Raw genomic sequence first — 71579 nt, 5'->3', positions numbered from 1 at the left:
CGATAAAAATGATACCTCACTTGTGTGGGTAGGCCTAGCGCCCGCGTCAGGAAACGCCCCAAAGCGCAACGTGGACAATTCCAAAATTTTGGAAGAAAACAGGTGTTTTCTGCGAAGTGCCTACCTGTAGATTTTGGCCTCTAGCTCAGCCGGCACCTAGGGACACCTACCAAACCTGTGCATTTCTGAAAACTAGAGACCTAGGGGAATCCAAGGAGGGGTGACTTGCGGGGCTCAGACCAGGTTCTGTTACCCAGAGTCCTTTGCAAACCTCAAAATTTGGCTAAAAAAACACATGTTCCTCACAGTTCTGTGGCAGAAAGTTCTGGAATCTGAGAGGAGCCACAAATTTCCTTCCACCCAGCGCTTCCCCATGTCTCCCGATAAAAATGATACCTCACTTGTGTGGGTAGGCCTAGCGCCCGCGACAGGAAACGCCCCAAAGCGCAACGTGGACACGTCCAAAATTTTGGAAGAAAACAGAGGTGTTTTTTGCAAAGTGCCTACCTGTAGATTTTGGCCTCTAGCTCAGCCGGCACCTAGGGCAAACCTACCAAACCTGTGCATTTCTGAAAACTAGAGACCTAGGGGAATCCAAGGAGGGGTGACTTGCGGGGCTCGGACCAGGTTCTGTTACCCAGAATCCTTTGCAAACCTCAAAATGTGGCTAAAAAAACACATGTTCCTCACATTTCTGTGGCAGAAAGTTCATGAATCTGAGAGGAGCCACAAATTTCCTTCCACCCAGTGTTCCCCCAAGTCTCCCGATAAAAGTGATACCTCACTTGTGTGGGTAGGCCTAGCGCCCGCGACAGGAAACGCCCCAAAGCGCAACGTGGACACATCCAAAATTTTGGAAGAAAACAGAGGTGTTTTTTGCGAAGTGCCTACCTGTAGATTTTGGCCTCTAGCTCAGCCGGCACCTAGGGCAAACCTACCAATCCTGTGCATTTCTGAAAACTAGAGACCTAGGGGAATCCAAGGAGGGGTGACTTGCGGGGCTCGGACCAGGTTCTGTTACCCAGAATCCTTTGCAAACCTCAAAATGTGGCTAAAAAAACACATGTTCCTCACATTTCTGTGGCAGAAAGTTCATGAATCTGAGAGGAGCCACAAATTTCCTTCCACCCAGCGTTCCCCCAAGTCGCCCGATAAAAATGATACCTCACTTGTGTGGGTAGGCCTAGCGCCCGCGACAGGAAACGCCCCAAAGCGCAACGTGGACACATCCAAAATTTTGGAAGAAAACAGAGGTGTTTTTTGCGAAGTGCCTACCTGTAGATTTTGGCATCTAGCTCAGCCGGCACCTAGGGACACCTACCAAACCTGTGCATTTCTGAAAACTAGAGACCTAGGGGAATCCAAGGAGGGGTGACTTGCGGGGCTCAGACCAGGTTCTGTTACCCAGAGTCCTTTGCAAACCTCAAAATTTGGCTAAAAAAACACATGTTCCTCACAGTTCTGTGGCAGAAAGTTCTGGAATCTGAGAGGAGCCACAAATTTCCTTCCACCCAGCGCTTCCCCATGTCTCCCGATAAAAATGATACCTCACTTGTGTGGGTAGGCCTAGCGCCCGCGACAGGAAACGTCCCAAAGCGCAACGTGGACACGTCCAAAATTTTGGAAGAAAACAGAGGTGTTTTTTGCAACGTGCCTACCTGTAGATTTTGGGCTCTAGCTCAGCCGGCACTTAGGGAAACCTACCAAACCTGTGCATTTCTGAAAACTAGAGACCTAGGGGAATCCAAGGAGGGGTGACTTGCGGGGCTCGGACCAGGTTCTGTTACCCAGAATCCTTTGCAAACCTCAAAATGTGGTTAAAAAAACACATGTTCCTCACATTTCTGTGGCAGAAAGTTCAGGAATCTGAGAGGAGCCACAAATTTCCTTCCACCCAGCGTTCCCCCAAGTCTCCAGATAAAAATGATACCTCACTTGTGTGGGTAGGCCTAGCGCCCGCAACAGGAAACGCCCCAAAGCGCAACGTGGACACATCCCAAATTTTGGAAGAAAACAGAGGTGTTTTTTGCGAAGTGCCTACCTGTAGATTTTGGCCTCTAGCTCAGCCGGCACCTAGGGAAACCTACCAAACCTGTGCATTTCTAAAAACTAGAGACCTAGGGGAATCCAAGGAGGGGTGACTTGCGAGGCTCGGACCAGGTTCTGTTACCCAGAGTCCTTTGCAAACCTCAAAATTTGGCTAAAAAAACACATGTTCCTCACATTTCTGTGGCAGAAAGTTCAGGAATCTGAGAGGAGCCACAAATTTCCTTCCACCCAGCGTTCCCCCAAGTCCCCCGATAAAAATGATACCTCACTTGTGTGGGTAGTCCTAGCGCCCGCGACAGGAAACACCCCAAAGCGCAACGTGGACACATCCAAAATTTTGGAAGAAAACAGAGGTGTTTTTTGCGAAGTGCCTACCTGTAGATTTTGGCCTCCAGCTCAGCCGACACCTAAGGAAACCTACCAAACCTGTGCATTTCTGAAAACTAGAGACCTAGGGGAATCCAAGGAGGGGTGACTTGCGGGGCTCGGACCAGGTTCTGTTACCCAGAATCCTTTGCAAACCTCAAAATTTGGCTAAATAAACACATGTTCCTCACATTTCTGTGGCAGAAAGTTCTGGAATCTGATAGGAACCCCAAATTTCCTTACACCCAGCGTTCCCCCAAGTCTCCCGATAAAAATGATACCTCACTTGTGTGGGTAGGCCTAGCGCCCGCGACAGGAAACGCCGCAAAGCGCAACGTGGACACATCCAAAATTTTGGAAGAAAACAGAGGTGTTTTTTGCGAAGTGCCTACCTGTAGATTTTGGCCTCTAGCTCAGCCGGCACCTAGGGAAACCTACCAAACCTGTGCATTTCTGAAAACTAGAGACCTAGGGGAATCCAAGGAGGGGTGGCTTGCGGGGCTCGGACCAGGTTCTGTTACCCAGAATCCTTTGCAAACCTCAAACTTTGGCTAAAAAAACACATGTTCCTCACATTTCTATGGCAGAAAGATCTGGAATCTGAGAGGAGCCACAAATTTCCTTCCAACCAGCGTTCCCCCAAGTCTCCCGATAGAAATGATACCTCACTTGTGTGGGTAGGCCTAGCGCCCGCGTCAGGAAACGCCCCAAAGCGCAACGTGGACACATCCAAAATTTTGGAAGAAAACAGAGGTGTTTTTTGCGAAGTGCCTACCTGTAGATTTTGGCCTCTAGCTCAGCCGGCACCTAGGGACACCTACCAAACCTGTGCATTTCTGAAAACTAGAGACCTAGGGGAATCCAAGGAGGGGTAACTTGCGGGGCTCAGACCAGGTTCTGTTACCCAGAGTCCTTTGCAAACCTCAAAATTTGGCTAAAAAAACACATGTTCCTCACAGTTCTGTGGCAGAAAGTTCTGGAATCTGACAGGAGCCACAAATTTCCTTCCACCCAGCGCTTCCCCATGTCTCCCGATAAAAATGATACCTCACTTGTGTGGGTAGGCCTAGCGCCCGCGACAGGAAACGCCCCAAAGCGCAACGTGGACACGTCCAAAATTTTTGAAGAAAACAGAGGTGTTTTTTGCAAAGTGCCTACCTGTAGATTTTGGCCTCTAGCTCAGCCGGCACCTAGGGAAACCTACCAAACCTGTGCATTTCTGAAAACTAGAGACCTAGGGGAATCCAAGGAGGGGTGACTTGCGGGGCTCGGACCAGGTTCTGTTACCCAGAATCCTTTGCAAACCTCAAAATGTGGCTAAAAAAACACATGTTCCTCACATTTCTGTGGCAGAAAGTTCAGGAATCTGAGAGGAGCCACAAATTTCCTTCCACCCAGCGTTCCCCCAAGTCTCCAGATAAAAATGATACCTCACTTGTGTGGGTAGGCCTAGCGCCCGCGACAGGAAACGCCCCAAAGCGCAACGTGGACACATCCAAAATTTTGGAAGAAAACAGAGGTGTTTTTTGCGAAGTGCCTACCTGTAGATTTTGGCCTCTAGCTCAGCCGGCACCTAGGGAAACCTACCAAACCTGTGCATTTCTGAAAACTAGAGACCTAGGGGAATCCAAGGAGGGATGACTTGCGAGGCTCGGACCAGGTTCTGTTACCCAGAGTCCTTTGCAAACCTCAAAATTTGGCTAAAAAAACACATGTTCCTCACATTTCTGTGGCAGAAAGTTCAGGAATCTGAGAGGAGCCACAAATTTCCTTCCACCCAGCGTTCCCCCAAGTCCCCCGATAAAAATGATACCTCACTTGTGTGGGTAGTCCTAGCGCCCGCGACATGAAACACCCCAAAGCGCAACGTGGACACATCCACAATTTTGGAAGAAAACAGAGCTGTTTTTTGCGAAGTGCCTACCTGTAGATTTTGGCCTCTAGCTCAGCCGGCACCTAGGGAAACCTACCAAACCTGTGCATTTCGGAAAACTAGAGACCTAGGGGAATCCAAGGAGGGGTGACTTGCGGGGCTCAGACCAGGTTCTGTTACCCAGAATCCTTTGCAAACCTCAAAATTTTGCTAAAAAAACACATGTTCCTCACATTTCTGTGGCAAAAAGTTCTAGAATCTGAGAGGAGCCACAAATTTCCTTCCACCCAGCGTTCCCCCAAGTCTCCCGATAAAAATGATACCTCACTTGTGTGGGTAGGCCTAGCGCCCGCGACAGGAAACGCCCCAAAGCGCAACGTGGACACATCCAAAATTTTGGAAGAAAACAGAGGTGTTTTTTGCGAAGTGCCTACCTGTAGATTTTGGCCTCTAGCTCAGCCGGCACCTAGGGAAACCTACCAAACCTGTGCATTTCTGAAAACTAGAGACCTAGGGGAATCCAAGGAGGGGTGACTTGTGGGGCTCGGACCAGGTTCTGTTACCCAGAGTCCTTTGCAAACCTCAAAATTTGTCTAAAAAAACACATGTTCCTCACATTTCTGTGGCAGAAAGTTCTGGAATCTGAGAGGAGCCACAAATTTCCTTCCACCCAGCGTTCCCCCAAGTCTCCCGATATAAATGATACCTCACTTGTGTGGGTAGGCCTAGCGCCCGCGACAGGAAGCACCCCAAAGCGCAACGTGGACACATCCAAAATTTTGGAAGAAAACAGAGGTGTTTTTTGCGAAGTGCCTACCTGTAGATTTTGGCCTCTAGCTCAGCCGTCACCTAGGGAAAGCTACCAAACCTGTGCATTTCTGAAAACTAGAGACCTAGGGGAATCCAAGGAGGGGTGACTTGCGGGGCTCGGACCAGGTTCTGTTACCCAGAGTCCTTTGCAAACCTCAAAATTTGGCTAAAAAAACACATGTTCCTCACATTTCTGTGGCAGAAAGTTCTGGAATCTGAGAGGAGCCACAAATTTCCTTCCACCCAGCGCTTCCCCATGTCTCCCGATAAAAATGATACCTCACTTGTGTGGGTAGGCCTAGCGCCCGCGACAGGAAACGCCCCAAAGCGCAACGTGGACACATCCAAAATTTTTGAAGAAAACAGAGGTGTTTTTTGCAAAGTGCCTACCTGTAGATTTTGGCCTCTAGCTCAGCCGGCACCTAGGGAAACCTACCAAACCTGTGCATTTCTGAAAACTAGAGACCTAGGGGAATCCAAGGAGGGGTGACTTGCGGGGCTCAGACCAGGTTCTGTTACCCAGAGTCCTTTGCAAACCTCAAAATTTGGCTAAAAAAACACATGTTCCTCAAAGTTCTGTGGCAGAAAGTTCTGGAATCTGACAGGAGCCACAAATTTCCTTCCACCCAGCGCTTCCCCATGTCTCCCGATAAAAATGATACCTCACTTGTGTGGGTAGGCCTAGCGCCCGCAACAGGAAACGCCCCAAAGCGCAACGTGGACACATCCCAAATTTTGGAAGAAAACAGAGGTGTTTTTTGCGAAGTGCCTACCTGTAGATTTTGGCCTCTAGCTCAGCCGGCACCTAGGGAAACCTACCAAACCTGTGCATTTCTGAAAACTAGAGACCTAGGGGAATCCAAGGAGGGGTGACTTGCGAGGCTCGGACCAGGTTCTGTTACCCAGAGTCCTTTGCAAACCTCAAAATTTGGCTAAAAAAACACATGTTCCTCACATTTCTGTGGCAAAAAGTTCTAGAATCTGAGAGGAGCCACAAATTTCCTTCCACCCAGCGTTCCCCCAAGTCTCCCGATAAAAATGATACCTCACTTGTGTGGGTAGGCCTAGCGCCCGCGACAGGAAACGCCCCAAAGCGCAACGTGGACACGTCCAAAATTTTTGAAGAAAACAGAGGTGTTTTTTGCAAAGTGCCTACCTGTAGATTTTGGCCTCTAGCTCAGCCGTCACCTAGGGAAAGCTACCAAACCTGTGCATTTCTGAAAACTAGAGACCTAGGGGAATCCAAGGAGGGGTGACTTGCGGGGCTCGGACCAGGTTCTGTTACCCAGAGTCCTTTGCAAACCTCAAAATTTGGCTAAAAAAACACATGTTCCTCACATTTCTGTGGCAGAAAGTTCTGGAATCTGAGAGGAGCCACAAATTTCCTTCCACCCAGCGCTTCCCCATGTCTCCCGATAAAAATGATACCTCACTTGTGTGGGTAGGCCTAGCGCCCGCGACAGGAAACGCCCCAAAGCGCAACGTGGACACATGCAAAATTTTGGAAGAAAACAGAGGTGTTTTTTGCGAAGTGCCTACCTGTAGATTTTGGCCTCTAGCTCAGCCGGCACCTAGGGAAACCTACCAAACCTGTGCATTTCTGAAAACTAGAGACCTAGGGGAATCCAAGGAGGGGTGACTTGTGGGGCTCGGACCAGGTTCTGTTACCCAGAGTCCTTTGCAAACCTCAAAATTTGGCTAAAAAAACACATGTTCCTCACATTTCTGTGGCAGAAACTTCTGGAATCTGAGAGGAGCCACAACTTTCCTTCCACCCAGCGTTCCCCCAAGTCTCCCGATATAAATGATACCTCACTTGTGTGGGTAGGCCTAGCGCCTGCGACAGGAAGCACCCCAAAGCGCAACGTGGACACATCCAAAATTTTTGAAGAAAACAGAGGTGTTTTTTGCGAAGTGCCTACCTGTAGATTTTGGCCTCTAGCTCAGCCGTCACCTAGGGAAAGCTACCAAACCTGTGCATTTCTGAAAACTAGAGACCTAGGGGAATCCAAGGTGGGGTGACTTGCGGGGCTCGGACCAGGTTCTGTTACCCAGAGTCCTTTGCAAACCTCAAAATTTGGCTAAAAAAACACATGTTCCTCACATTTCTGTGGCAGAAAGTTCTGGAATCTGAGAGGAGCCACAAATTTCCTTCCACCCAGCGTTCCCCCAAGTCTCCCGATAAAAATGATACCTCACTTGTGTGGGTAGGCCTAGCGCCCGCGACAGGAAACGCCCCAAAGCGCAACGTGGACACATCCAAAATTTTGGAAGAAAACAGAGGTGTTTTTTGCGAAGTGCCTACCTGTAGATTTTGGCCTCTAGCTCAGCCGACACCTAGGGAAACCTACCAAACCTGTGCATTTCTGAAAACTAGAGACCTAGGGGAATCCAAGGAGGGGTGACTTGCGGGGCTCGGACCAGGTTCTGTTACCCAGAATCCTTTGCAAACCTCAAAATTTGGCTAAATAAACACATGTTCCTCACATTTCTGTGGCAGAAAGTTCTGGAATCTGATAGGAGCCCCAAATTTCCTTCCACCCAGCGTTCCCCCAAGTCTCCCGATAAAAATGATACCTCACTTGTGTGGGTAGGCCTAGCGCCCGCGACAGGAAACGCCCCAAAGCACAACGTGGACACATCCAAAATTTTGGAAGAAAACAGAGGTGTTTTTTGCGAAGTGCCTACCTGTAGATTTTGGCCTCTAGCTCAGCCGGCACCTAGGGAAACCTACCAAACCTGTGCATTTCTGAAAACTAGAGACCTAGGGGAATCCAAGGAGGGGTGGCTTGCGGGGCTCGGACCAGGTTCTGTTACCCAGAATCCTTTGCAAACCTCAAAATTTTGCTAAAAAAACACATGTTCCTCACATTTCTATGGCAGAAAGTTCTGGAATCTGAGAGGAGCCACAAATCTCCTTCCAACCAGCGTTCCCCCAAGTCTCCCGATAAAAATGATACCTCACTTGTGTGGGTAGGCCTAGCGCCCGCGTCAGGAAACGCCCCAAAGCGCAACGTGGACAATTCCAAAATTTTGGAAGAAAACAGAGGTGTTTTCTGCGAAGTGCCTACCTGTAGATTTTGGCCTCTAGCTCAGCCGGCACCTAGGGACACCTACCAAACCTGTGCATTTCTGAAAACTAGAGACCTAGGGGAATCCAAGGAGGGGTGACTTGCGGGGCTCAGACCAGGTTCTGTTACCCAGAGTCCTTTGCAAACCTCAAAATTTGGCTAAAAAAACACATGTTCCTCACAGTTCTGTGGCAGAAAGTTCTGGAATCTGAGAGGAGCCACAAATTTCCTTCCACCCAGCGCTTCCCCATGTCTCCCGATAAAAATGATACCTCACTTGTGTGGGTAGGCCTAGCGCCCGCGACAGGAAACGCCCCAAAGCGCAACGTGGACACGTCCAAAATTTTGGAAGAAAACAGAGGTGTTTTTTGCAAAGTGCCTACCTGTAGATTTTGGCCTCTAGCTCAGCCGGCACCTAGGGCAAACCTACCAAACCTGTGCATTTCTGAAAACTAGAGACCTAGGGGAATCCAAGGAGGGGTGACTTGCGGGGCTCGGACCAGGTTCTGTTACCCAGAATCCTTTGCAAACCTCAAAATGTGGCTAAAAAAACACATGTTCCTCACATTTCTGTGGCAGAAAGTTCATGAATCTGAGAGGAGCCACAAATTTCCTTCCACCCAGTGTTCCCCCAAGTCTCCCGATAAAAGTGATACCTCACTTGTGTGGGTAGGCCTAGCGCCCGCGACAGGAAACGCCCCAAAGCGCAACGTGGACACATCCAAAATTTTGGAAGAAAACAGAGGTGTTTTTTGCGAAGTGCCTACCTGTAGATTTTGGCCTCTAGCTCAGCCGGCACCTAGGGCAAACCTACCAATCCTGTGCATTTCTGAAAACTAGAGACCTAGGGGAATCCAAGGAGGGGTGACTTGCGGGGCTCGGACCAGGTTCTGTTACCCAGAATCCTTTGCAAACCTCAAAATGTGGCTAAAAAAACACATGTTCCTCACATTTCTGTGGCAGAAAGTTCATGAATCTGAGAGGAGCCACAAATTTCCTTCCACCCAGCGTTCCCCCAAGTCGCCCGATAAAAATGATACCTCACTTGTGTGGGTAGGCCTAGCGCCCGCGACAGGAAACGCCCCAAAGCGCAACGTGGACACATCCAAAATTTTGGAAGAAAACAGAGGTGTTTTTTGCGAAGTGCCTACCTGTAGATTTTGGCATCTAGCTCAGCCGGCACCTAGGGACACCTACCAAACCTGTGCATTTCTGAAAACTAGAGACCTAGGGGAATCCAAGGAGGGGTGACTTGCGGGGCTCAGACCAGGTTCTGTTACCCAGAGTCCTTTGCAAACCTCAAAATTTGGCTAAAAAAACACATGTTCCTCACAGTTCTGTGGCAGAAAGTTCTGGAATCTGAGAGGAGCCACAAATTTCCTTCCACCCAGCGCTTCCCCATGTCTCCCGATAAAAATGATACCTCACTTGTGTGGGTAGGCCTAGCGCCCGCGACAGGAAACGTCCCAAAGCGCAACGTGGACACGTCCAAAATTTTGGAAGAAAACAGAGGTGTTTTTTGCAACGTGCCTACCTGTAGATTTTGGGCTCTAGCTCAGCCGGCACTTAGGGAAACCTACCAAACCTGTGCATTTCTGAAAACTAGAGACCTAGGGGAATCCAAGGAGGGGTGACTTGCGGGGCTCGGACCAGGTTCTGTTACCCAGAATCCTTTGCAAACCTCAAAATGTGGTTAAAAAAACACATGTTCCTCACATTTCTGTGGCAGAAAGTTCAGGAATCTGAGAGGAGCCACAAATTTCCTTCCACCCAGCGTTCCCCCAAGTCTCCAGATAAAAATGATACCTCACTTGTGTGGGTAGGCCTAGCGCCCGCAACAGGAAACGCCCCAAAGCGCAACGTGGACACATCCCAAATTTTGGAAGAAAACAGAGGTGTTTTTTGCGAAGTGCCTACCTGTAGATTTTGGCCTCTAGCTCAGCCGGCACCTAGGGAAACCTACCAAACCTGTGCATTTCTGAAAACTAGAGACCTAGGGGAATCCAAGGAGGGGTGACTTGCGAGGCTCGGACCAGGTTCTGTTACCCAGAGTCCTTTGCAAACCTCAAAATTTGGCTAAAAAAACACATGTTCCTCACATTTCTGTGGCAGAAAGTTCAGGAATCTGAGAGGAGCCACAAATTTCCTTCCACCCAGCGTTCCCCCAAGTCCCCCGATAAAAATGATACCTCACTTGTGTGGGTAGTCCTAGCGCCCGCGACAGGAAACACCCCAAAGCGCAACGTGGACACATCCAAAATTTTGGAAGAAAACAGAGGTGTTTTTTGCGAAGTGCCTACCTGTAGATTTTGGCCTCCAGCTCAGCCGACACCTAAGGAAACCTACCAAACCTGTGCATTTCTGAAAACTAGAGACCTAGGGGAATCCAAGGAGGGGTGACTTGCGGGGCTCGGACCAGGTTCTGTTACCCAGAATCCTTTGCAAACCTCAAAATTTGGCTAAATAAACACATGTTCCTCACATTTCTGTGGCAGAAAGTTCTGGAATCTGATAGGAGCCCCAAATTTCCTTACACCCAGCGTTCCCCCAAGTCTCCCGATAAAAATGATACCTCACTTGTGTGGGTAGGCCTAGCGCCCGCAACAGGAAACGCCGCAAAGCGCAACGTGGACACATCCAAAATTTTGGAAGAAAACAGAGGTGTTTTTTGCGAAGTGCCTACCTGTAGATTTTGGCCTCTAGCTCAGCCGGCACCTAGGGAAACCTACCAAACCTGTGCATTTCTGAAAACTAGAGACCTAGGGGAATCCAAGGAGGGGTGGCTTGCGGGGCTCGGACCAGGTTCTGTTACCCAGAATCCTTTGCAAACCTCAAAATTTGGCTAAAAAAACACATGTTCCTCACATTTCTATGGCAGAAAGATCTGGAATCTGAGAGGAGCCACAAATTTCCTTCCAACCAGCGTTCCCCCAAGTCTCCCGATAAAAATGATACCTCACTTGTGTGGGTAGGCCTAGCGCCCGCGTCAGGAAACGCCCCAAAGCGCAACGTGGACACATCCAAAATTTTGGAAGAAAACAGAGGTGTTTTTTGCGAAGTGCCTACCTGTAGATTTTGGCCTCTAGCTCAGCCGGCACCTAGGGACACCTACCAAACCTGTGCATTTCTGAAAACTAGAGACCTAGGGGAATCCAAGGAGGGGTAACTTGCGGGGCTCAGACCAGGTTCTGTTACCCAGAGTCCTTTGCAAACCTCAAAATTTGGCTAAAAAAACACATGTTCCTCACAGTTCTGTGTCAGAAAGTTCTGGAATCTGACAGGAGCCACAAATTTCCTTCCACCCAGCGCTTCCCCATGTCTCCCGATAAAAATGATACCTCACTTGTGTGGGTAGGCCTAGCGCCCGCGACAGGAAACGCCCCAAAGCGCAACGTGGACACGTCCAAAATTTTTGAAGAAAACAGAGGTGTTTTTTGCAAAGTGCCTACCTGTAGATTTTGGCCTCTAGCTCAGCCGGCACCTAGGGAAACCTACCAAACCTGTGCATTTCTGAAAACTAGAGACCTAGGGGAATCCAAGGAGGGGTGACTTGCGGGGCTCGGACCAGGTTCTGTTACCCAGAATCCTTTGCAAACCTCAAAATGTGGCTAAAAAAACACATGTTCCTCACATTTCTGTGGCAGAAAGTTCAGGAATCTGAGAGGAGCCACAAATTTCCTTCCACCCAGCGTTCCCCCAAGTCTCCAGATAAAAATGATACCTCACTTGTGTGGGTAGGCCTAGCGCCCGCGACAGGAAACGCCCCAAAGCGCAACGTGGACACATCCAAAATTTTGGAAGAAAACAGAGGTGTTTTTTGCGAAGTGCCTACCTGTAGATTTTGGCCTCTAGCTCAGCCGGCACCTAGGGAAACCTACCAAACCTGTGCATTTCTGAAAACTAGAGACCTAGGGGAATCCAAGGAGGGGTGACTTGCGAGGCTCGGACCAGGTTCTGTTACCCAGAGTCCTTTGCAAACCTCAAAATTTGGCTAAAAAAACACATGTTCCTCACATTTCTGTGGCAGAAAGTTCAGGAATCTGAGAGGAGCCACAAATTTCTTTCCACCCAGCGTTCCCCCAAGTCCCCCGATAAAAATGATACCTCACTTGTGTGGGTAGTCCTAGCGCCCGCGACAGGAAACACCCCAAAGCGCAACGTGGACACATCCACAATTTTGGAAGAAAACAGAGGTGTTTTTTGCGAAGTGCCTACCTGTAGATTTTGGCCTCTAGCTCAGCCGGCACCTAGGGAAACCTACCAAACCTGTGCATTTCGGAAAACTAGAGACCTAGGGGAATCCAAGGAGGGGTGACTTGCGGGGCTCAGACCAGGTTCTGTTACCCAGAATCCTTTGCAAACCTCAAAATTTTGCTAAAAAAACACATGTTCCTCACATTTCTGTGGCAGAAAGTTCTGGAATCTGATAGGAACCCCAAATTTCCTTACACCCAGCGTTCCCCCAAGTCTCCCGATAAAAATGATACCTCACTTGTGTGGGTAGGCCTAGCGCCCGCGACAGGAAACGCCGCAAAGCGCAACGTGGACACATCCAAAATTTTGGAAGAAAACAGAGGTGTTTTTTGCGAAGTGCCTACCTGTAGATTTTGGCCTCTAGCTCAGCCGGCACCTAGGGAAACCTACCAAACCTGTGCATTTCTGAAAACTAGAGACCTAGGGGAATCCAAGGAGGGGTGGCTTGCGGGGCTCGGACCAGGTTCTGTTACCCAGAATCCTTTGCAAACCTCAAACTTTGGCTAAAAAAACACATGTTCCTCACATTTCTATGGCAGAAAGATCTGGAATCTGAGAGGAGCCACAAATTTCCTTCCAACCAGCGTTCCCCCAAGTCTCCCGATAGAAATGATACCTCACTTGTGTGGGTAGGCCTAGCGCCCGCGTCAGGAAACGCCCCAAAGCGCAACGTGGACACATCCAAAATTTTGGAAGAAAACAGAGGTGTTTTTTGCGAAGTGCCTACCTGTAGATTTTGGCCTCTAGCTCAGCCGGCACCTAGGGACACCTACCAAACCTGTGCATTTCTGAAAACTAGAGACCTAGGGGAATCCAAGGAGGGGTAACTTGCGGGGCTCAGACCAGGTTCTGTTACCCAGAGTCCTTTGCAAACCTCAAAATTTGGCTAAAAAAACACATGTTCCTCACAGTTCTGTGGCAGAAAGTTCTGGAATCTGACAGGAGCCACAAATTTCCTTCCACCCAGCGCTTCCCCATGTCTCCCGATAAAAATGATACCTCACTTGTGTGGGTAGGCCTAGCGCCCGCGACAGGAAACGCCCCAAAGCGCAACGTGGACACGTCCAAAATTTTTGAAGAAAACAGAGGTGTTTTTTGCAAAGTGCCTACCTGTAGATTTTGGCCTCTAGCTCAGCCGGCACCTAGGGAAACCTACCAAACCTGTGCATTTCTGAAAACTAGAGACCTAGGGGAATCCAAGGAGGGGTGACTTGCGGGGCTCGGACCAGGTTCTGTTACCCAGAATCCTTTGCAAACCTCAAAATGTGGCTAAAAAAACACATGTTCCTCACATTTCTGTGGCAGAAAGTTCAGGAATCTGAGAGGAGCCACAAATTTCCTTCCACCCAGCGTTCCCCCAAGTCTCCAGATAAAAATGATACCTCACTTGTGTGGGTAGGCCTAGCGCCCGCGACAGGAAACGCCCCAAAGCGCAACGTGGACACATCCAAAATTTTGGAAGAAAACAGAGGTGTTTTTTGCGAAGTGCCTACCTGTAGATTTTGGCCTCTAGCTCAGCCGGCACCTAGGGAAACCTACCAAACCTGTGCATTTCTGAAAACTAGAGACCTAGGGGAATCCAAGGAGGGATGACTTGCGAGGCTCGGACCAGGTTCTGTTACCCAGAGTCCTTTGCAAACCTCAAAATTTGGCTAAAAAAACACATGTTCCTCACATTTCTGTGGCAGAAAGTTCAGGAATCTGAGAGGAGCCACAAATTTCCTTCCACCCAGCGTTCCCCCAAGTCCCCCGATAAAAATGATACCTCACTTGTGTGGGTAGTCCTAGCGCCCGCGACATGAAACACCCCAAAGCGCAACGTGGACACATCCACAATTTTGGAAGAAAACAGAGCTGTTTTTTGCGAAGTGCCTACCTGTAGATTTTGGCCTCTAGCTCAGCCGGCACCTAGGGAAACCTACCAAACCTGTGCATTTCGGAAAACTAGAGACCTAGGGGAATCCAAGGAGGGGTGACTTGCGGGGCTCAGACCAGGTTCTGTTACCCAGAATCCTTTGCAAACCTCAAAATTTTGCTAAAAAAACACATGTTCCTCACATTTCTGTGGCAAAAAGTTCTAGAATCTGAGAGGAGCCACAAATTTCCTTCCACCCAGCGTTCCCCCAAGTCTCCCGATAAAAATGATACCTCACTTGTGTGGGTAGGCCTAGCGCCCGCGACAGGAAACGCCCCAAAGCGCAACGTGGACACATCCAAAATTTTGGAAGAAAACAGAGGTGTTTTTTGCGAAGTGCCTACCTGTAGATTTTGGCCTCTAGCTCAGCCGGCACCTAGGGAAACCTACCAAACCTGTGCATTTCTGAAAACTAGAGACCTAGGGGAATCCAAGGAGGGGTGACTTGTGGGGCTCGGACCAGGTTCTGTTACCCAGAGTCCTTTGCAAACCTCAAAATTTGTCTAAAAAAACACATGTTCCTCACATTTCTGTGGCAGAAAGTTCTGGAATCTGAGAGGAGCCACAAATTTCCTTCCACCCAGCGTTCCCCCAAGTCTCCCGATATAAATGATACCTCACTTGTGTGGGTAGGCCTAGCGCCCGCGACAGGAAGCACCCCAAAGCGCAACGTGGACACATCCAAAATTTTGGAAGAAAACAGAGGTGTTTTTTGCGAAGTGCCTACCTGTAGATTTTGGCCTCTAGCTCAGCCGTCACCTAGGGAAAGCTACCAAACCTGTGCATTTCTGAAAACTAGAGACCTAGGGGAATCCAAGGAGGGGTGACTTGCGGGGCTCGGACCAGGTTCTGTTACCCAGAGTCCTTTGCAAACCTCAAAATTTGGCTAAAAAAACACATGTTCCTCACATTTCTGTGGCAGAAAGTTCTGGAATCTGAGAGGAGCCACAAATTTCCTTCCACCCAGCGCTTCCCCATGTCTCCCGATAAAAATGATACCTCACTTGTGTGGGTAGGCCTAGCGCCCGCGACAGGAAACGCCCCAAAGCGCAACGTGGACACATCCAAAATTTTTGAAGAAAACAGAGGTGTTTTTTGCAAAGTGCCTACCTGTAGATTTTGGCCTCTAGCTCAGCCGGCACCTAGGGAAACCTACCAAACCTGTGCATTTCTGAAAACTAGAGACCTAGGGGAATCCAAGGAGGGGTGACTTGCGGGGCTCAGACCAGGTTCTGTTACCCAGAGTCCTTTGCAAACCTCAAAATTTGGCTAAAAAAACACATGTTCCTCAAAGTTCTGTGGCAGAAAGTTCTGGAATCTGACAGGAGCCACAAATTTCCTTCCACCCAGCGCTTCCCCATGTCTCCCGATAAAAATGATACCTCACTTGTGTGGGTAGGCCTAGCGCCCGCAACAGGAAACGCCCCAAAGCGCAACGTGGACACATCCCAAATTTTGGAAGAAAACAGAGGTGTTTTTTGCGAAGTGCCTACCTGTAGATTTTGGCCTCTAGCTCAGCCGGCACCTAGGGCAAACCTACCAATCCTGTGCATTTCTGAAAACTAGAGACCTAGGGGAATCCAAGGAGGGGTGACTTGCGGGGCTCGGACCAGGTTCTGTTACCCAGAATCCTTTGCAAACCTCAAAATGTGGCTAAAAAAACACATGTTCCTCACATTTCTGTGGCAGAAAGTTCATGAATCTGAGAGGAGCCACAAATTTCCTTCCACCCAGCGTTCCCCCAAGTCGCCCGATAAAAATGATACCTCACTTGTGTGGGTAGGCCTAGCGCCCGCGACAGGAAACGCCCCAAAGCGCAACGTGGACACATCCAAAATTTTGGAAGAAAACAGAGGTGTTTTTTGCGAAGTGCCTACCTGTAGATTTTGGCATCTAGCTCAGCCGGCACCTAGGGACACCTACCAAACCTGTGCATTTCTGAAAACTAGAGACCTAGGGGAATCCAAGGAGGGGTGACTTGCGGGGCTCAGACCAGGTTCTGTTACCCAGAGTCCTTTGCAAACCTCAAAATTTGGCTAAAAAAACACATGTTCCTCACAGTTCTGTGGCAGAAAGTTCTGGAATCTGAGAGGAGCCACAAATTTCCTTCCACCCAGCGCTTCCCCATGTCTCCCGATAAAAATGATACCTCACTTGTGTGGGTAGGCCTAGCGCCCGCGACAGGAAACGTCCCAAAGCGCAACGTGGACACGTCCAAAATTTTGGAAGAAAACAGAGGTGTTTTTTGCAACGTGCCTACCTGTAGATTTTGGGCTCTAGCTCAGCCGGCACTTAGGGAAACCTACCAAACCTGTGCATTTCTGAAAACTAGAGACCTAGGGGAATCCAAGGAGGGGTGACTTGCGGGGCTCGGACCAGGTTCTGTTACCCAGAATCCTTTGCAAACCTCAAAATGTGGTTAAAAAAACACATGTTCCTCACATTTCTGTGGCAGAAAGTTCAGGAATCTGAGAGGAGCCACAAATTTCCTTCCACCCAGCGTTCCCCCAAGTCTCCAGATAAAAATGATACCTCACTTGTGTGGGTAGGCCTAGCGCCCGCAACAGGAAACGCCCCAAAGCGCAACGTGGACACATCCCAAATTTTGGAAGAAAACAGAGGTGTTTTTTGCGAAGTGCCTACCTGTAGATTTTGGCCTCTAGCTCAGCCGGCACCTAGGGAAACCTACCAAACCTGTGCATTTCTGAAAACTAGAGACCTAGGGGAATCCAAGGAGGGGTGACTTGCGAGGCTCGGACCAGGTTCTGTTACCCAGAGTCCTTTGCAAACCTCAAAATTTGGCTAAAAAAACACATGTTCCTCACATTTCTGTGGCAGAAAGTTCAGGAATCTGAGAGGAGCCACAAATTTCCTTCCACCCAGCGTTCCCCCAAGTCCCCCGATAAAAATGATACCTCACTTGTGTGGGTAGTCCTAGCGCCCGCGACAGGAAACACCCCAAAGCGCAACGTGGACACATCCAAAATTTTGGAAGAAAACAGAGGTGTTTTTTGCGAAGTGCCTACCTGTAGATTTTGGCCTCCAGCTCAGCCGACACCTAAGGAAACCTACCAAACCTGTGCATTTCTGAAAACTAGAGACCTAGGGGAATCCAAGGAGGGGTGACTTGCGGGGCTCGGACCAGGTTCTGTTACCCAGAATCCTTTGCAAACCTCAAAATTTGGCTAAATAAACACATGTTCCTCACATTTCTGTGGCAGAAAGTTCTGGAATCTGATAGGAGCCCCAAATTTCCTTACACCCAGCGTTCCCCCAAGTCTCCCGATAAAAATGATACCTCACTTGTGTGGGTAGGCCTAGCGCCCGCAACAGGAAACGCCGCAAAGCGCAACGTGGACACATCCAAAATTTTGGAAGAAAACAGAGGTGTTTTTTGCGAAGTGCCTACCTGTAGATTTTGGCCTCTAGCTCAGCCGGCACCTAGGGAAACCTACCAAACCTGTGCATTTCTGAAAACTAGAGACCTAGGGGAATCCAAGGAGGGGTGGCTTGCGGGGCTCGGACCAGGTTCTGTTACCCAGAATCCTTTGCAAACCTCAAAATTTGGCTAAAAAAACACATGTTCCTCACATTTCTATGGCAGAAAGATCTGGAATCTGAGAGGAGCCACAAATTTCCTTCCAACCAGCGTTCCCCCAAGTCTCCCGATAAAAATGATACCTCACTTGTGTGGGTAGGCCTAGCGCCCGCGTCAGGAAACGCCCCAAAGCGCAACGTGGACACATCCAAAATTTTGGAAGAAAACAGAGGTGTTTTTTGCGAAGTGCCTACCTGTAGATTTTGGCCTCTAGCTCAGCCGGCACCTAGGGACACCTACCAAACCTGTGCATTTCTGAAAACTAGAGACCTAGGGGAATCCAAGGAGGGGTAACTTGCGGGGCTCAGACCAGGTTCTGTTACCCAGAGTCCTTTGCAAACCTCAAAATTTGGCTAAAAAAACACATGTTCCTCACAGTTCTGTGTCAGAAAGTTCTGGAATCTGACAGGAGCCACAAATTTCCTTCCACCCAGCGCTTCCCCATGTCTCCCGATAAAAATGATACCTCACTTGTGTGGGTAGGCCTAGCGCCCGCGACAGGAAACGCCCCAAAGCGCAACGTGGACACGTCCAAAATTTTTGAAGAAAACAGAGGTGTTTTTTGCAAAGTGCCTACCTGTAGATTTTGGCCTCTAGCTCAGCCGGCACCTAGGGAAACCTACCAAACCTGTGCATTTCTGAAAACTAGAGACCTAGGGGAATCCAAGGAGGGGTGACTTGCGGGGCTCGGACCAGGTTCTGTTACCCAGAATCCTTTGCAAACCTCAAAATGTGGCTAAAAAAACACATGTTCCTCACATTTCTGTGGCAGAAAGTTCAGGAATCTGAGAGGAGCCACAAATTTCCTTCCACCCAGCGTTCCCCCAAGTCTCCAGATAAAAATGATACCTCACTTGTGTGGGTAGGCCTAGCGCCCGCGACAGGAAACGCCCCAAAGCGCAACGTGGACACATCCAAAATTTTGGAAGAAAACAGAGGTGTTTTTTGCGAAGTGCCTACCTGTAGATTTTGGCCTCTAGCTCAGCCGGCACCTAGGGAAACCTACCAAACCTGTGCATTTCTGAAAACTAGAGACCTAGGGGAATCCAAGGAGGGGTGACTTGCGAGGCTCGGACCAGGTTCTGTTACCCAGAGTCCTTTGCAAACCTCAAAATTTGGCTAAAAAAACACATGTTCCTCACATTTCTGTGGCAGAAAGTTCAGGAATCTGAGAGGAGCCACAAATTTCTTTCCACCCAGCGTTCCCCCAAGTCCCCCGATAAAAATGATACCTCACTTGTGTGGGTAGTCCTAGCGCCCGCGACAGGAAACACCCCAAAGCGCAACGTGGACACATCCACAATTTTGGAAGAAAACAGAGGTGTTTTTTGCGAAGTGCCTACCTGTAGATTTTGGCCTCTAGCTCAGCCGGCACCTAGGGAAACCTACCAAACCTGTGCATTTCGGAAAACTAGAGACCTAGGGGAATCCAAGGAGGGGTGACTTGCGGGGCTCAGACCAGGTTCTGTTACCCAGAATCCTTTGCAAACCTCAAAATTTTGCTAAAAAAACACATGTTCCTCACATTTCTGTGGCAGAAAGTTCTGGAATCTGATAGGAACCCCAAATTTCCTTACACCCAGCGTTCCCCCAAGTCTCCCGATAAAAATGATACCTCACTTGTGTGGGTAGGCCTAGCGCCCGCGACAGGAAACGCCGCAAAGCGCAACGTGGACACATCCAAAATTTTGGAAGAAAACAGAGGTGTTTTTTGCGAAGTGCCTACCTGTAGATTTTGGCCTCTAGCTCAGCCGGCACCTAGGGAAACCTACCAAACCTGTGCATTTCTGAAAACTAGAGACCTAGGGGAATCCAAGGAGGGGTGGCTTGCGGGGCTCGGACCAGGTTCTGTTACCCAGAATCCTTTGCAAACCTCAAACTTTGGCTAAAAAAACACATGTTCCTCACATTTCTATGGCAGAAAGATCTGGAATCTGAGAGGAGCCACAAATTTCCTTCCAACCAGCGTTCCCCCAAGTCTCCCGATAGAAATGATACCTCACTTGTGTGGGTAGGCCTAGCGCCCGCGTCAGGAAACGCCCCAAAGCGCAACGTGGACACATCCAAAATTTTGGAAGAAAACAGAGGTGTTTTTTGCGAAGTGCCTACCTGTAGATTTTGGCCTCTAGCTCAGCCGGCACCTAGGGACACCTACCAAACCTGTGCATTTCTGAAAACTAGAGACCTAGGGGAATCCAAGGAGGGGTAACTTGCGGGGCTCAGACCAGGTTCTGTTACCCAGAGTCCTTTGCAAACCTCAAAATTTGGCTAAAAAAACACATGTTCCTCACAGTTCTGTGGCAGAAAGTTCTGGAATCTGACAGGAGCCACAAATTTCCTTCCACCCAGCGCTTCCCCATGTCTCCCGATAAAAATGATACCTCACTTGTGTGGGTAGGCCTAGCGCCCGCGACAGGAAACGCCCCAAAGCGCAACGTGGACACGTCCAAAATTTTTGAAGAAAACAGAGGTGTTTTTTGCAAAGTGCCTACCTGTAGATTTTGGCCTCTAGCTCAGCCGGCACCTAGGGAAACCTACCAAACCTGTGCATTTCTGAAAACTAGAGACCTAGGGGAATCCAAGGAGGGGTGACTTGCGGGGCTCGGACCAGGTTCTGTTACCCAGAATCCTTTGCAAACCTCAAAATGTGGCTAAAAAAACACATGTTCCTCACATTTCTGTGGCAGAAAGTTCAGGAATCTGAGAGGAGCCACAAATTTCCTTCCACCCAGCGTTCCCCCAAGTCTCCAGATAAAAATGATACCTCACTTGTGTGGGTAGGCCTAGCGCCCGCGACAGGAAACGCCCCAAAGCGCAACGTGGACACATCCAAAATTTTGGAAGAAAACAGAGGTGTTTTTTGCGAAGTGCCTACCTGTAGATTTTGGCCTCTAGCTCAGCCGGCACCTAGGGAAACCTACCAAACCTGTGCATTTCTGAAAACTAGAGACCTAGGGGAATCCAAGGAGGGATGACTTGCGAGGCTCGGACCAGGTTCTGTTACCCAGAGTCCTTTGCAAACCTCAAAATTTGGCTAAAAAAACACATGTTCCTCACATTTCTGTGGCAGAAAGTTCAGGAATCTGAGAGGAGCCACAAATTTCCTTCCACCCAGCGTTCCCCCAAGTCCCCCGATAAAAATGATACCTCACTTGTGTGGGTAGTCCTAGCGCCCGCGACATGAAACACCCCAAAGCGCAACGTGGACACATCCACAATTTTGGAAGAAAACAGAGCTGTTTTTTGCGAAGTGCCTACCTGTAGATTTTGGCCTCTAGCTCAGCCGGCACCTAGGGAAACCTACCAAACCTGTGCATTTCGGAAAACTAGAGACCTAGGGGAATCCAAGGAGGGGTGACTTGCGGGGCTCAGACCAGGTTCTGTTACCCAGAATCCTTTGCAAACCTCAAAATTTTGCTAAAAAAACACATGTTCCTCACATTTCTGTGGCAAAAAGTTCTAGAATCTGAGAGGAGCCACAAATTTCCTTCCACCCAGCGTTCCCCCAAGTCTCCCGATAAAAATGATACCTCACTTGTGTGGGTAGGCCTAGCGCCCGCGACAGGAAACGCCCCAAAGCGCAACGTGGACACATCCAAAATTTTGGAAGAAAACAGAGGTGTTTTTTGCGAAGTGCCTACCTGTAGATTTTGGCCTCTAGCTCAGCCGGCACCTAGGGAAACCTACCAAACCTGTGCATTTCTGAAAACTAGAGACCTAGGGGAATCCAAGGAGGGGTGACTTGTGGGGCTCGGACCAGGTTCTGTTACCCAGAGTCCTTTGCAAACCTCAAAATTTGTCTAAAAAAACACATGTTCCTCACATTTCTGTGGCAGAAAGTTCTGGAATCTGAGAGGAGCCACAAATTTCCTTCCACCCAGCGTTCCCCCAAGTCTCCCGATATAAATGATACCTCACTTGTGTGGGTAGGCCTAGCGCCCGCGACAGGAAGCACCCCAAAGCGCAACGTGGACACATCCAAAATTTTGGAAGAAAACAGAGGTGTTTTTTGCGAAGTGCCTACCTGTAGATTTTGGCCTCTAGCTCAGCCGTCACCTAGGGAAAGCTACCAAACCTGTGCATTTCTGAAAACTAGAGACCTAGGGGAATCCAAGGAGGGGTGACTTGCGGGGCTCGGACCAGGTTCTGTTACCCAGAGTCCTTTGCAAACCTCAAAATTTGGCTAAAAAAACACATGTTCCTCACATTTCTGTGGCAGAAAGTTCTGGAATCTGAGAGGAGCCACAAATTTCCTTCCACCCAGCGCTTCCCCATGTCTCCCGATAAAAATGATACCTCACTTGTGTGGGTAGGCCTAGCGCCCGCGACAGGAAACGCCCCAAAGCGCAACGTGGACACATCCAAAATTTTTGAAGAAAACAGAGGTGTTTTTTGCAAAGTGCCTACCTGTAGATTTTGGCCTCTAGCTCAGCCGGCACCTAGGGAAACCTACCAAACCTGTGCATTTCTGAAAACTAGAGACCTAGGGGAATCCAAGGAGGGGTGACTTGCGGGGCTCAGACCAGGTTCTGTTACCCAGAGTCCTTTGCAAACCTCAAAATTTGGCTAAAAAAACACATGTTCCTCAAAGTTCTGTGGCAGAAAGTTCTGGAATCTGACAGGAGCCACAAATTTCCTTCCACCCAGCGCTTCCCCATGTCTCCCGATAAAAATGATACCTCACTTGTGTGGGTAGGCCTAGCGCCCGCAACAGGAAACGCCCCAAAGCGCAACGTGGACACATCCCAAATTTTGGAAGAAAACAGAGGTGTTTTTTGCGAAGTGCCTACCTGTAGATTTTGGCCTCTAGCTCAGCCGGCACCTAGGGAAACCTACCAAACCTGTGCATTTCTGAAAACTAGAGACCTAGGGGAATCCAAGGAGGGGTGACTTGCGAGGCTCGGACCAGGTTCTGTTACCCAGAGTCCTTTGCAAACCTCAAAATTTGGCTAAAAAAACACATGTTCCTCACATTTCTGTGGCAAAAAGTTCTAGAATCTGAGAGGAGCCACAAATTTCCTTCCACCCAGCGTTCCCCCAAGTCTCCCGATAAAAATGATACCTCACTTGTGTGGGTAGGCCTAGCGCCCGCGACAGGAAACGCCCCAAAGCGCAACGTGGACACGTCCAAAATTTTTGAAGAAAACAGAGGTGTTTTTTGCAAAGTGCCTACCTGTAGATTTTGGCCTCTAGCTCAGCCGGCACCTAGGGAAACCTACCAAACCTGTGCATTTCTGAAAACTAGAGACCTAGGGGAATCCAAGGAGGGGTGACTTGCGGGGCTCGGACCAGGTTCTGTTACCCAGAATCCTTTGCAAACCTCAAAATGTGGCTAAAAAAACACATGTTCCTCACATTTCTGTGGCAGAAAGTTCAGGAATCTGAGAGGAGCCACAAATTTCCTTCCACCCAGCGTTCCCCCAAGTCTCCAGATAAAAATGATACCTCACTTGTGTGGGTAGGCCTAGCGCCCGCGACAGGAAACGCCCCAAAGCGCAACGTGGACACATCCAAAATTTTGGAAGAAAACAGAGGTGTTTTTTGCGAAGTGCCTACCTGTAGATTTTGGCCTCTAGCTCAGCCGGCACCTAGGGAAACCTACCAAACCTGTGCATTTCTGAAAACTAGAGACCTAGGGGAATCCAAGGAGGGATGACTTGCGAGGCTCGGACCAGGTTCTGTTACCCAGAATCCTTTGCAAACCTCAAACTTTGGCTAAAAAAACACATGTTCCTCACATTTCTGTGGCAGAAAGTTCAGGAATCTGAGAGGAGCCACAAATTTCCTTCCACCCAGCGTTCCCCCAAGTCTCCAGATAAAAATGATACCTCACTTGTGTGGGTAGGCCTAGCGCCCGCGACAGGAAACGCCCCAAAGCGCAACGTGGACACATCCAAAATTTTGGAAGAAAACAGAGGTGTTTTTTGCGAAGTGCCTACCTGTAGATTTTGGCCTCTAGCTCAGCCGGCACCTAGGGAAACCTACCAAACCTGTGCATTTCTGAAAACTAGAGACCTAGGGGAATCCAAGGAGGGATGACTTGCGAGGCTCGGACCAGGTTCTGTTACCCAGAATCCTTTGCAAACCTCAAAATTTTGCTAAAAAAACACATGTTCCTCACATTTCTGTGGCAGAAAGTTCTGGAATCTGATAGGAACCCCAAATTTCCTTACACCCAGCGTTCCCCCAAGTCTCCCGATAAAAATGATACCTCACTTGTGTGGGTAGGCCTAGCGCCCGCGACAGGAAACGCCGCAAAGCGCAACGTGGACACATCCAAAATTTTGGAAGAAAACAGAGGTGTTTTTTGCGAAGTGCCTACCTGTAGATTTTGGCCTCTAGCTCAGCCGGCACCTAGGGAAACCTACCAAACCTGTGCATTTCTGAAAACTAGAGACCTAGGGGAATCCAAGGAGGGGTGGCTTGCGGGGCTCGGACCAGGTTCTGTTACCCAGAATCCTTTGCAAACCTCAAACTTTGGCTAAAAAAACACATGTTCCTCACATTTCTATGGCAGAAAGATCTGGAATCTGAGAGGAGCCACAAATTTCCTTCCAACCAGCGTTCCCCCAAGTCTCCCGATAGAAATGATACCTCACTTGTGTGGGTAGGCCTAGCGCCCGCGTCAGGAAACGCCCCAAAGCGCAACGTGGACACATCCAAAATTTTGGAAGAAAACAGAGGTGTTTTTTGCGAAGTGCCTACCTGTAGATTTTGGCCTCTAGCTCAGCCGGCACCTAGGGACACCTACCAAACCTGTGCATTTCTGAAAACTAGAGACCTAGGGGAATCCAAGGAGGGGTAACTTGCGGGGCTCAGACCAGGTTCTGTTACCCAGAGTCCTTTGCAAACCTCAAAATTTGGCTAAAAAAACACATGTTCCTCACAGTTCTGTGGCAGAAAGTTCTGGAATCTGACAGGAGCCACAAATTTCCTTCCACCCAGCGCTTCCCCATGTCTCCCGATAAAAATGATACCTCACTTGTGTGGGTAGGCCTAGCGCCCGCGACAGGAAACGCCCCAAAGCGCAACGTGGACACGTCCAAAATTTTTGAAGAAAACAGAGGTGTTTTTTGCAAAGTGCCTACCTGTAGATTTTGGCCTCTAGCTCAGCCGGCACCTAGGGAAACCTACCAAACCTGTGCATTTCTGAAAACTAGAGACCTAGGGGAATCCAAGGAGGGGTGACTTGCGGGGCTCGGACCAGGTTCTGTTACCCAGAATCCTTTGCAAACCTCAAAATGTGGCTAAAAAAACACATGTTCCTCACATTTCTGTGGCAGAAAGTTCAGGAATCTGAGAGGAGCCACAAATTTCCTTCCAACCAGCGTTCCCCCAAGTCTCCCGATAGAAATGATACCTCACTTGTGTGGGTAGGCCTAGCGCCCGCGTCAGGAAACGCCCCAAAGCGCAACGTGGACACATCCAAAATTTTGGAAGAAAACAGAGGTGTTTTTTGCGAAGTGCCTACCTGTAGATTTTGGCCTCTAGCTCAGCCGGCACCTAGGGAAACCTACCAAACCTGTGCATTTCGGAAAACTAGAGACCTAGGGGAATCCAAGGAGGGGTGACTTGCGGGGCTCAGACCAGGTTCTGTTACCCAGAATCCTTTGCAAACCTCAAAATTTTGCTAAAAAAACACATGTTCCTCACATTTCTGTGGCAAAAAGTTCAGGAATCTGAGAGGAGCCACAAATTTCCTTCCACCCAGCGTTCCCCCAAGTCCCCCGATAAAAATGATACCTCACTTGTGTGGGTAGTCCTAGCGCCCGCGACAGGAAACACCCCAAAGCGCAACGTGGACACGTCCAAAATTTTGGAAGAAAACAGAGGTGTTTTTTGCAAAGTGCCTACCTGTAGATTTTGGCCTCTAGCTCAGCCGGCACCTAGGGAAACCTACCAAACCTGTGCATTTCTGAAAACTAGAGACCTAGGGGAATCCAAGGAGGGGTGACTTGCGGGGCTCGGACCAGGTTCTGTTACCCAGAATCCTTTGCAAACCTCAAAATGTGGCTAAATAAACACATGTTCCTCACATTTCTGTGGCAGAAAGTTCTGGAATCTGATAGGAGCCCCAAATTTCCTTACACCCAGCGTTCCCCCAAGTCTCCAGATAAAAATGATACCTCACTTGTGTGGGTAGGCCTAGCGCCCGCGACAGGAAACGCCGCAAAGCGCAACGTGGACACATCCAAAATTTTGGAAGAAAACAGAGGTGTTTTTTGCGAAGTGCCTACCTGTAGATTTTGGCCTCTAGCTCAGCCGGCACCTAGGGAAACCTACCAAACCTGTGCATTTCTGAAAACTAGAGACCTAGGGGAATCCAAGGAGGGGTGGCTTGCGGGGCTCGGACCAGGTTCTGTTACCCAGAATCCTTTGCAAACCTCAAAATTTGGCTAAAAAAACACATGTTCCTCACATTTCTATGGCAGAAAGATCTGGAATCTGAGAGGAGCCACAAATTTCCTTCCAACCAGCGTTCCCCCAAGTCTCCCGATAGAAATGATACCTCACTTGTGTGGGTAGGCCTAGCGCCCGCGTCAGGAAACGCCCCAAAGCGCAACGTGGACACATCCAAAATTTTGGAAGAAAACAGAGGTGTTTTTTGCGAAGTGCCTACCTGTAGATTTTGGCCTCTAGCTCAGCCGGCACCTAGGGAAACCTACCAAACCTGTGCATTTCTGAAAACTAGAGACCTAGGGGAATCCAAGGAGGGGTGGCTTGCGGGGCTCGGACCAGGTTCTGTTACCCAGAATCCTTTGCAAACCTCAAACTTTGGCTAAAAAAACACATGTTCCTCACATTTCTATGGCAGAAAGATCTGGAATCTGAGAGGAGCCACAAATTTCCTTCCAACCAGCGTTCCCCCCAGTCTCCCGATAGAAATGATACCTCACTTGTGTGGGTAGGCCTAGCGCCCGCGTCAGGAAACGCCCCAAAGCGCAACGTGGACACATCCAAAATTTTGGAAGAAAACAGAGGTGTTTTTTGCGAAGTGCCTACCTGTAGATTTTGGCCTCTAGCTCAGCCGGCACCTAGGGACACCTACCAAACCTGTGCATTTCTGAAAACTAGAGACCTAGGGGAATCCAAGGAGGGGTAACTTGCGGGGCTCAGACCAGGTTCTGTTACCCAGAGTCCTTTGCAAACCTCAAAATTTGGCTAAAAAAACACATGTTCCTCACAGTTCTGTGGCAGAAAGTTCTGGAATCTGACAGGAGCCACAAATTTCCTTCCACCCAGCGCTTCCCCATGTCTCCCGATAAAAATGATACCTCACTTGTGTGGGTAGGCCTAGCGCCCGCGACAGGAAACGCCCCAAAGCGCAACGTGGACACGTCCAAAATTTTTGAAGAAAACAGAGGTGTTTTTTGCAAAGTGCCTACCTGTAGATTTTGGCCTCTAGCTCAGCCGGCACCTAGGGAAACCTACCAAACCTGTGCATTTCTGAAAACTAGAGACCTAGGGGAATCCAAGGAGGGGTGACTTGCGGGGCTCGGACCAGGTTCTGTTACCCAGAATCCTTTGCAAACCTCAAAATGTGGCTAAAAAAACACATGTTCCTCACATTTCTGTGGCAGAAAGTTCAGGAATCTGAGAGGAGCCACAAATTTCCTTCCACCCAGCGTTCCCCCAAGTCTCCAGATAAAAATGATACCTCACTTGTGTGGGTAGGCCTAGCGCCCGCGACAGGAAACGCCCCAAAGCGCAACGTGGACACATCCAAAATTTTGGAAGAAAACAGAGGTGTTTTTTGCGAAGTGCCTACCTGTAGATTTTGGCCTCTAGCTCAGCCGGCACCTAGGGAAACCTACCAAACCTGTGCATTTCTGAAAACTAGAGACCTAGGGGAATCCAAGGAGGGATGACTTGCGAGGCTCGGACCAGGTTCTGTTACCCAGAGTCCTTTGCAAACCTCAAAATTTGGCTAAAAAAACACATGTTCCTCACATTTCTGTGGCAGAAAGTTCAGGAATCTGAGAGGAGCCACAAATTTCCTTCCACCCAGCGTTCCCCCAAGTCCCCCGATAAAAATGATACCTCACTTGTGTGGGTAGTCCTAGCGCCCGCGACATGAAACACCCCAAAGCGCAACGTGGACACATCCACAATTTTGGAAGAAAACAGAGCTGTTTTTTGCGAAGTGCCTACCTGTAGATTTTGGCCTCTAGCTCAGCCGGCACCTAGGGAAACCTACCAAACCTGTGCATTTCGGAAAACTAGAGACCTAGGGGAATCCAAGGAGGGGTGACTTGCGGGGCTCAGACCAGGTTCTGTTACCCAGAATCCTTTGCAAACCTCAAAATTTTGCTAAAAAAACACATGTTCCTCACATTTCTGTGGCAAAAAGTTCTAGAATCTGAGAGGAGCCACAAATTTCCTTCCACCCAGCGTTCCCCCAAGTCTCCCGATAAAAATGATACCTCACTTGTGTGGGTAGGCCTAGCGCCCGCGACAGGAAACGCCCCAAAGCGCAACGTGGACACATCCAAAATTTTGGAAGAAAACAGAGGTGTTTTTTGCGAAGTGCCTACCTGTAGATTTTGGCCTCTAGCTCAGCCGGCACCTAGGGAAACCTACCAAACCTGTGCATTTCTGAAAACTAGAGACCTAGGGGAATCCAAGGAGGGGTGACTTGTGGGGCTCGGACCAGGTTCTGTTACCCAGAGTCCTTTGCAAACCTCAAAATTTGTCTAAAAAAACACATGTTCCTCACATTTCTGTGGCAGAAAGTTCTGGAATCTGAGAGGAGCCACAAATTTCCTTCCACCCAGCGTTCCCCCAAGTCTCCCGATATAAATGATACCTCACTTGTGTGGGTAGGCCTAGCGCCCGCGACAGGAAGCACCCCAAAGCGCAACGTGGACACATCCAAAATTTTGGAAGAAAACAGAGGTGTTTTTTGCGAAGTGCCTACCTGTAGATTTTGGCCTCTAGCTCAGCCGTCACCTAGGGAAAGCTACCAAACCTGTGCATTTCTGAAAACTAGAGACCTAGGGGAATCCAAGGAGGGGTGACTTGCGGGGCTCGGACCAGGTTCTGTTACCCAGAGTCCTTTGCAAACCTCAAAATTTGGCTAAAAAAACACATGTTCCTCACATTTCTGTGGCAGAAAGTTCTGGAATCTGAGAGGAGCCACAAATTTCCTTCCACCCAGCGCTTCCCCATGTCTCCCGATAAAAATGATACCTCACTTGTGTGGGTAGGCCTAGCGCCCGCGACAGGAAACGCCCCAAAGCGCAACGTGGACACATCCAAAATTTTGGAAGAAAACAGAGGTGTTTTTTGCGAAGTGCCTACCTGTAGATTTTGGCCTCTAGCTCAGCCGGCACCTAGGGAAACCTACCAAACCTGTGCATTTCTGAAAACTAGAGACCTAGGGGAATCCAAGGAGGGGTGACTTGCGGGGCTCAGACCAGGTTCTGTTACCCAGAGTCCTTTGCAAACCTCAAAATTTGGCTAAAAAAACACATGTTCCTCAAAGTTCTGTGGCAGAAAGTTCTGGAATCTGACAGGAGCCACAAATTTCCTTCCACCCAGCGCTTCCCCATGTCTCCCGATAAAAATGATACCTCACTTGTGTGGGTAGGCCTAGCGCCCGCGACAGGAAACGCCCCAAAGCGCAACGTGGATACGTCCAAAATTTTTGAAGAAAACAGAGGTGTTTTTTGCAAAGTGCCTACCTGTAGATTTTGGCCTCTAGCTCAGTCGGCACCTAGGGAAACCTACCAAACCTGTGCATTTCTGAAAACTAGAGACCTAGGGGAATCCAAGGAGGGGTGACTTGCGGGGCTCGGACCAGGTTCTGTTACCCAGAATCCTTTGCAAACCTCAAAATGTGGCTAAAAAAACACATGTTCCTCACATTTCTGTGGCAGAAAGTTCAGGAATCTGAGAGGAGCCACAAATTTCCTTCCACCCAGCGTTCCCCCAAGTCTCCAGATAAAAATGATACCTCACTTGTGTGGGTAGGCCTAGCGCCCGCGACAGGAAACGCCCCAAAGCGCAACGTGGACACATCCAAAATTTTGGAAGAAAACAGAGGTGTTTTTTGCGAAGTGCCTACCTGTAGATTTTGGCCTCTAGCTCAGCCGGCACCTAGGGAAACCTACCAAACCTGTGCATTTCTGAAAACTAGAGACCTAGGGGAATCCAAGGAGGGGTGACTTGTGGGGCTCGGACCAGGTTCTGTTACCCAGAGTCCTTTGCAAACCTCAAAATTTGTCTAAAAAAACACATGTTCCTCACATTTCTGTGGCAGAAAGTTCTGGAATCTGAGAGGAGCCACAAATTTCCTTCCACCCAGCGTTCCCCCAAGTCTCCCGATATAAATGATACCTCACTTGTGTGGGTAGGCCTAGCGCCCGCGACAGGAAGCACCCCAAAGCGCAACGTGGACACATCCAAAATTTTGGAAGAAAACAGAGGTGTTTTTTGCGAAGTGCCTACCTGTAGATTTTGGCCTCTAGCTCAGCCGTCACCTAGGGAAAGCTACCAAACCTGTGCATTTCTGAAAACTAGAGACCTAGGGGAATCCAAGGAGGGGTGACTTGCGGGGCTCGGACCAGGTTCTGTTACCCAGAGTCCTTTGCAAACCTCAAAATTTGGCTAAAAAAACACATGTTCCTCACATTTCTGTGGCAGAAAGTTCTGGAATCTGAGAGGAGCCACAAATTTCCTTCCACCCAGCGCTTCCCCATGTCTCCCGATAAAAATGATACCTCACTTGTGTGGGTAGGCCTAGCGCCCGCGACAGGAAACGCCCCAAAGCGCAACGTGGACACATCCAAAATTTTTGAAGAAAACAGAGGTGTTTTTTGCAAAGTGCCTACCTGTAGATTTTGGCCTCTAGCTCAGCCGGCACCTAGGGAAACCTACCAAACCTGTGCATTTCTGAAAACTAGAGACCTAGGGGAATCCAAGGAGGGGTGACTTGCGGGGCTCAGACCAGGTTCTGTTACCCAGAGTCCTTTGCAAACCTCAAAATTTGGCTAAAAAAACACATGTTCCTCAAAGTTCTGTGGCAGAAAGTTCTGGAATCTGACAGGAGCCACAAATTTCCTTCCACCCAGCGCTTCCCCATGTCTCCCGATAAAAATGATACCTCACTTGTGTGGGTAGGCCTAGCGCCCGCAACAGGAAACGCCCCAAAGCGCAACGTGGACACATCCCAAATTTTGGAAGAAAACAGAGGTGTTTTTTGCGAAGTGCCTACCTGTAGATTTTGGCCTCTAGCTCAGCCGGCACCTAGGGAAACCTACCAAACCTGTGCATTTCTGAAAACTAGAGACCTAGGGGAATCCAAGGAGGGGTGACTTGCGAGGCTCGGACCAGGTTCTGTTACCCAGAGTCCTTTGCAAACCTCAAAATTTGGCTAAAAAAACACATGTTCCTCACATTTCTGTGGCAAAAAGTTCTAGAATCTGAGAGGAGCCACAAATTTCCTTCCACCCAGCGTTCCCCCAAGTCTCCCGATAAAAATGATACCTCACTTGTGTGGGTAGGCCTAGCGCCCGCGACAGGAAACGCCCCAAAGCGCAACGTGGACACGTCCAAAATTTTTGAAGAAAACAGAGGTGTTTTTTGCAAAGTGCCTACCTGTAGATTTTGGCCTCTAGCTCAGCCGGCACCTAGGGAAACCTACCAAACCTGTGCATTTCTGAAAACTAGAGACCTAGGGGAATCCAAGGAGGGGTGACTTGCGGGGCTCGGACCAGGTTCTGTTACCCAGAATCCTTTGCAAACCTCAAAATGTGGCTAAAAAAACACATGTTCCTCACATTTCTGTGGCAGAAAGTTCAGGAATCTGAGAGGAGCCACAAATTTCCTTCCACCCAGCGTTCCCCCAAGTCTCCAGATAAAAATGATACCTCACTTGTGTGGGTAGGCCTAGCGCCCGCGACAGGAAACGCCCCAAAGCGCAACGTGGACACATCCAAAATTTTGGAAGAAAACAGAGGTGTTTTTTGCGAAGTGCCTACCTGTAGATTTTGGCCTCTAGCTCAGCCGGCACCTAGGGAAACCTACCAAACCTGTGCATTTCTGAAAACTAGAGACCTAGGGGAATCCAAGGAGGGATGACTTGCGAGGCTCGGACCAGGTTCTGTTACCCAGAATCCTTTGCAAACCTCAAACTTTGGCTAAAAAAACACATGTTCCTCACATTTCTGTGGCAGAAAGTTCAGGAATCTGAGAGGAGCCACAAATTTCCTTCCACCCAGCGTTCCCCCAAGTCTCCAGATAAAAATGATACCTCACTTGTGTGGGTAGGCCTAGCGCCCGCGACAGGAAACGCCCCAAAGCGCAACGTGGACACATCCAAAATTTTGGAAGAAAACAGAGGTGTTTTTTGCGAAGTGCCTACCTGTAGATTTTGGCCTCTAGCTCAGCCGGCACCTAGGGAAACCTACCAAACCTGTGCATTTCTGAAAACTAGAGACCTAGGGGAATCCAAGGAGGGATGACTTGCGAGGCTCGGACCAGGTTCTGTTACCCAGAATCCTTTGCAAACCTCAAAATTTTGCTAAAAAAACACATGTTCCTCACATTTCTGTGGCAGAAAGTTCTGGAATCTGATAGGAACCCCAAATTTCCTTACACCCAGCGTTCCCCCAAGTCTCCCGATAAAAATGATACCTCACTTGTGTGGGTAGGCCTAGCGCCCGCGACAGGAAACGCCGCAAAGCGCAACGTGGACACATCCAAAATTTTGGAAGAAAACAGAGGTGTTTTTTGCGAAGTGCCTACCTGTAGATTTTGGCCTCTAGCTCAGCCGGCACCTAGGGAAACCTACCAAACCTGTGCATTTCTGAAAACTAGAGACCTAGGGGAATCCAAGGAGGGGTGGCTTGCGGGGCTCGGACCAGGTTCTGTTACCCAGAATCCTTTGCAAACCTCAAACTTTGGCTAAAAAAACACATGTTCCTCACATTTCTATGGCAGAAAGATCTGGAATCTGAGAGGAGCCACAAATTTCCTTCCAACCAGCGTTCCCCCAAGTCTCCCGATAGAAATGATACCTCACTTGTGTGGGTAGGCCTAGCGCCCGCGTCAGGAAACGCCCCAAAGCGCAACGTGGACACATCAAAAATTTTGGAAGAAAACAGAGGTGTTTTTTGCGAAGTGCCTACCTGTAGATTTTGGCCTCTAGCTCAGCCGGCACCTAGGGACACCTACCAAACCTGTGCATTTCTGAAAACTAGAGACCTAGGGGAATCCAAGGAGGGGTAACTTGCGGGGCTCAGACCAGGTTCTGTTACCCAGAGTCCTTTGCAAACCTCAAAATTTGGCTAAAAAAACACATGTTCCTCACAGTTCTGTGGCAGAAAGTTCTGGAATCTGACAGGAGCCACAAATTTCCTTCCACCCAGCGCTTCCCCATGTCTCCCGATAAAAATGATACCTCACTTGTGTGGGTAGGCCTAGCGCCCGCGACAGGAAACGCCCCAAAGCGCAACGTGGACACGTCCAAAATTTTTGAAGAAAACAGAGGTGTTTTTTGCAAAGTGCCTACCTGTAGATTTTGGCCTCTAGCTCAGCCGGCACCTAGGGAAACCTACCAAACCTGTGCATTTCTGAAAACTAGAGACCTAGGGGAATCCAAGGAGGGGTGACTTGCGGGGCTCGGACCAGGTTCTGTTACCCAGAATCCTTTGCAAACCTCAAAATGTGGCTAAAAAAACACATGTTCCTCACATTTCTGTGGCAGAAAGTTCAGGAATCTGAGAGGAGCCACAAATTTCCTTCCAACCAGCGTTCCCCCAAGTCTCCCGATAGAAATGATACCTCACTTGTGTGGGTAGGCCTAGCGCCCGCGTCAGGAAACGCCCCAAAGCGCAACGTGGACACATCCAAAATTTTGGAAGAAAACAGAGGTGTTTTTTGCGAAGTGCCTACCTGTAGATTTTGGCCTCTAGCTCAGCCGGCACCTAGGGAAACCTACCAAACCTGTGCATTTCGGAAAACTAGAGACCTAGGGGAATCCAAGGAGGGGTGACTTGCGGGGCTCAGACCAGGTTCTGTTACCCAGAATCCTTTGCAAACCTCAAAATTTTGCTAAAAAAACACATGTTCCTCACATTTCTGTGGCAAAAAGTTCAGGAATCTGAGAGGAGCCACAAATTTCCTTCCACCCAGCGTTCCCCCAAGTCCCCCGATAAAAATGATACCTCACTTGTGTGGGTAGTCCTAGCGCCCGCGACAGGAAACACCCCAAAGCGCAACGTGGACACGTCCAAAATTTTGGAAGAAAACAGAGGTGTTTTTTGCAAAGTGCCTACCTGTAGATTTTGGCCTCTAGCTCAGCCGGCACCTAGGGAAACCTACCAAACCTGTGCATTTCTGAAAACTAGAGACCTAGGGGAATCCAAGGAGGGGTGACTTGCGGGGCTCGGACCAGGTTCTGTTACCCAGAATCCTTTGCAAACCTCAAAATGTGGCTAAATAAACACATGTTCCTCACATTTCTGTGGCAGAAAGTTCTGGAATCTGATAGGAGCCCCAAATTTCCTTACACCCAGCGTTCCCCCAAGTCTCCAGATAAAAATGATACCTCACTTGTGTGGGTAGGCCTAGCGCCCGCGACAGGAAACGCCGCAAAGCGCAACGTGGACACATCCAAAATTTTGGAAGAAAACAGAGGTGTTTTTTGCGAAGTGCCTACCTGTAGATTTTGGCCTCTAGCTCAGCCGGCACCTAGGGAAACCTACCAAACCTGTGCATTTCTGAAAACTAGAGACCTAGGGGAATCCAAGGAGGGGTGGCTTGCGGGGCTCGGACCAGGTTCTGTTACCCAGAATCCTTTGCAAACCTCAAAATTTGGCTAAAAAAACACATGTTCCTCACATTTCTATGGCAGAAAGATCTGGAATCTGAGAGGAGCCACAAATTTCCTTCCAACCAGCGTTCCCCCAAGTCTCCCGATAGAAATGATACCTCACTTGTGTGGGTAGGCCTAGCGCCCGCGTCAGGAAACGCCCCAAAGCGCAACGTGGACACATCCAAAATTTTGGAAGAAAACAGAGGTGTTTTTTGCGAAGTGCCTACCTGTAGATTTTGGCCTCTAGCTCAGCCGGCACCTAGGGAAACCTACCAAACCTGTGCATTTCTGAAAACTAGAGACCTAGGGGAATCCAAGGAGGGGTGGCTTGCGGGGCTCGGACCAGGTTCTGTTACCCAGAATCCTTTGCAAACCTCAAACTTTGGCTAAAAAAACACATGTTCCTCACATTTCTATGGCAGAAAGATCTGGAATCTGAGAGGAGCCACAAATTTCCTTCCAACCAGCGTTCCCCCAAGTCTCCCGATAGAAATGATACCTCACTTGTGTGGGTAGGCCTAGCGCCCGCGTCAGGAAACGCCCCAAAGCGCAACGTGGACACATCCAAAATTTTGGAAGAAAACAGAGGTGTTTTTTGCGAAGTGCCTACCTGTAGATTTTGGCCTCTAGCTCAGCCGGCACCTAGGGACACCTACCAAACCTGTGCATTTCTGAAAACTAGAGACCTAGGGGAATCCAAGGAGGGGTAACTTGCGGGGCTCAGACCAGGTTCTGTTACCCAGAGTCCTTTGCAAACCTCAAAATTTGGCTAAAAAAACACATGTTCCTCACAGTTCTGTGGCAGAAAGTTCTGGAATCTGACAGGAGCCACAAATTTCCTTCCACCCAGCGCTTCCCCATGTCTCCCGATAAAAATGATACCTCACTTGTGTGGGTAGGCCTAGCGCCCGCGACAGGAAACGCCCCAAAGCGCAACGTGGACACGTCCAAAATTTTTGAAGAAAACAGAGGTGTTTTTTGCAAAGTGCCTACCTGTAGATTTTGGCCTCTAGCTCAGCCGGCACCTAGGGAAACCTACCAAACCTGTGCATTTCTGAAAACTAGAGACCTAGGGGAATCCAAGGAGGGGTGACTTGCGGGGCTCGGACCAGGTTCTGTTACCCAGAATCCTTTGCAAACCTCAAAATGTGGCTAAAAAAACACATGTTCCTCACATTTCTGTGGCAGAAAGTTCAGGAATCTGAGAGGAGCCACAAATTTCCTTCCACCCAGCGTTCCCCCAAGTCTCCAGATAAAAATGATACCTCACTTGTGTGGGTAGGCCTAGCGCCCGCGACAGGAAACGCCCCAAAGCGCAACGTGGACACATCCAAAATTTTGGAAGAAAACAGAGGTGTTTTTTGCGAAGTGCCTACCTGTAGATTTTGGCCTCTAGCTCAGCCGGCACCTAGGGAAACCTACCAAACCTGTGCATTTCTGAAAACTAGAGACCTAGGGGAATCCAAGGAGGGATGACTTGCGAGGCTCGGACCAGGTTCTGTTACCCAGAGTCCTTTGCAAACCTCAAAATTTGGCTAAAAAAACACATGTTCCTCACATTTCTGTGGCAGAAAGTTCAGGAATCTGAGAGGAGCCACAAATTTCCTTCCACCCAGCGTTCCCCCAAGTCCCCCGATAAAAATGATACCTCACTTGTGTGGGTAGTCCTAGCGCCCGCGACATGAAACACCCCAAAGCGCAACGTGGACACATCCACAATTTTGGAAGAAAACAGAGCTGTTTTTTGCGAAGTGCCTACCTGTAGATTTTGGCCTCTAGCTCAGCCGGCACCTAGGGAAACCTACCAAACCTGTGCATTTCGGAAAACTAGAGACCTAGGGGAATCCAAGGAGGGGTGACTTGCGGGGCTCAGACCAGGTTCTGTTACCCAGAATCCTTTGCAAACCTCAAAATTTTGCTAAAAAAACACATGTTCCTCACATTTCTGTGGCAAAAAGTTCTAGAATCTGAGAGGAGCCACAAATTTCCTTCCACCCAGCGTTCCCCCAAGTCTCCCGATAAAAATGATACCTCACTTGTGTGGGTAGGCCTAGCGCCCGCGACAGGAAACGCCCCAAAGCGCAACGTGGACACATCCAAAATTTTGGAAGAAAACAGAGGTGTTTTTTGCGAAGTGCCTACCTGTAGATTTTGGCCTCTAGCTCAGCCGGCACCTAGGGAAACCTACCAAACCTGTGCATTTCTGAAAACTAGAGACCTAGGGGAATCCAAGGAGGGGTGACTTGTGGGGCTCGGACCAGGTTCTGTTACCCAGAGTCCTTTGCAAACCTCAAAATTTGTCTAAAAAAACACATGTTCCTCACATTTCTGTGGCAGAAAGTTCTGGAATCTGAGAGGAGCCACAAATTTCCTTCCACCCAGCGTTCCCCCAAGTCTCCCGATATAAATGATACCTCACTTGTGTGGGTAGGCCTAGCGCCCGCGACAGGAAGCACCCCAAAGCGCAACGTGGACACATCCAAAATTTTGGAAGAAAACAGAGGTGTTTTTTGCGAAGTGCCTACCTGTAGATTTTGGCCTCTAGCTCAGCCGTCACCTAGGGAAAGCTACCAAACCTGTGCATTTCTGAAAACTAGAGACCTAGGGGAATCCAAGGAGGGGTGACTTGCGGGGCTCGGACCAGGTTCTGTTACCCAGAGTCCTTTGCAAACCTCAAAATTTGGCTAAAAAAACACATGTTCCTCACATTTCTGTGGCAGAAAGTTCTGGAATCTGAGAGGAGCCACAAATTTCCTTCCACCCAGCGCTTCCCCATGTCTCCCGATAAAAATGATACCTCACTTGTGTGGGTAGGCCTAGCGCCCGCGACAGGAAACGCCCCAAAGCGCAACGTGGACACATCCAAAATTTTGGAAGAAAACAGAGGTGTTTTTTGCGAAGTGCCTACCTGTAGATTTTGGCCTCTAGCTCAGCCGGCACCTAGGGAAACCTACCAAACCTGTGCATTTCTGAAAACTAGAGACCTAGGGGAATCCAAGGAGGGGTGACTTGCGGGGCTCAGACCAGGTTCTGTTACCCAGAGTCCTTTGCAAACCTCAAAATTTGGCTAAAAAAACACATGTTCCTCAAAGTTCTGTGGCAGAAAGTTCTGGAATCTGACAGGAGCCACAAATTTCCTTCCACCCAGCGCTTCCCCATGTCTCCCGATAAAAATGATACCTCACTTGTGTGGGTAGGCCTAGCGCCCGCGACAGGAAACGCCCCAAAGCGCAACGTGGATACGTCCAAAATTTTTGAAGAAAACAGAGGTGTTTTTTGCAAAGTGCCTACCTGTAGATTTTGGCCTCTAGCTCAGTCGGCACCTAGGGAAACCTACCAAACCTGTGCATTTCTGAAAACTAGAGACCTAGGGGAATCCAAGGAGGGGTGACTTGCGGGGCTCGGACCAGGTTCTGTTACCCAGAATCCTTTGCAAACCTCAAAATGTGGCTAAAAAAACACATGTTCCTCACATTTCTGTGGCAGAAAGTTCAGGAATCTGAGAGGAGCCACAAATTTCCTTCCACCCAGCGTTCCCCCAAGTCTCCAGATAAAAATGATACCTCACTTGTGTGGGTAGGCCTAGCGCCCGCGACAGGAAACGCCCCAAAGCGCAACGTGGACACATCCAAAATTTTGGAAGAAAACAGAGGTGTTTTTTGCGAAGTGCCTACCTGTAGATTTTGGCCTCTAGCTCAGCCGGCACCTAGGGAAACCTACCAAACCTGTGCATTTCTGAAAACTAGAGACCTAGGGGAATCCAAGGAGGGGTGACTTGCGAGGCTCGGACCAGGTTCTGTTACCCAGAGTCCTTTGCAAACCTCAAAATTTGGCTAAAAAAACACATGTTCCTCACATTTCTGTGGCAGAAAGTTCAGGAATCTGAGAGGAGCCACAAATTTCCTTCCACCCAGCGTTCCCCCAAGTCCCCCGATAAAAATGATACCTCACTTGTGTGGGTAGTCCTAGCGCCCGCGACAGGAAACACCCCAAAGCGCAACGTGGACACATCCAAAATTTTGGAAGAAAACAGAGGTGTTTTTTGCGAAGTGCCTACCTGTAGATTTTGGCCTCTAGCTCAGCCGGCACCTAGGGGAACCTACCAAACCTGTGCATTTCGGAAAACTAGAGACCTAGGGGAATCCAAGGAGGGGTGACTTGCGGGGCTCAGACCAGGTTCTGTTACCCAGAATCCTTTGCAAACCTCAAAATGTTGCTAAAAAAACACATGTTCCTCACATTTCTGTGGCAAAAAGTTCTAGAATCTGAGAGGAGCCACAAATTTCCTTCCACCCAGCGTTCCCCCAAGTCTCCCGATAAAAATGATACCTCACTTGTGTGGGTAGGCCTAGCGCCCGCGACAGGAAACGCCCCAAAGCGCAACGTGGACACATCCAAAATTTTGGAAGAAAACAGAGGTGTTTTTTGCGAAGTGCCTACCTGTAGATTTTGGCCTCTAGCTCAGCCGGCACCTAGGGAAACCTACCAAACCTGTGCATTTCTGAAAACTAGAGACCTAGGGGAATCCAAGGAGGGGTGACTTGTGGGGCTCGGACCAGGTTCTGTTACCCAGAGTCCTTTGCAAACCTCAAAATTTGTCTAAAAAAACACATGTTCCTCACATTTCTGTGGCAGAAAGTTCTGGAATCTGAGAGGAGCCACAAATTTCCTTCCACCCAGCGTTCCCCCAAGTCTCCCGATATAAATGATACCTCACTTGTGTGGGTAGGCCTAGCGCCCGCGACAGGAAGCACCCCAAAGCGCAACGTGGACACATCCAAAATTTTGGAAGAAAACAGAGGTGTTTTTTGCGAAGTGCCTACCTGTAGATTTTGGCCTCTAGCTCAGCCGTCACCTAGGGAAAGCTACCAAACCTGTGCATTTCTGAAAACTAGAGACCTAGGGGAATCCAAGGAGGGGTGACTTGCGGGGCTCGGACCAGGTTCTGTTACCCAGAGTCCTTTGCAAACCTCAAAATTTGGCTAAAAAAACACATGTTCCTCACATTTCTGTGGCAGAAAGTTCTGGAATCTGAGAGGAGCCACAAATTTCCTTCCACCCAGCGCTTCCCCATGTCTCCCGATAAAAATGATACCTCACTTGTGTGGGTAGGCCTAGCGCCCGCGACAGGAAACGCCCCAAAGCGCAACGTGGACACATCCAAAATTTTGGAAGAAAACAGAGGTGTTTTTTGCGAAGTGCCTACCTGTAGATTTTGGCCTCTAGCTCAGCCGGCACCTAGGGAAACCTACCAAACCTGTGCATTTCTGAAAACTAGAGACCTAGGGGAATCCAAGGAGGGGTGACTTGTGGGGCTCGGACCAGGTTCTGTTACCCAGAGTCCTTTGCAAACCTCAAAATTTGTCTAAAAAAACACATGTTCCTCACATTTCTGTGGCAGAAAGTTCTGGAATCTGAGAGGAGCCACAAATTTCCTTCCACCCAGCGTTCCCCCAAGTCTCCCGATATAAATGATACCTCACTTGTGTGGGTAGGCCTAGCGCCCGCGACAGGAAGCACCCCAAAGCGCAACGTGGACACATCCAAAATTTTGGAAGAAAACAGAGGTGTTTTTTGCGAAGTGCCTACCTGTAGATTTTGGCCTCTAGCTCAGCCGGCACCTAGGGAAACCTACCAAACCTGTGCATTTCTGAAAACTAGAGACCTAGGGGAATCCAAGGAGGGGTGGCTTGCGGGGCTCGGACCAGGTTCTGTTACCCAGAATCCTTTGCAAACCTCAAAATTTGGCTAAAAAAACACATGTTCCTCACATTTCTATGGCAGAAAGTTCTGGAATCTGAGAGGAGCCACAAATTTCCTTCCAACCAGCGTTCCCCCAAGTCTCCCGATAAAAATGATACCTCACTTGTGTGGGTAGGCATAGCGCCCGCGTCAGGAAACGCCCCAAAGCGCAACGTGGACACATCCAAAATTTTGGAAGAAAACAGAGGTGTTTTTTGCGAAGTGCCTACCTGTAGATTTTGGCCTCTAGCTCAGCCGGCACCTAGGGACACCTACCAAACCTGTGCTTTTCTGAAAACTAGAGACCTAGGGGAATCCAAGGAGGGGTGACTTGCGGGGCTCGGACCAGGTTCTGTTACCCAGAATCCTTTGCAAACCTCAAAATGTGGCTAAAAAAACACTTGTTCCTCACATTTCTGTGGCAGAAAGTTCAGGAATCTGAGAGGAGCCACAAATTTCCTTCCACCCAGCGTTCCCCCAAGTCTCCAGATAAAAATGATACCTCACTTGTGTGGGTAGGCCTAGCGCCCGCGACAGGAAACGCCCCAAAGCGCAACGTGGACACATCCAAAATTTTGGAAGAAAACAGAGGTGTTTTTTGCGAAGTGCCTACCTGTAGATTTTGGCCTCTAGCTCAGCCGTCACCTAGGGAAAGCTACCAAACCTGTGCATTTCTGATAACTAGAGACCTAGGGGAATCCAAGGAGGGGTGACTTGCGGGGCTCGGACCAGGTTCTGTTACCCAGAGTCCTTTGCAAACCTCAAAATTTGGCTAAAAAAACACATGTTTCTCACATTTCTGTGGCAGAAAGTTCTGGAATCTGAGAGGAGCCACAAATTTCCTTCCACCCAGCGCTTCCCCATGTCTCCCGATAAAAATGATACCTCACTTGTGTGGGTAGGCCTAGCGCCCGCGACAGGAAACGCCCCAAAGCGCAACGTGGACACATCCAAAATTTTGGAAGAAAACAGAGGTGTTTTTTGCGAAGTGCCTACCTGTAGATTTTGGCCTCTAGCTCAGCCGTCACCTAGGGAAAGCTACCAAACTTGTGCATTTCTGAAAACTAGAGACCTAGGGGAATCCAAGGAGGGGTGACCTGCGGGGCTCGGACCAGGTTCTGTTACCCAGAGTCCTTTGCAAACCTCAAAATTTGGCTAAAAAAACACATGTTTCTCACATTTCTGTGGCAGAAAGTTCTGGAATCTGAGAGGAGCCACAAATTTCCTTCCACCCAGCGCTTCCCCATGTCTCCCGATAAAAATGATACCTCACTTGTGTGGGTAGGCCTAGCGCCCGCGACAGGAAACGCCCCAAAGCGCAACGTGGACACATCCAAAATTTTGGAAGAAAACAGAGGTGTTTTTTGCGAAGTGCCTACCTGTAGATTTTGGCCTCTAGCTCAGCCGGCACCTAGGGAAACCTACCAAACCTGTGCATTTCTGAAAACTAGAGACCTAGGGGAATCCAAGGAGGGGTGACTTGCGGGGCTCAGACCAGGTTCTGTTACCCAGAGTCCTTTGCAAACCTCAAAATTTGGCTAAAAAAACACATGTTCCTCACAGTTCTGTGGCAGAAAGTTCTGGAATCTGACAGGAGCCACAAATTTCCTTCCACCCAGCGCTTCCCCATGTCTCCCGATAAAAATGATACCTCACTTGTGTGGGTAGGCCTAGCGCCCGCGACAGGAAACGCCCCAAAGCGCAACGTGGATACGTCCAAAATTTTTGAAGAAAACAGAGGTGTTTTTTGCAAAGTGCCTACCTGTAGATTTTGGCCTCTAGCTCAGTCGGCACCTAGGGAAACCTACCAAACCTGTGCATTTCTGAAAACTAGAGACCTAGGGGAATCCAAGGAGGGGTGACTTGCGGGGCTCGGACCAGGTTCTGTTACCCAGAATCCTTTGCAAACCTCAAAATGTGGCTAAAAAAACAGATGTTCCTCACATTTCTGTGGCAGAAAGTTCAGGAATCTGAGAGGAGCCACAAATTTCCTTCCACCCAGCGTTCCCCCAAGTCTCCAGATAAAAATGATACCTCACTTGTGTGGGTAGGCCTAGCGCCCGCGACAGGAAACGCCCCAAAGCGCAACGTGGACACATCCAAAATTTTGGAAGAAAACAGAGGTGTTTTTTGCGAAGTGCCTACCTGTAGATTTTGGCCTCTAGCTCAGCCGGCACCTAGGGAAACCTACCAAACCTGTGCATTTCGGAAAACTAGAGACCTAGGGGAATCCAAGGAGGGGTGACTTGCGGGGCTCAGACCAGGTTCTGTTACCCAGAATCCTTTGCAAACCTCAAAATGTTGCTAAAAAAACACATGTTCCTCACATTTCTGTGGCAAAAAGTTCTAGAATCTGAGAGGAGCCACAAATTTCCTTCCACCCAGCGTTCCCCCAAGTCTCCCGATAAAAATGATACCTCACTTGTGTGGGTAGGCCTAGCGCCCGCGAGAGGAAACGCCCCAAAGCGCAACGTGGACACATCCAAAATTTTGGAAGAAAACAGAGGTGTTTTTTGCGAAGTGCCTACCTGTAGATTTTGGCCTCTAGCTCAGCCGGCACCTAGGGAAACCTACCAAACCTGTGCATTTCTGAAAACTAGAGACCTAGGGGAATCCAAGGAGGGGTGACTTGTGGGGCTCGGACCAGGTTCTGTTACCCAGAGTCCTTTGCAAACCTCAAAATTTGTCTAAAAAAACACATGTTCCTCACATTTCTGTGGCAGAAAGTTCTGGAATCTGAGAGGAGCCACAAATTTCCTTCCACCCAGCGTTCCCCCAAGTCTCCCGATATAAATGATACCTCACTTGTGTGGGTAGGCCTAGCGCCCGCGACAGGAAGCACCCCAAAGCGCAACGTGGACACATCCAAAATTTTGGAAGAAAACAGAGGTGTTTTTTGCGAAGTGCCTACCTGTAGATTTTGGCCTCTAGCTCAGCCGGCACCTAGGGAAAGCTACCAAACCTGTGCATTTCTGAAAACTAGAGACCTAGGGGAATCCAAGGAGGGGTGACTTGCGGGGCTCGGACCAGGTTCTGTTACCCAGAGTCCTTTGCAAACCTCAAAATTTGGCTAAAAAAACACATGTTCCTCACATTTCTGTGGCAGAAAGTTCTGGAATCTGAGAGGAGCCACAAATTTCCTTCCACCCAGCGCTTCCCCATGTCTCCCGATAAAAATGATACCTCACTTGTGTGGGTAGGCCTAGCGCCCGCGACAGGAAACGCCCCAAAGCGCAACGTGGACACATCCAAAATTTTGGAAGAAAACAGAGGTGTTTTTTGCGAAGTGCCTACCTGTAGATTTTGGCCTCTAGCTCAGCCGGCACCTAGGGAAACCTACCAAACCTGTGCATTTCTGAAAACTAGAGACCTAGGGGAATCCAAGGAGGGGTGGCTTGCGGGGCTCGGACCAGGTTTTGTTACCCAGAATCCTTTGCAAACCTCAAAATTTGGCTAAAAAAACACATGTTCCTCACATTTCTATGGCAGAAAGTTCTGGAATCTGAGAGGAGCCACAAATTTCCTTCCAACCAGCGTTCCCCCAAGTCTCCCGATAAAAATGATACCTCACTTGTGTGGGTAGGCATAGCGCCCGCGTCAGGAAACGCCCCAAAGCGCAACGTGGACACATCCAAAATTTTGGAAGAAAACAGAGGTGTTTTTTGCGAAGTGCCTACCTGTAGATTTTGGCCTCTAGCTCAGCCGGCACCTAGGGACACCTACCAAACCTGTGCATTTCTGAAAACTAGAGACCTAGGGGAATCCAAGGAGGGGTGACTTGCGGGGCTCGGACCAGGTTCTGTTACCCAGAATCCTTTGCAAACCTCAAAATGTGGCTAAAAAAACACTTGTTCCTCACATTTCTGTGGCAGAAAGTTCAGGAATCTGAGAGGAGCCACAAATTTCCTTCCACCCAGCGTTCCCCCAAGTCTCCAGATAAAAATGATACCTCACTTGTGTGGGTAGGCCTAGCGCCCGCGACAGGAAACGCCCCAAAGCGCAACGTGGACACATCCAAAATTTTGGAAGAAAACAGAGGTGTTTTTTGCGAAGTGCCTACCTGTAGATTTTGGCCTCTAGCTCAGCCGGCACCTAGGGAAACCTACCAAACCTGTGCATTTCTGAAAACTAGAGACCTAGGGGAATCCAAGGAGGGGTGACTTGTGGGGCTCGGACCAGGTTCTGTTACCCAGAGTCCTTTGCAAACCTCAAAATTTGGCTAAAAAAACACATGTTCCTCACATTTCTGTGGCAGAAAGTTCTGGAATCTGAGAGGAGCCACAAATTTCCTTCCACCCAGCGTTCCCCCAAGTCTCCCGATAAAAATGATACCTCACTTGTGTGGGTAGTCCTAGCGCCCGAGACAGGAAACACCCCAAAGCGCAACGTGGACACATCCAAAATTTTGGAAGAAAACAGAGGTGTTTTTTGCGAAGTGCCTACCTGTAGATTTTGGCCTCTAGCTCAGCCGGCACCTAGGGAAACCTACCAAACCTGTGCATTTCGGAAAACTAGAGACCTAGGGGAATCCAATGAGGGGTGACTTGCGGGGCTCAGACCAGGTTCTGTTACCCAGAATCCTTTGCAAACCTCAAAATTTTGCTAAAAAAACACATGTTCCTCACATTTCTGTGGCAAAAAGTTCTAGAATCTGAGAGGAGCCACAAATTTCCTTCCACCCAGCGTTCCCCTAAGTCTCCCGATAAAAATGATACCTCACTTGTGTGGGTAGGCGTAGCGCCCGCGACAGGAAACGCCCCAAAGCGCAACGTGGACACATCCAAAATTTTGGAAGAAAACAGAGGTGTTTTTTGCGAAGTGCATACCTGTAGATTTAGGCCTCTAGCTCAGCCGGCACCTAGGGAAACCTACCAAACCTGTGCATTTCTGAAAACTAGAGACCTAGGGGAATCCAAGGAGGGGTGACTTGTGGGGCTCGGACCAGGTTCTGTTACCCAGAGTCCTTTGCAAACCTCAAAATTTGTCTAAAAAAACACATGTTCCTCACATTTCTGTGGCAGAAAGTTCTGGAATCTGAGAGGAGCCACAAATTTCCTTCCACCCAGCGTTCCCCCAAGTCTCCCGATATAAATGATACCTCACTTGTGTGGGTAGGCCTAGCGCCCGCGACAGGAAGCACCCCAAAGCGCAACGTGGACACATCCAAAATTTTGGAAGAAAACAGAGGTGTTTTTTGCGAAGTGCCTACCTGTAGATTTTGGCCTCTAGCTCAGCCGGCACCTAGGGAAAGCTACCAAACCTGTGCATTTCTGAAAACTAGAGACCTAGGGGAATCCAAGGAGGGGTGACTTGCGGGGCTCGGACCAGGTTCTGTTACCCAGAGTCCTTTGCAAACCTCAAAATTTGGCTAAAAAAACACATGTTCCTCACATTTCTGTGGCAGAAAGTTCTGGAATCTGAGAGGAGCCACAAATTTCCTTCCACCCAGCGCTTCCCCATGTCTCCCGATAAAAATGATACCTCACTTGTGTGGGTAGGCCTAGCGCCCGCGACAGGAAACGCCCCAAAGCGCAACGTGGACACATCCAAAATTTTGGAAGAAAACAGAGGTGTTTTTTGCGAAGTGCCTACCTGTAGATTTTGGCCTCTAGCTCAGCCGGCACCTAGGGAAACCTACCAATCCTGTGCATTTCTGAAAACTAGAGACCTAGGGGAATCCAAGGAGGGGTGACTTGTGGGGCTCGGACCAGGTTCTGTTACCCAGAGTCCTTTGCAAACCTCAAAATTTGGCTAAAAAAACACATGTTCCTCACATTTCTGTGGCAGAAAGTTCTGGAATCTGAGAGGAGCCACAAATTTCCTTCCACCCAGCGTTCCCCCAAGTCTCCCGATAAAAATGATACCTCACTTGTGTGGGTAGTCCTAGTGCCCGAGACAGGAAACACCCCAAAGCGCAACGTGGACACATCCAAAATTTTGGAAGAAAACAGAGGTGTTTTTTGCGAAGTGCCTACCTGTAGATTTTGGCCTCTAGCTCAGCCGGCACCTAGGGAAACCTACCAAACCTGTGCATTTCGGAAAACTAGAGACCTAGGGGAATCCAATGAGGGGTGACTTGCGGGGCTCAGACCAGGTTCTGTTACCCAGAATCCTTTGCAAACCTCAAAATTTTGCTAAAAAAACACATGTTCCTCACATTTCTGTGGCAAAAAGTTCTAGAATCTGAGAGGAGCCACAAATTTCCTTCCACCCAGCGTTCCCCCAAGTCTCCCGATAAAAATGATACCTCACTTGTGTGGGTAGGCCTAGCGCCCGCGACAGGAAACGCCCCAAAGCGCAACGTGGACACATCCAAAATTTTGGAAGAAAACAGAGGTGTTTTTTGCGAAGTGCATACCTGTAGATTTAGGCCTCTAGCTCAGCCGGCACCTAGGGAAACCTACCAAACCTGTGCATTTCTGAAAACTAGAGACCTAGGGGAATCCAAGGAGGGGTGACTTGTGGGGCTCGGACCAGGTTCTGTTACCCAGAGTCCTTTGCAAACCTCAAAATTTGTCTAAAAAAACACATGTTCCTCACATTTCTGTGGCAGAAAGTTCTGGAATCTGAGAGGAGCCACAAATTTCCTTCCACCCAGCGTTCCCCCAAGTCTCCCGATATAAATGATACCTCACTTGTGTGGGTAGGCCTAGCGCCCGCGACAGGAAGCACCCCAAAGCGCAACGTGGACACATCCAAAATTTTGGAAGAAAACAGAGGTGTTTTTTGCGAAGTGCCTACCTGTAGATTTTGGCCTCTAGCTCAGCCGTCACCTAGGGAAAGCTACCAAACCTGTGCATTTCTGAAAACTAGAGACCTAGGGGAATCCAAGGAGGGGTGACTTGCGGGGCTCGGACCAGGTTCTGTTACCCAGAGTCCTTTGCAAACCTCAAAATTTGGCTAAAAAAACACATGTTCCTCACATTTCTGTGGCAGAAAGTTCTGGAATCTGAGAGGAGCCACAAATTTCCTTCCACCCAGCGCTTCCCCATGTCTCCCGATAAAAATGATACCTCACTTGTGTGGGTAGGCCTAGCGCCCGCGACAGGAAACGCCCCAAAGCGCAACGTGGACACATCCAAAATTTTGGAAGAAAACAGAGGTGTTTTTTGCGAAGTGCCTACCTGTAGATTTTGGCCTCTAGCTCAGCCGGCACCTAGGGAAACCTACCAATCCTGTGCATTTCTGAAAACTAGAGACCTAGGGGAATCCAAGGAGGGGTGACTTGTGGGGCTCGGACCAGGTTCTGTTACCCAGAGTCCTTTGCAAACCTCAAAATTTGGCTAAAAAAACACATGTTCCTCACATTTCTGTGGCAGAAAGTTCTGGAATCTGAGAGGAGCCACAAATTTCCTTCCACCCAGCGTTCCCCCAAGTCTCCCGATAAAAATGATACCTCACTTGTGTGGGTAGTCCTAGTGCCCGAGACAGGAAACACCCCAAAGCGCAACGTGGACACATCCAAAATTTTGGAAGAAAACAGAGGTGTTTTTTGCGAAGTGCCTACCTGTAGATTTTGGCCTCTAGCTCAGCCGGCACCTAGGGAAACCTACCAAACCTGTGCATTTCGGAAAACTAGAGACCTAGGGGAATCCAATGAGGGGTGACTTGCGGGGCTCAGACCAGGTTCTGTTACCCAGAATCCTTTGCAAACCTCAAAATTTTGCTAAAAAAACACATGTTCCTCACATTTCTGTGGCAAAAAGTTCTAGAATCTGAGAGGAGCCACAAATTTCCTTCCACCCAGCGTTCCCCCAAGTCTCCCGATAAAAATGATACCTCACTTGTGTGGGTAGGCCTAGCGCCCGCGACAGGAAACGCCCCAAAGCGCAACGTGGACACATCCAAAATTTTGGAAGAAAACAGAGGTGTTTTTTGCGAAGTGCATACCTGTAGATTTAGGCCTCTAGCTCAGCCGGCACCTAGGGAAACCTACCAAACCTGTGCATTTCTGAAAACTAGAGACCTAGGGGAATCCAAGGAGGGGTGACTTGTGGGGCTCGGACCAGGTTCTGTTACCCAGAGTCCTTTGCAAACCTCAAAATTTGTCTAAAAAAACACATGTTCCTCACATTTCTGTGGCAGAAAGTTCTGGAATCTGAGAGGAGCCACAAATTTCCTTCCACCCAGCGTTCCCCCAAGTCTCCCGATATAAATGATACCTCACTTGTGTGGGTAGGCCTAGCGCCCGCGACAGGAAGCACCCCAAAGCGCAACGTGGACACATCCAAAATTTTGGAAGAAAACAGAGGTGTTTTTTGCGAAGTGCCTACCTGTAGATTTTGGCCTCTAGCTCAGCCGTCACCTAGGGAAAGCTACCAAACTTGTGCATTTCTGAAAACTAGAGACCTAGGGGAATCCAAGGAGGGGTGACTTGCGGGGCTCGGACCAGGTTCTGTTACCCAGAGTCCTTTGCAAACCTCTAAATTTGGCTAAAAAAACACATGTTCCTCACATTTCTGTGGCAGAAAGTTCTGGAATCTGAGAGGAGCCACAAATTTCCTTCCACCCAGCGCTTCCCCATGTCTCCCGATAAAAATGATACCTCACTTGTGTGGGTAGGCCTAGCGCCCGCGACAGGAAACGCCCCAAAGCGCAACGTGGACACATCCAAAATTTTGGAAGAAAACAGAGGTGTTTTTTGCGAAGTGCTTACCTGTAGATTTTGGCCTCTAGCTCAGCCGGCACCTAGGGAAACCTACCAAACCTGTGCATTTCTGAAAACTAGAGACCTAGGGGAATCCAAGGAGGGGTGGCTTGCGGGGCTCGGACCAGGTTCTGTTACCCAGAATCCTTTGCAAACCTCAAAATTTGGCTAAAAAAACACATGTTCCTCACATTTCTATGGCAGAAAGTTCTGGAATCTGAGAGGAGCCACAAATTTCCTTCCAACCAGCATTCCCCCAAGTCTCCCGATAAAAATGATACCTCACTTGGGTGGGTAGGCATAGCGCCCGCGTCAGGAAGCGCCCCAAAGCGCAACGTGGACACATCCAAAATTTTGGAAGAAAACAGAGGTGTTTTTTGCGAAGTGCCTACCTGTAGATTTTGGCCTCTAGCTCAGCCGGCACCTAGGGCAAACCTACCAAACCTGTGCATTTCTGAAAACTAGAGACCTCGGGGAAACCAAGGAGGGGTGACTTGCGGGGCTCGGACCAGGTTCTGTTACCCAGAATCCTTTGCAAACCTCAAAATGTGGCTAAAAAAACACATGTTCCTCACATTTCTGTGGCAGAAAGTTCATGAATCTGAGAGGAGCCACAAATTTCCTTCCACCCAGCGCTTCCCCATGTCTCCCGATAAAAATGATACCTCACTTGTGTGGGTAGGCCTAGCGCCCGCGACAGGAAACGCCCCAAAGCGCAACGTGGACACGTCCAAAATTTTGGAAGAAAACAGAGGTGTTTTTTGCAAAGTGCCTACCTGTAGATTTTGGGCTCTAGCTCAGCCGGCACTTAGGGAAACCTACCACACCTGTGCATTTCTGAAAACTAGAGACCTAGGGGAATCCAAGGAGGGGTGACTTGCGGGGCTCGGACCAGGTTCTGTTACCCAGAATCCTTTGCAAACCTCAAAATGTGGCTAAAAAAACACATGTTCCTCACATTTCTGTGGCAGAAAGTTCAGGAATCTGAGAGGAGCCACAAATTTCCTTCCACCCAGCGTTCCCCCAAGTCTCCAGATAAAAATGATACCTCACTTGTGTGGGTAGGCCTAGCGCCCGCGACAGGAAACGCCCCAAAGCGCAACGTGGACACATCCAAAATTTTGGAAGAAAACAGAGGTGTTTTTTGCGAAGTGCCTACCTGTAGATTTTGGCCTCTAGCTCAGCCGGCACCTAGGGAAACCTACCAAACCTGTGCATTTCTGAAAACTAGAGACCTAGGGGAATCCAAGGAGGGGTGACTTGCGAGGCTCGGACCAGGTTCTGTTACCCAGAGTCCTTTGCAAACCTCAACATTTGGCTAAAAAAACACATGTTCCTCACATTTCTGTGGCAGAAAGTTCAGGAATCTGAGAGGAGCCACAAATTTCCTTCCACCCAGCGTTCCCCCAAGTCCCCCGATAAAAATGATACCTCACTTGTGTGGGTAGTCCTAGCGCCCGCGACAGGAAACACCCCAAAGCGCAACGTGGACACATCCAAAATTTTGGAAGAAAACAGAGGTGTTTTTTGCGAAGTGCCTACCTGTAGATTTTGGCCTCTAGCTCAGCCGACACCTAAGGAAACCTACCAAACCTGTGCATTTCTGAAAACTAGAGACCTAGGGGAATCCAAGGAGGGGTGACTTGCGGGGCTCGGACCAGGTTCTGTTACCCAGAATCCTTTGCAAACCTCAAAATTTGGCTAAATAAACACATGTTCCTCACATTTCTGTGGCAGAAAGTTCTGGAATCTGATAGGAGCCCCAAATTTCCTTACACCCAGCGTTCCCCCAAGTCTCCCGATAAAAATGATACCTCACTTGTGTGGGTAGGCCTAGCGCCCGCGACAGGAAACGCCGCAAAGCGCAACGTGGACACATCCAAAATTTTGGAAGAAAACAGAGGTGTTTTTTTGCGAAGTGCCTACCTGTAGATTTTGGCCTCTAGCTCAGCCGGCACCTAGGGAAACCTACCAAACCTGTGCATTTCTGAAAAATAGAGACCTAGGGGAATCCAAGGAGGGGTGGCTTGCGGGGCTCGGACCAGGTTCTGTTACCCAGAATCCTTTGCAAACCTCAAAATTTGGCTAAAAAAACACATGTTCCTCACATTTCTATGGCAGAAAGATCTGGAATCTGAGAGGAGCCACAAATTTCCTTCCAACCAGCGTTCCCCCAAGTCTCCCGATAAAAATGATACCTCACTTGTGTGGGTAGGCCTAGCGCCCGCGTCAGGAAACGCCCCAAAGCGCAACGTGGACACATCCAAAATTTTGGAAGAAAACAGAGGTGTTTTTTGCGAAGTGCCTACCTGTAGATTTTGGCCTCTAGCTCAGCCGGCACCTAGGGACACCTACCAAACCTGTGCATTTCTGAAAACTAGAGACCTAGGGGAATCCAAGGAGGGGTGACTTGCGGGGCTCAGACCAGGTTCTGTTACTCAGAGTCCTTTGCAAACCTCAAAATTTGGCTAAAAAAACACATGTTCCTCACAGTTCTGTGGCAGAAAGTTCTGGAATCTGACAGGAGCCACAAATTTCCTTCCACCCAGCGCTTCCCCATGTCTCCCGATAAAAATGATACCTCACTTGTGTGGGTAGGCCTAGCGCCCGCGACAGGAAACGCCCCAAAGCGCAACGTGGACACGTCCAAAATTTTTGAAGAAAACAGAGGTGTTTTTTGCAAAGTGCCTACCTGTAGATTTTGGCCTCTAGCTCAGCCGGCACCTAGGGAAACCTACCAAACCTGTGCATTTCTGAAAACTAGAGACCTAGGGGAATCCAAGGAGGGGTGACTTGCGGGGCTCGGACCAGGTTCTGTTACCCAGAATCCTTTGCAAACCTCAAAATGTGGCTAAAAAAACACATGTTCCTCACATTTCTGTGGCAGAAAGTTCAGGAATCTGAGAGGAGCCACAAATTTCCTTCCACCCAGCGTTCCCCCAAGTCTCCAGATAAAAATGATACCTCACTTGTGTGGGTAGGCCTAGCGCCCGCGACAGGAAACGCCCCAAAGCGCAACGTGGACACATCCAAAATTTTGGAAGAAAACAGAGGTGTTTTTTGCGAAGTGCCTACCTGTAGATTTTGGCCTCTAGCTCAGCCGGCACCTAGGGAAACCTACCAAACCTGTGCATTTCTGAAAACTAGAGACCTAGGGGAATCCAAGGAGGGGTGACTTGCGAGGCTCGGACCAGGTTCTGTTACCCAGAGTCCTTTGCAAACCTCAAAATTTGGCTAAAAAAACACATGTTCCTCACATTTCTGTGGCAGAAAGTTCAGGAATCTGAGAGGAGCCACAAATTTCCTTCCACCCAGCGTTCCCCCAAGTCCCCCGATAAAAATGATACCTCACTTGTGTGGGTAGTCCTAGCGCCCGCGACAGGAAACACCCCAAAGCGCAACGTGGACACATCCAAAATTTTGGAAGAAAACAGAGGTGTTTTTTGCGAAGTGCCTACCTGTAGATTTTGGCCTCTAGCTCAGCCGGCACCTAGGGAAACCTACCAAACCTGTGCATTTCGGAAAACTAGAGACCTAGGGGAATCCAAGGAGGGGTGACTTGCGGGGCTCAGACCAGGTTCTGTTACCCAGAATCCTTTGCAAACCTCAAAATTTTGCTAAAAAAACACATGTTCTCACATTTCTGTGGCAAAAAGTTCTAGAATCTGAGAGGAGCCACAAATTTCCTTCCACCCAGCGTTCCCCCAAGTCTCCCGATAAAAATGATACCTCACTTGTGTGGGTAGGCCTAGCGCCCGCGACAGGAAACGCCCCAAAGCGCAACGTGGACACATCCAACATTTTGGAAGAAAACAGAGGTGTTTTTTGCGAAGTGCCTACCTGTAGATTTTGGCCTCTAGCTCAGCCGGCACCTAGGGAAACCTACCAAACCTGTGCATTTCTGAAAACTAGAGACCTAGGGGAATCCAAGGAGGGGTGACTTGTGGGGCTCGGACCAGGTTCTGTTACCCAGAGTCCTTTGCAAACCTCAAAATTTGTCTAAGAAAACACATGTTCCTCACATTTCTGTGGCAGAAAGTTCTGGAATCTGAGAGGAGCCACAAATTTCCTTCCACCCAGCGTTTCCCCAAGTCTCCCGATATAAATGATACCTCACTTGTGTGGGTAGGCCTAGCGCCCGCGACAGGAAGCACCCCAAAGCGCAACGTGGACACATCCAAAATTTTGGAAGAAAACAGAGGTGTTTTTTGCGAAGTGCCTACCTGTAGATTTTGGCCTCTAGCTCAGCCGTCACCTAGGGAAAGCTACCAAACCTGTGCATTTCTGAAAACTAGAGACCTAGGGGAATCCAAGGAGGGGTGACTTGCGGGGCTCGGACCAGGTTCTGTTACCCAGAGTCCTTTGCAAACCTCAAAATTTGGCTAAAAAAACACATGTTCCTCACATTTCTGTGGCAGAAAGTTCTGGAATCTGAGAGGAGCCACAAATTTCCTTCCACCCAGCGCTTCCCCATGTCTCCCGATAAAAATGATACCTCACTTGTGTGAGTAGGCCTAGCGCCCGCGACAGGAAACGCCCCAAAGCGCAACGTGGACACATCCAAAATTTTGGAAGAAAACAGAGGTGTTTTTTGCGAAGTGCCTACCTGTAGATTTTGGCCTCTAGCTCAGCCGGCACCTAGGGAAACCTACCAAACCTGTGCATTTCTGAAAACTAGAGACCTAGGGGAATCCAAGGAGGGGTGGCTTGCGGGGCTCGGACCAGGTTCTGTTACCCAGAATCCTTTGCAAACCTCAAAATTTGGCTAAAAAAACACATGTTCCTCACATTTCTATGGCAGAAAGTTCTGGAATCTGAGAGGAGCCACAAATTTCCTTCCAACCAGCGTTCCCCCAAGTCTCCCGATAAAAATGATACCTCACTTGTGTGGGTAGGCATAGCGCCCGCGTCAGGAAACGCCCCAAAGCGCAACGTGGACACATCCAAAATTTTGGAAGAAAACAGAGGTGTTTTTTGCGAAGTGCCTACCTGTAGATTTTGGCCTCTAGCTCAGCCGGCACCTAGGGACACCTACCAAACCTGTGCATTTCTGAAAACTAGAGACCTAGGGGAATCCAAGGAGGGGTGACTTGCGGGGCTCGGACCAGGTTCTGTTACCCAGAATCCTTTGCAAACCTCAAAATGTGGCTAAAAAAACACTTGTTCCTCACATTTCTGTGGCAGAAAGTTCAGGAATCTGAGAGGAGCCACAAATTTCCTTCCACCCAGCGTTCCCCCAAGTCTCCCGATATAAATGATACCTCACTTGTGTGGGTAGGCCTAGCGCCTGCGACAGGAAGCACCCCAAAGCGCAACGTGGACACATCCAAAATTTTGGAAGAAAACAGAGGTGTTTTTTGCGAAGTGCCTACCTGTAGATTTTGGCCTCTAGCTCAGCCGTCACCTAGGGAAAGCTACCAAACCTGTGCATTTCTGAAAACTAGAGACCTAGGGGAATCCAAGGAGGGGTGACTTGCGGGGCTCGGACCAGGTTCTGTTACCCAGAGTCCTTTGCAAACCTCAAAATTTGGCTAAAAAAAACACATGTTCCTCACATTTCTGTGGCAGAAAGTTCTGGAATCTGAGAGGAGCCACAAATTTCCTTCCACCCAGCGTTCCCCCAAGTCTCCCGATAAAAATGATACCTCACTTGTGTGGGTAGGCCTAGCGCCCGCGACAGGAAACGCCCCAAAGCGCAACGTGGACACATCCAAAATTTTGGAAGAAAACAGAGGTGTTTTTTGCGAAGTGCCTACCTGTAGATTTTGGCCTCTAGCTCAGCCGACACCTAGGGAAACCTACCAAACCTGTGCATTTCTGAAAACTAGAGACCTAGGGGAATCCAAGGAGGGGTGACTTGCGGGGCTCGGACCAGGTTCTGTTACCCAGAATCCTTTGCAAACCTCAAAATTTGGCTAAATAAACACATGTTCCTCACATTTCTGTGGCAGAAAGTTCTGGAATCTGATAGGAGCCCCAAATTTCCTTCCACCCAGCGTTCCCCCAAGTCTCCCGATAAAAATGATACCTCACTTGTGTGGGTAGGCCTAGCGCCCACGACAGGAAACGCCCCAAAGCGCAACGTGGACACATCCAAAATTTTGGAAGAAAACAGAGGTGTTTTTTGCGAAGTGCCTACCTGTAGATTTTGGCATCTAGCTCAGCCGGCACCTAGGGACACCTACCAAACCTGTGCATTTCTGAAAACTAGAGACCTAGGGGAATCCAAGGAGGGGTGACTTGGGGGGCTCAGACCAAGTTCTGTTACCCAGAGTCCTTTGCAAACCTCAAAATTTGGCTAAAAAAACACATGTTCCTCACAGTTCTGTGGCAGAAAGTTCTGGAATCTGAGAGGAGCCACAAATTTCCTTCCACCCAGCGCTTCCCCATGTCTCCCGATAAAAATGATACCTCACTTGTGTGGGTAGGACTAGCGCCCGCGACAGGAAACGCCCCAAAGCGCAACGTGGACACGTCCAAAATTTTGGAAGAAAACAGAGGTGTTTTTTGCAAAGTGCCTACCTGTAGATTTTGGGCTCTAGCTCAGCCGGCACTTAGGGAAACCTACCAAACCTGTGCATTTCTGAAAACTAGAGACCTAGGGGAATCCAAGGAGGGGTGACTTGCGGGGCTCGGACCAGGTTCTGTTACCCAGAATCCTTTGCAAACCTCAAAATGTGGCTAAAAAAAACACATGTTCCTCACATTTCTGTGGCAGAAAGTTCAGGAATCTGAGAGGAGCCACAAATTTCCTTCCACCCAGCGTTCCCCCAAGTCTCCAGATAAAAATGATACCTCACTTGTGTGGGTAGGCCTAGTGCCCGCGACAGGAAACGCCCCAAAGCGCAACGTGGACACATCCAAAATTTTGGAAGAAAACAGAGGTGTTTTTTGCGAAGTGCCTACCTGTAGATTTTGGCCTCTAGCTCAGCTGGCACCTAGGGAAACCTACCAAACCTGTGCATTTCTGAAAACTAGAGACCTAGGGGAATCCAAGGAGGGGTGACTTGCGAGGCTCGGACCAGGTTCTGTTACCCAGAGTCCTTTGCAAACCTCAAAATTTGGCTAAAAAAACACATGTTCCTCACATTTCTGTGGCAGAAAGTTCTGGAATCTGAGAGGAGCCACAAATTTCCTTCCACCCAGCGTTCCCCCAAGTCCCCCGATAAAAATGATACCTCACTTGTGTGGGTAGTCCTAGCGCCCGCGACAGGAAACACCCCAAAGCGCAACGTGGACACATCCAAAATTTTGGAAGAAAACAGAGGTGTTTTTTGCGAAGTGCCTACCTGTAGATTTTGGCCTCTAGCTCAGCCGACACCTAAGGAAACCTACCAAACCTGTGCATTTCTGAAAACTAGAGACCTAGGGGAATCCAAGGAGGGGTGACTTGCGGGGCTCGGACCAGGTTCTGTTACCCAGAATCCTTTGCAAACCTCAAAATTTGGCTAAATAAACACATGTTCCTCACATTTCTGTGGCAGAAAGTTCCGGAATCTGATAGGAGCCCCAAATTTCCTTACACCCAGCGTTCCCCCAAGTCTCCCGATAAAAATGATACCTCACTTGTGTGGGTAGGCCTAGCGCCCGCGACAGGAAACGCCGCAAAGCGCAACGTGGACACATCCAAAATTTTGGAAGAAAATAGAGGTGTTTTTTGCGAAGTGCCTACCTGTAGATTTTGGCCTCTAGCTCAGCCGGCACCTAGGGAAACCTACCAAACCTGTGCATTTCTGAAAACTAGAGACCTAGGGGAATCCAAGGAGGGGTGGCTTGCGGGGCTCGGACCAGGTTCTGTTACCCAGAATCCTTTGCAAACCTCAAAATTTGGCTAAAAAAACACATGTTCCTCACATTTCTATGGCAGAAAGATCTGGAATCTGAGAGGAGCCACAAATTTCCTTCCAACCAGCGTTCCCCCAAGTCTCCCGATAAAAATGATACCTCACTTGTGTGGGTAGGCCTAGCGCCCGCGTCAGGAAACGCCCCAAAGCGCAACGTGGACACATCCAAAATTTTGGAAGAAAACAGAGGTGTTTTTTGCGAAGTGCCTACCTGTAGATTTTGGCCTCTAGCTCAGCCGGCACCTAGGGACACCTACCAAACCTGTGCATTTCTGAAAACTAGAGACCTAGGGGAATCCAAGGAGGGGTGACTTGCGGGGCTCAGACCAGGTTCTGTTACTCAGAGTCCTTTGCAAACCTCAAAATTTGGCTAAAAAAACACATGTTCCTCACAGTTCTGTGGCAGAAAGTTCTGGAATCTGACAGGAGCCACAAATTTCCTTCCACCCAGCGCTTCCCCATGTCTCCCGATAAAAATGATACCTCACTTGTGTGGGTAGGCCTAGCGCCCGCGACAGGAAACGCCCCAAAGCGCAACGTGGACACGTCCAAAATTTTTGAAGAAAACAGAGGTGTTTTTTGCAAAGTGCCTACCTGTAGATTTTGGCCTCTAGCTCAGCCGGCACCTAGGGAAACCTACCAAACCTGTGCATTTCTGAAAACTAGAGACCTAGGGGAATCCAAGGAGGGGTGACTTGCGGGGCTCGGACCAGGTTCTGTTACCCAGAATCCTTTGCAAACCTCAAAATGTGGCTAAAAAAACACATGTTCCTCACATTTCTGTGGCAGAAAGTTCAGGAATCTGAGAGGAGCCACAAATTTCCTTCCACCCAGCGTTCCCCCAAGTCTCCAGATAAAAATGATACCTCACTTGTGTGGGTAGGCCTAGCGCCCGCGACAGGAAACGCCCCAAAGCGCAACGTGGACACATCCAAAATTTTGGAAGAAAACAGAGGTGTTTTTTGCGAAGTGCCTACCTGTAGATTTTGGCCTCTAGCTCAGCCGGCACCTAGGGAAACCTACCAAACCTGTGCATTTCTGAAAACTAGAGACCTAGGGGAATCCAAGGAGGGGTGACTTGCGAGGCTCGGACCAGGTTCTGTTACCCAGAGTCCTTTGCAAACCTCAAAATTTGGCTAAAAAAACACATGTTCCTCACAATTCTGTGGCAGAAAGTTCAGGAATCTGAGAGGAGCCACAAATTTCCTTCCACCCAGCGTTCCCCCAAGTCCCCCGATAAAAATGATACCTCACTTGTGTGGGTAGTCCTAGCGCCCGCGACAGGAAACACCCCAAAGCGCAACGTGGACACTTCCAAAATTTTGGAAGAAAACAGAGGTGTTTTTTGCGAAGTGCCTACCTGTAGATTTTGGCCTCTAGCTCAGCCGGCACCTAGGGAAACCTACCAAACCTGTGCATTTCGGAAAACTAGAGACCTAGGGGAATCCAAGGAGGGGTGACTTGCGGGGCTCAGACCAGGTTCTGTTACCCAGAATCCTTTGCAAACCTCAAAATTTTGCTAAAAAAACACATGTTCCTCACATTTCTGTGGCAAAAAGTTCTAGAATCTGAGAGGAGCCACAAATTTCCTTCCACCCAGCGTTCCCCCAAGTCTCCCGATAAAAATGATACCTCACTTGTGTGGGTAGGCCTAGCGCCCGCGACAGGAAACGCCCCAAAGCGCAACGTGGACACATCCAAAATTTTGGAAGAAAACAGAGGTGTTTTTTGCGAAGTGCCTACCTGTAGATTTTGGCCTCTAGCTCAGCCGGCACCTAGGGAAACCTACCAAACCTGTGCATTTCTGAAAACTAGAGACCTAGGGGAATCCAAGGAGGGGTGACTTGTGGGGCTCGGACCAGGTTCTGTTACCCAGAGTCCTTTGCAAACCTCAAAATTTGTCTAAAAAAAACACATGTTCCTCACATTTCTGTGGCAGAAAGTTCTGGAATCTGAGAGGAGCCACAAATTTCCGTCCACCCAGCGCTTCCCCATGTCTCCCGATAAAAATGATACCTCACTTGTGTGGGTAGGCCTAGCGCCCGCGACAGGAAACGCCCCAAAGCGCAACGTGGACACATCCAAAATTTTGGAAGAAAACAGAGGTGTTTTTTGCGAAGTGCCTACCTGTAGATTTTGGCCTCTAGCTCAGCCGGCACCTAGGGAAACCTACCAAACCTGTGCATTTCTGAAAACTAGAGACCTAGGGGAATCCAAGGAGGGGTGGCTTGCGGGGCTCGGACCAGGTTCTGTTACCCAGAATCCTTTGCAAACCTCAAAATTTGGCTAAAAAAACACATGTTCCTCACATTTCTATGGCAGAAAGTTCTGGAATCTGAGAGGAGCCACAAATTTCCTTCCAACCAGCGTTCCCCCAAGTCTCCCGATAAAAATGATACCTCACTTGTGTGGGTAGGCATAGCGCCCGCGTCAGGAAACGCCCCAAAGCGCAACGTGGACACATCCAAAATTTTGGAAGAAAACAGAGGTGTTTTTTGCGAAGTGCCTACCTGTAGATTTTGGCCTCTAGCTCAGCCGGCACCTAGGGACACCTACCAAACCTGTGCATTTCTGAAAACTAGAGACATAGGGGAATCCAAGGAGGGGTGACTTGCGGGGCTCGGACCAGGTTCTGTTACCCAGAATCCTTTGCAAACCTCAAAATGTGGCTAAAAAAACACTTGTTCCTCACATTTCTGTGGCAGAAAGTTCAGGAATCTGAGAGGAGCCACAAATTTCCTTCCACCCAGCGTTTCCCCAAGTCTCCAGATAAAAATGATACCTCACTTGTGTGGGTAGGCCTAGCGCCCGCGACAGGAGTCGCCACAAAGCGCAACGTGGACACATCCAAAATTTTGGAAGAAAACAGAGGTGTTTTTTGCGAAGTGCCTACCTGTAGATTTTGGCCTCTAGCTCAGCCGGCACCTAGGGAAACCTACCAAACCTGTGCATTTCTGAAAACTAAAGACCTAGGGGAATCCAAGGAGGGGTGACTTGTGGGGCTCGGACCAGGTTCTGTTACCCAGAGTCCTTTGCAAACCTCAAAATTTGGCTAAAAAAACACATGTTCCTCACATTTCTGTGGCAGAAAGTTCTGGAATCTGAGAGGAGCCACAAATTTCCTTCCACCCAGCGTTCCCCCAAGTCTCCCGATAAAAATGATACCTCACTTGTGTGGGTAGTCCTAGCGCCCGAGACAGGAAACACCCCAAAGCGCAACGTGGACACATCCAAAATTTTGGAAGAAAACAGAGGTGTTTTTTGCGAAGTGCCTACCTGTAGATTTTGGCCTCTAGCTCAGCCGGCACCTAGGGAAACCTACCAAACCTGTGCATTTCGGAAAACTAGAGACCTAGGGGAATCCAATGAGGGGTGACTTGCGGGGCTCAGACCAGGTTCTGTTACCCAGAATCCTTTGCAAACCTCAAAATTTTGCTAAAAAAACACATGTTCCTCACATTTCTGTGGCAAAAAGTTCTAGAATCTGAGAGGAGCCACAAATTTCTTTCCACCCAGCGTTCCCCCAAGTCTCCCGATAAAAATGATACCTCACTTGTGTGGGTAGGCCTAGCGCCCGCGACAGGAAACGCCCCAAAGCGCAACGTGGACACATCCAAAATTTTGGAAGAAAACAGAGGTGTTTTTTGCGAAGTGCATACCTGTAGATTTAGGCCTCTAGCTCAGCCGGCACCTAGGGAAACCTACCAAACCTGTGCATTTCTGAAAACTAGAGACCTAGGGGAATCCAAGGAGGGGTGACTTGTGGGGCTCGGACCAGGTTCTGTTACCCAGAGTCCTTTGCAAACCTCAAAATTTGTCTAAAAAAACACATGTTCCTCACATTTCTGTGGCAGAAAGTTCTGGAATCTGAGAGGAGCCACAAATTTCCTTCCACCCAGCGTTCCCCCAAGTCTCCCGATATAAATGATACCTCACTTGTGTGGGTAGGCCTAGCGCCCGCGACAGGAAGCTCCCCAAAGCGCAACGTGGACACATCCAAAATTTTGGAAGAAAACAGAGGTGTTTTTTGCGAAGTGCCTACCTGTAGATTTTGGCCTCTAGCTCAGCCGTCACCTAGGGAAAGCTACCAAACCTGTGCATTTCTGAAAACTAGAGACCTAGGGGAATCCAAGGAGGGGTGACTTGCGGGGCTCGGACCAGGTTCTGTTACCCAGAGTCCTTTGCAAACCTCAAAATTTGGCTAAAAAAACACATGTTCCTCACATTTCTGTGGCAGAAAGTTCTGGAATCTGAGAGGAGCCACAAATTTCCTTCCACCCAGCGCTTCCCCATGTCTCCCGATAAAAATGATACCTCACTTGTGTGGGTAGGCCTAGCGCCCGCGACAGGAAACGCCCCAAAGCGCAACGTGGACACATCCAAAATTTTGGAAGAAAACAGAGGTGTTTTTTGCGAAGTGCCTACCTGTATATTTTGGCCTCTAGCTCAGCCGGCACCTAGGGAAACCTACCAAACCTGTGCATTTCTGAAAACTAGAGACCTAGGGGAATCCAAGGAGGGGTGGCTTGCGGGGCTCGGACCAGGTTCTGTTACCCAGAATCCTTTGCAAACCTCAAAATTTGGCTAAAAAAACACATGTTCCTCACATTTCTATGGCAGAAAGTTCTGGAATCTGAGAGGAGCCACAAATTTCCTTCCAACCAGCGTTCCCCCAAGTCTCCCGATAAAAATGATACCTCACTTGTGTGGGTAGGCATAGCGCCCGCGTCAGGAAGCGCCCCAAAGCGCAACGTGGACACATCCAAAATTTTGGAAGAAAACAGAGGTGTTTTTTGCGAAGTGCCTACCTGTAGATTTTGGCCTCTAGCTCAGCCGGCACCTAGGGACACCTACCAAACCTGTGCATTTCTGAAAACTAGAGACCTAGGGGAATCCAAGGAGGGGTGACTTGCGGGGCTCGGACCAGGTTCTGTTACCCAGAATCCTTTGCAAACCTCAAAATGTGGCTAAAAAAACACTTGTTCCTCACATTTCTGTGGCAGAAAGTTCAGGAATCTGAGAGGAGCCACAAATTTCCTTCCACCCAGCGTTCCCCCAAGTCTCCCGATATAAATGATACCTCACTTGTGTGGGTAGGCCTAGCGCCTGCGACAGGAAGCACCCCAAAGCGCAACGTGGACACATCCAAAATTTTGGAAGAAAACAGAGGTGTTTTTTGCGAAGTGCCTACCTGTAGATTTTGGCCTCTAGCTCAGCCGTCACCTAGGGAAAGCTACCAAACCTGTGCATTTCTGAAAACTAGAGACCTAGGGGAATCCAAGGAGGGGTGACTTGCGGGGCTCGGACCAGGTTCTGTTACCCAGAGTCCTTTGCAAACCTCAAAATTTGGCTAAAAAAACACATGTTCCTCACATTTCTGTGGCAGAAAGTTCTGGAATCTGAGAGGAGCCACAAATTTCCTTCCACCCAGCGTTCCCCCAAGTCTCCCGATAAAAATGATACCTCACTTGTGTGGGTAGGCCTAGCGCCCGCGACAGGAAACGCCCCAAAGCGCAACGTGGACACATCCAAAATTTTGGAAGAAAACAGAGGTGTTTTTTGCGAAGTGCCTACCTGTAGATTTTGGCCTCTAGCTCAGCCGACACCTAGGGAAACCTACCAAACCTGTGCATTTCTGAAAACTAGAGACCTAGGGGAATCCAAGGAGGGGTGACTTGCGGGGCTCGGACCAGGTTCTGTTACCCAGAATCCTTTGCAAACCTCAAAATTTGGCTAAATAAACACATGTTCCTCACATTTCTGTGGCAGAAAGTTCTGGAATCTGATAGGAGCCCCAAATTTCCTTCCACCCAGCGTTCCCCCAAGTCTCCCGATAAAAATGATACCTCACTTGTGTGGGTAGGCCTAGCGCCCGCGACAGGAAACGCCCCAAAGCGCAACGTGGACACATCCAAAATTTTGGAAGAAAACAGAGGTGTTTTTTGCGAAGTGCCTACCTGTAGATTTTGGCCTCTAGCTCATCCGGCACCTAGGGACACCTACCAAACCTGTGCATTTCTGAAAACTAGAGACCTAGGGGAATCCAAGGAGGGGTGACTTGCGGGGCTCGGACCAGGTTCTGTTACCCAGAATCCTTTGCAAACCTCAAAATGTGGCTAAAAAAACACTTGTTCCTCACATTTCTGTGGCAGAAAGTTCAGGAATCTGAGAGGAGCCACAAATTTCCTTCCACCCAGCGTTCCCCCAAGTCTCCCGATATAAATGATACCTCACTTGTGTGGGTAGGCCTAGCGCCTGCGACAGGAAGCACCCCAAAGCGCAACGTGGACACATCCAAAATTTTGGAAGAAAACAGAGGTGTTTTTTGCGAAGTGCCTACCTGTAGATTTTGGCCTCTAGCTCAGCCGTCACCTAGGGAAAGCTACCAAACCTGTGCATTTCTGAAAACTAGAGACCTAGGGGAATCCAAGGAGGGGTGACTTGCGGGGCTCGGACCAGGTTCTGTTACCCAGAGTCCTTTGCAAACCTCAAAATTTGGCTAAAAAAACACATGTTCCTCACATTTCTGTGGCAGAAAGTTCTGGAATCTGAGAGGAGCCACAAATTTCCTTCCACCCAGCGTTCCCCCAAGTCTCCCGATAAAAATGATACCTCACTTGTGTGGGTAGGCCTAGCGCCCGCGACAGGAAACGCCCCAAAGCGCAACGTGGACACATCCAAAATTTTGGAAGAAAACAGAGGTGTTTTTTGCGAAGTGCCTACCTGTAGATTTTGGCCTCTAGCTCAGCCGACACCTAGGGAAACCTACCAAACCTGTGCATTTCTGAAAACTAGAGACCTAGGGGAATCCAAGGAGGGGTGACTTGCGGGGCTCGGACCAGGTTCTGTTACCCAGAATCCTTTGCAAACCTCAAAATTTGGCTAAATAAACACATGTTCCTCACATTTCTGTGGCAGAAAGTTCTGGAATCTGATAGGAGCCCCAAATTTCCTTCCACCCAGCGTTCCCCCAAGTCTCCCGATAAAAATGATACCTCACTTGTGTGGGTAGGCCTAGCGCCCGCGACAGGAAACGCCCCAAAGCGCAACGTGGACACATCCAAAATTTTGGAAGAAAACAGAGGTGTTTTTTGCGAAGTGCCTACCTGTAGATTTTGGCCTCTAGCTCAGCCGGCACCTAGGGAAACCTACCAAACCTGTGCATTTCTGACAACTAGAGACCTAGGGGAATCCAAGGAGGGGTGGCTTGCGGGGCACGGACCAGGTTCTGTTACCCAGAATCCTTTGCAAACCTCAAAATTTGGCTAAAAAAACACATGTTCCTCACATTTCTATGGCAGAAAGTTCTGGAATCTGAGAGGAGCCACAAATTTCCTTCCAACCAGCGTTCCCCCAAGTCTCCCGATAAAAATGATACCTCACTTGTGTGGGTAGGCCTAGCGCCCGCGTCAGGAAACGCCCCAAAGCGCAACGTGGACACATCCAAAATTTTGGAAGAAAACAGAGGTGTTTTCTGCGAAGAGCCTACCTGTAGATTTTGGCCTCTAGCTCAGCCGGCACCTAGGGACACCTACCAAACCTGTGCATTTCTGAAAACTAGAGACCTAGGGGAATCCAAGGAGGGGTGACTTGCGGGGCTCAGACCAGGTTCTGTTACCCAGAGTCCTTTGCAAACCTCAAAATTTGGCTAAAAAAACACATGTTCCTCACAGTTCTGTGGCAGAAAGTTCTGGAATCTGAGAGGAGCCACAAATTTCCTTCCACCCAGCGCTTCCCCATGTCTCACGATAAAAATGATACCTCACTTGTGTGGGTAGGCCTAGCGCCCGCGACAGGAAACGCCCCAAAGCGCAACGTGGACACGTCCAAAATCTTTGAAGAAAACAGAGGTGTTTTTTGCAAAGTGCCTACCTGTAGATTTTGGCCTCTAGCTCAGCCGGCACCTAGGGCAAACCTACCAAACCTGTGCATTTCTGAAAACTAGAGACCTAGGGGAATCCAAGGAGGGGTGACTTGCGGGGCTCGGACCAGGTTCTGTTACCCAGAATCCTTTGCAAACCTCAAAATGTGGCTAAAAAAACACATGTTCCTCACATTTCTGTGGCAGAAAGTTCATGAATCTGAGAGGAGCCACAAATTTCCTTCCACCCAGCGTTCCCCCAAGTCTCCCGATAAAAATGATACCTCACTTGTGTGGGTAGGCCTAGCGCCCGCGACAGGAAACGCCCCAAAGCGCAACGTGGACACATCCAAAATTTTGGAAGAAAACAGAGGTGTTTTTTGCGAAGTGCCTACCTGTAGATTTTGGCCTCTAGCTCAGCCAGCACCTAGGGAAACCTACCAAACATGTGCATTTCTGAAAACTAGAGACCTAGGGGAATCCAAGGAGGGGTGACTTGCGAGGCTCGCACCAGGTTCTGTTACCCAGAGTCCTTTGCAAACCTAAAAATTTGGCTAAAAAAACACATGTTCCTCACATTTCTGTGGCAGAAAGTTCTGGAATCTGAGAGGAGCCACAAATTTCCTTCCAACCAGCGTTCCCCCAAGTCTCCCGATAAAAATGATACCTCACTTGTGTGGGTAGGCCTAGCGCCCGCGACAGGAAACGCCCCAAAGCGCAACGTGGACACATCCAAAATTTTGGAAGAAAACAGAGGTGTTTTTTGCGAAGTGCCTACCTGTAGATTTTGGCCTCTAGCTCAGCCGGTACCTAGGGCAAACCTACCAAACCTGTGCATTTCTGAAAACTAGAGACCTAGGGGAATCCAAGGAGGGGTGACTTGCGGGGCTCGGACCAGGTTCTGTTACCCAGAATCCTTTGCAAACCTCAAAATGTGGCTAAAAAAACACATGTTCCTCACATTTCTGTGGCAGAAAGTTCAGGAATCTGAGAGGAGCCACAAATTTCCTTCCACCCAGCGTTCCCCCAAGTCTCCCGATATAAATGATACCTCACTTGTGTGGGTAGGCCTAGCGCCCGCGACAGGAAGCACCCCAAAGCGCAACGTGGACACATCCAAATTTTGGAAGAAAACAGAGGTGTTTTTTGCGAAGTGCCTACCTGTAGATTTTGGCCTCTAGCTCACCCGTCACCTAGGGAAAGCTACCAAACCGGTGCATTTCTGAAAACTAGAGACCTAGGGGAATCCAAGGAGGGGTGACTTGCGGGGCTCGGACCAGGTTCTGTTACCCAGAGTCCTTTGCAAACCTCAAAATTTGGCTAAAAAAACACATGTTCCTCACATTTCTGTGGCAGAAAGTTCTGGAATCTGAGAGGAGCCACAAATTTCCTTCCACCCAGCGCTTCCCCATGTCTCCCGATAAAAATGATACCTCACTTGTGTGGGTAGGCCTAGCGCCCGCGACAGGAAACGCCCCAAAGCGCAACGTGGACACATCCAAAATTTTGGAAGAAAACAGAGGTGTTTTTTGCGAAGTGCCTACCTGTAGATTTTGGCCTCTAGCTCAGCCGGCACCTAGGGAAACCTACCAAACCTGTGCATTTCTGAAAACTAGAGACCTAGGGGAATCCAAGGAGGGGTGACTTGCGGGGCTCGGACCAGGTTCTGTTACCCAGAATCCTTTGCAAACCTCAAAATTTGGCTAAATAAACACATGTTCCTCAAATTTCTGTGGCAGAAAGTTCTGGAATCTGATAGGAGCCCCAAATTTCCTTCCACCCAGCGTTCCCCCAAGTCTCCCGATAAAAATGATACCTCACTTGTGTGGGTAGGCCTAGCGCCCGCGACAGGAAACGCCCCAAAGCGCAACGTGGACACATCCAAAATTTTGGAAGAAAACAGAGGTGTTTTTTGCGAAGTGCCTACCTGTAGATTTTGGCCTCTAGCTCAGCCGGCACCTAGGGAAACCTACCAAACCTGTGCATTTCTGACAACTAGAGACCTAGGGGAATCCAAGGAGGGGTGGCTTGCGGGGCTCGGACCAGGTTCTGTTACCCAGAATCCTTTGCAAACCTCAAAATTTGGCTAAAAAAACACATGTTCCTCACATTTCTATGGCAGAAAGTTCTGGAATCTGAGAGGAGCCACAAATTTCCTTCCAACCAGCGTTCCCCCAAGTCTCCCGATAAAAATGATACCTCACTTGTGTGGGTAGGCCTAGCGCCCGCGTCAGGAAACGCCCCAAAGCGCAACGTGGACACATCCAAAATTTTGGAAGAAAACAGAGGTGTTTTCTGCGAAGTGCCTACCTGTAGATTTTGGCCTCTAGCTCAGCCGGCACCTAGGGACACCTACCAAACCTGTGCATTTCTGAAAACTAGAGACCTAGGGGAATCCAAGGAGGGGTGACTTGCGGGGCTCAGACCAGGTTCTGTTACCCAGAGTCCTTTGCAAACCTCAAAATTTGGCTAAAAAAACACATGTTCCTCACAGTTCTGTGGCAGAAAGTTCTGGAATCTGAGAGGAGCCACAAATTTCCTTCCACCCAGCGCTTCCCCATGTCTCCCGATAAAAATGATACCTCACTTGTGTGGGTAGGCCTAGCGCCCGCGACAGGAAACGCCCCAAAGCGCAACGTAGACACGTCCAAAATCTTTGAAGAAAACAGAGGTGTTTTTTGCGAAGTGCCTACCTGTAGATTTTGGCCTCTAGCTCAGCCGGCACCTAGGGAAACCTACCAAACATGTGCATTTCTGAAAACTAGAGACCTAGGGGAATCCAAGGAGGGGTGACTTGCGAGGCTCGCACCAGGTTCTGTTACCCAGAGTCCTTTGCAAACCTCAAAATTTGGCTAAAAAAACACATGTTCCTCACATTTCTGTGGCAGAAAGTTCTGGAATCTGAGAGGAGCCACAAATTTCCTTCCACCCAGCGTTCCCCCAAGTCTCCCGATATAAATGATACCTCACTTGTGTGGGTAGGCCTAGCGCCCGCGACAGGAAGCACCCCAAAGCGCAACGTGGACACATCCAAAATTTTGGAAGAAAACAGAGGTGTTTTTTGCGAAGTGCCTACCTGTAGATTTTGGCCTCTAGCTCAGCCGTCACCTAGGGAAAGCTACCAAACCTGTGCATTTCTGAAAACTAGAGACCTAGGGGAATCCAAGGAGGGGTGACTTGCGGGGCTCGGACCAGGTTCTGTTACCCAGAGTCCTTTGCAAACCTCAAAATTTGGCTAAAAAAACACATGTTACTCACATTTCTGTGGCAGAAAATTCTGGAATCTGAGAGGAGCCACAAATTTCCTTCCACCCAGCGCTTCCCCATGTCTCCCGATAAAAATGATACCTCACTTGTGTGGGTAGGCCTAGCGCCCGCGACAGGAAACGCCCCAAAGCGCAACGTGGACACATCCAAAATTTTGGAAGAAAACAGAGGTGTTTTTTGCGAAGTGCCTACCTGTAGATTTTGGCCTCTAGCTCAGCCGGCACCTAGGGAAACCTACCAAACCTGTGCATTTCTGAAAACTAGAGACCTAGGGGAATCCAAGGAGGGGTGGCTTGCGGGGCTCGGACCAGGTTCTGTTACCCAGAATCCTTTGCAAACCTCAAAATTTGGCTAAAAAAACACATGTTCCTCACATTTCTATGGCAGAAAGTTCTGGAATCTGAGAGGAGCCACAAATTTCCTTCCAACCAGCGTTCCCCCAAGTCTCCCGATAAAAATGATACCTCACTTGTGTGGGTAGGCATAGCGCCCGCGTCAGGAAACGCCCCAAAGCACAACGTGGACACATCCAAAATTTTGGAAGAAAACAGAGGTGTTTTTTGCGAAGTGCCTACCTGTAGATTTTGGCCTCTAGCTCAGCCGGCACCTAGGGACACCTACCAAACCTGAGCATTTCTGAAAACTAGAGACCTAGGGGAATCCAAGGAGGGGTGACTTGCGGGGCTCGGACCAGGTTCTGTTACCCAGAATCCTTTGCAAACCTCAAAATGTGGCTAAAAAAACACTTGTTCCTCACATTTCTGTGGCAGAAAGTTCAGGAATCTGAGAGGAGCCACAAATTTCCTTCCACCCAGCGTTCCCCCAAGTCTCCAGATAAAAATGATACCTCACTTGTGTGGGTAGGCCTAGCGCCCGCGACACGAAACGCCCCAAAGCGCAACGTGGACACATCCAAAATTTTGGAAGAAAACAGAGGTGTTTTTTGCGAAGTGCCTACCTGTAGATTTTGGCCTCTAGCTCAGCCGGCACCTAGGGAAACCTACCAAACCTGTGCATTTCTGAAAACTAGAGACCTAGGGGAATCCAAGGAGGGGTGACTTGTGGGGCTCGGACCAGGTTCTGTTACCCAGAGTCCTTTGCAAACCTCAAAATTTGGCTAAAAAAACACATGTTCCTCACATTTCTGTGGCAGAAAGTTCTGGAATCTGAGAGGAGCCACAAATTTCCTTCCACCCAGCGTTCCCCCAAGTCTCCCGATATAAATGATACCTCACTTGTGTGGGTAGGCCTAGCGCCTGCGACAGGAAGCACCCCAAAGCGCAACGTGGACACATCCAAAATTTTGGAAGAAAACAGAGGTGTTTTTTGCGAAGTGCCTACCTGTAGATTTTGGCCTCTAGCTCAGCCGGCACCTAGGGAAACCTACCAAACCTGTGCATTTCTGAAAACTAGAGACCTAGGGGAATCCAAGGAGGGGTGACTTGTGGGGCTCGGACCAGGTTCTGTTACCCAGAGTCCTTTGCAAACCTCAAAATTTGCCTAAAAAAACACATGTTCCTCACATTTCTGTGGCAGAAAGTTCTGGAATCTGAGAGGAGCCACAAATTTCCTTCCACCCAGCGTTCCCCCAAGTCTCCCGATATAAATGATACCTCACTTGTGTGGGTAGGCCTAGCGCCTGCGACAGGAAGCACCCCAAAGCGCAACGTGGACACATCCAAAATTTTGGAAGAAAACAGAGGTGTTTTTTGCGAAGTGCCTACCTGTAGATTTTGGCCTCTAGCTCAGCCGGCACCTAGGGAAACCTACCAAACCTGTGCATTTCTGAAAACTAGAGACCTAGGGGAATCCAAGGAGGGGTGACTTGTGGGGCTCGGACCAGGTTCTGTTACCCAGAGTCCTTTGCAAACCTCAAAATTTGGCTAAAAAAACACATGTTCCTCACATTTCTGTGGCAGAAAGTTCTGGAATCTGAGAGGAGCCACAAATTTCCTTCCACCCAGCGTTCCCCCAAGTCTCCCGATATAAATGATACCTCACTTGTGTGGGTAGGCCTAGGGCCTGCGACAGGAAGCACCCCAAAGCGCAACGTGGACACATCCAAAATTTTGGAAGAAAACAGAGGTGTTTTTTGCGAAGTGCCTACCTGTAGATTTTGGCCTCTAGCTCAGCCGTCACCTAGGGAAAGCTACCAAACCTGTGCATTTCTGAAAACTAGAGACCTAGGGGAATCCAAGGAGGGGTGACTTGCGGGGCTCGGACCAGGTTCTGTTACCCAGAGTCCTTTGCAAACCTCAAAATTTGGCTAAAAAAACACATGTTACTCACATTTCTGTGGCAGAAAGTTCTGGAATCTGAGAGGAGCCACAAATTTCCTTCCACCCAGCGCTTCCCCATGTCTCCCGATAAAAATGATACCTCACTTGTGTGGGTAGGCCTAGCGCCCGCGACAGGAAACGCCCCAAAGCGCAACGTGGACACATCCAAAATTTTGGAAGAAAACAGAGGTGTTTTTTGCGAAGTGCCTACCTGTAGATTTTGGCCTCTAGCTCAGCCGGCACCTAGGGAAACCTACCAAACCTGTGCATTTCTGAAAACTAGAGACCTAGGGGAATCCAAGGAGGGGTGACTTGTGGGGCTCGGACCAGGTTCTGTTACCCAGAGTCCTTTGCAAACCTCAAAATTTGGCTAAAAAAACACATGTTCCTCACATTTCTGTGGCAGAAAGTTCTGGAATCTGAGAGGAGCCACAAATTTCCTTCCACCCAGCGTTCCCCCAAGTCTCCCGATATAAATGATACCTCACTTGTGTGGGTAGGCCTAGGGCCTGCGACAGGAAGCACCCCAAAGCGCAACGTGGACACATCCAAAATTTTGGAAGAAAACAGAGGTGTTTTTTGCGAAGTGCCTACCTGTAGATTTTGGCCTCTAGCTCAGCCGTCACCTAGGGAAAGCTACCAAACCTGTGCATTTCTGAAAACTAGAGACCTAGGGGAATCCAAGGAGGGGTGACTTGCGGGGCTCGGACCAGGTTCTGTTACCCAGAGTCCTTTGCAAACCTCAAAATTTGGCTAAAAAAACACATGTTACTCACATTTCTGTGGCAGAAAGTTCTGGAATCTGAGAGGAGCCACAAATTTCCTTCCACCCAGCGCTTCCCCATGTCTCCCGATAAAAATGATACCTCACTTGTGTGGGTAGGCCTAGCGCCCGCGACAGGAAACGCCCCAAAGCGCAACGTGGACACATCCAAAATTTTGGAAGAAAACAGAGGTGTTTTTTGCGAAGTGCCTACCTGTAGATTTTGGCCTCTAGCTCAGCCGGCACCTAGGGAAACCTACCAAACCTGTGCATTTCTGAAAGCTAGAGACCTAGGGGAATCCAAGGAGGGGTGGCTTGCGGGGCTCGGACCAGGTTCTGTTACCCAGAATCCTTTGCAAACCTAAAAATTTGGCTAAAAAAACACATGTTCCTCACATTTCTATGGCAGAAAGTTCTGGAA

Source organism: Pleurodeles waltl, chromosome 7, assembly GCF_031143425.1.
Source record: "Pleurodeles waltl isolate 20211129_DDA chromosome 7, aPleWal1.hap1.20221129, whole genome shotgun sequence".
Classification (NCBI taxonomy): domain Eukaryota; kingdom Metazoa; phylum Chordata; class Amphibia; order Caudata; family Salamandridae; genus Pleurodeles; species Pleurodeles waltl.
The sequence above is the reverse complement of the archived record's forward strand: the minus strand, read 5'-3'. Positions refer to the sequence as shown.